Source organism: Oncorhynchus nerka, linkage group LG21, assembly GCF_034236695.1.
Source record: "Oncorhynchus nerka isolate Pitt River linkage group LG21, Oner_Uvic_2.0, whole genome shotgun sequence".
NCBI lineage: Eukaryota > Metazoa > Chordata > Actinopteri > Salmoniformes > Salmonidae > Oncorhynchus > Oncorhynchus nerka.
The window spans coordinates 20,557,960-20,630,048 of record NC_088416.1 but is presented as its reverse complement, the minus strand read 5'-3'; the positions used below and the strand labels follow the sequence as shown (position 1 = coordinate 20,630,048).

The 72,089-nt window shown below is 44.7% G+C and overlaps 3 protein-coding genes across 3 annotated transcripts; 2 read left to right on the top strand and 1 right to left on the bottom strand.

Annotated features, from left to right (window-relative positions):
- The first annotated feature begins 13,153 nt into the window (after window positions 1-13,153).
- On the top strand, window positions 13,154-18,142 carry LOC115104050 (proline-rich protein 15-like protein A). The gene is made up of 2 exons (XM_029625210.2): window positions 13,154-13,361; window positions 17,446-18,142. Exon 2 carries the CDS (start codon window positions 17,499-17,501, stop codon window positions 17,820-17,822), a length of 324 nt encoding a protein of 107 aa, XP_029481070.1. The 5' UTR covers window positions 13,154-13,361; window positions 17,446-17,498; the 3' UTR covers window positions 17,823-18,142.
- A 5,865-nt stretch (window positions 18,143-24,007) lies between these two features.
- On the top strand, window positions 24,008-50,069 carry LOC115104048 (oxysterol-binding protein-related protein 7-like). Its single transcript, XM_029625209.2, has 22 exons — window positions 24,008-24,095; window positions 36,058-36,263; window positions 36,478-36,618; window positions 36,921-36,974; window positions 37,140-37,253; window positions 37,593-37,775; window positions 37,994-38,126; window positions 39,390-39,511; window positions 39,972-40,073; window positions 41,071-41,233; window positions 41,472-41,605; window positions 42,499-42,600; window positions 42,885-43,077; window positions 43,690-43,722; window positions 45,647-45,936; window positions 46,624-46,761; window positions 46,892-47,034; window positions 47,399-47,543; window positions 47,721-47,871; window positions 48,154-48,280; window positions 48,584-48,706; window positions 49,007-50,069. The coding sequence occupies exons 2-22, from the start codon at window positions 36,123-36,125 to the stop codon at window positions 49,116-49,118; spliced, it is 2,844 nt and encodes a 947-aa protein (XP_029481069.1). The 5' UTR covers window positions 24,008-24,095; window positions 36,058-36,122; the 3' UTR covers window positions 49,119-50,069.
- A 544-nt stretch (window positions 50,070-50,613) lies between these two features.
- LOC115104049 (TANK-binding kinase 1-binding protein 1-like) lies at window positions 50,614-58,308 on the bottom strand. The gene is made up of 10 exons (XM_065006420.1): window positions 58,010-58,308; window positions 57,013-57,141; window positions 56,682-56,786; window positions 54,717-54,867; window positions 54,433-54,635; window positions 54,152-54,213; window positions 53,829-53,938; window positions 53,052-53,533; window positions 52,085-52,327; window positions 50,614-51,908 (listed from the first exon to the last, which is right to left on the bottom strand). Exons 1-10 carry the CDS (start codon window positions 58,241-58,243, stop codon window positions 51,780-51,782), a joined length of 1,848 nt encoding a protein of 615 aa, XP_064862492.1. The 5' UTR covers window positions 58,244-58,308; the 3' UTR covers window positions 50,614-51,779.
- Window positions 58,309-72,089: the final 13,781 nt, after the last annotated feature.

Sequence of the window (72,089 nt, the reverse complement as noted above, 5' to 3'; positions counted from 1 at the left end):
ATCACTGATGTGTCCATGCAGGCAGAGCTATGGTCATCATTACCACTAACGAGGACAATCTCTATTCATGTATTCCTCTCCTATCTTATATATGGCATTTATGTGTTTCTATGTTTGAACCGTTAATCAGCTGGGCCGGTTAATTAGGTGTCACTTTTCCATTTACAGTAAATAACACAATGGCAAGACGTGTGTTAGTTGAGGTCCCAATGGTTTTAGATTGCCTCAACTGAGTACACAGTTCCATATCTTTCCATATAACGTCTCTGTGAATACCAGATAAGCTCGTCTGAAATAGGACTGTGAATAAAAACCATGTGAAAAGTTCCAGTTACAAGTTACCTCTACAAACAGTAGCACAACATGCTGTGAGACCCACAGCTGTAAGGGGAAATATAAATGTGATCCATAACTGTCAAATCATTACTGTTACACACAGTTCCCCTGTGTTAGAGCTGATGTTCCTCTAAAATGGGCCTCGGGACAATGCAAAGAAACTGGACGTTTGCCATGGCAATGTAAAGAGAGAGAGGAGGGAGGAGAGGGGAAGAGAGGGGAGCGAGGGGCTGCCACCTCCTTCTCCAGATGCGCTCGCCATGGCAACAGCAGGCTGGGAACCTGACCTTTGACCCTGCCTGGGTTCTGTACTGAGGGTCGCCGGCTGACCCCTGTTGTTTGTACAGAAAGTCCCGCAGGCCACGAGAGAAAGAAGGGGGGGCAGGGTCGGGGAGCGACATCTGCTGGTGTGTGTGTATGTGTGTGTGTGTGTGGGCGTGTGCGTGTTAAATGATTTCTGTTATAGTGTACTCTTATGTATGTACTGTGTAGTTTGTGTGTCATGAAGCACATTGGCGCTGCATTACTCAACTTTACTCCTGACCGGAAACTTAATTTAACTTCCTTTTTAATGTAGGTGTTTTTTATTAGGCTAGACAACTCCCTTCATTCATGATCACACTAACTCCACACAGACATATGTATCAGTGCCCATAGCAAGGCTTGGCGCCAAAACCACTACTGCCATTTACTGAGTAATGTCTTTTTCCCACATCCTACACTGATGACAAAGTTGTTCCTGTCAATCACACTGACAATCTCAATCCTGATTGGACAACATCTGTCTCTCTCTCTCTCTCATTAATGTGATTGGATAACTCTCTCTTTGTGTAATGAATGTGATTGGTCAACTCTCTCTCTCTCTCTCTCTCTCTCTCTCTCTCTCTCTCTCTCTCTCTCTCTCTCTCTCTCTCTCTATAACTCCTCATACCTAGGCTCCACCCCTCAGTGGTTTAGGTGTTAAGGAGCAGCTCCACACTAACACGGCTTGCCTATCTCTCTCTCTCCGTCCCAAATGGCACCCTATTCCCTAAAAGTGCACTACTTTTGACCAGACCTCTATGGGCCCTGTTCAAAAGTAGCAAAGTGTGAAGCAATAGGGTGCCCCCCCCTATCCACGGTCTGAACATACAGACACCGTCATAAACGTCTGAACATGAAGGAAGATTTCTGGGAGTGATGATCCGTTGTTGCCGAGCACAGTAGACAGGTATGCAGACATACATACATGACCGGTACATTACACCCAGTGTACAAGGGGGGGTGTCCCAAATGGCATCCTATCCACTTAATAGTGCACTACTTTTGACCAGCACCTGGTCAAAAGTAGTGCACTACAAAGGGAATAGGTGGCCGGTTGGCAAGCACATCATGGCTTCTACTCCAAGACCTTTATGGGTTTGTGAGTCCTATTGTATGAAAGGGCTTTATGGGGAGAGTGAAGGGCGATGTGCACATAGGTATATACCGGTACATACAATATCCATCTATATGCTGTGTCTAATTAGAGTATGTAACACATGTCCCTACATTCATACAGAATACAATCCCTCACCTTTGTCTTCTCACTACATAAGAGGTATCTGTTTGACGGTGTTGGTATGTCTCAAAATCTCCATTGGGCCCCGCAGTACAGTGTCAGGGTGTGAAACACACACACACACACACACACACACACAAAGCTCTCCAGCCTCCTATCCTTTATAGGTCTCTTTATAGAGCAGCAAGGCCTGTTGGGATCTCAGGGGACTAGGACCAATGAGGGAGGTGGGGGAGGGGTCAGGGGCCACAGACACTTCCTGTCTGTAATCAACGTTCCAGGTGTAATGGATGCCATGTGACAGCTGCACAGACACATGCTCGCGCACACACGAACCCCTCACTCGCATGCACACCCGCATGCATTCACACACCCACTCACACACAAGCACACTCACAAACAAACACACACGCAGATGGGTCGGCCCACGTATAACGTCTTGTCCAGCCACAGTGTGTGATGTTAAACACACGGCCCAGCCGCCTGGCAAGCCCATTTATTACCAGTGGGGTTAATGTCAACACAACTAGGAGTGTGCAGACTTGGATGAATAAGGCAAAGCTATGATATTACACAGTGTGTAAGTGTGTGTGTGTGTATTTTGGTGTGAGAGTACTCTTGAAAAACGCTGATCTCTCTCTTTCTCTCCTCCATCTCTCTCTCTCTCATGCTGTGAAAGACGTAGACTAACTTAGTGACAGCTCCACGGTTGTCAGATTGAAGCGCCTCTCCTGTAAGGCCACTGTCAGGGGGTGTTGTTTTATAATTAGCTACTAATTAATACAGTTGTTGTAGCCCGGGCCCAGTCACAGGTTGACACAATACAACTACCGGTAAGAACCAGAACCATCCAAGTGAAACACCAAGCCTGTCTTCCCCAGACTAGATCCATCTAGAAGAGGATGTTTTACTAGGCTCTCTCCCGTAGACTAGAACATCTGTATATTATAGCATGTAGTGTATTTCTGGGTATTTTCATCATTAGAAAAACAACAACTTGGGAACAGTCGTTTGAATACTGCTGTACTACCAGCTTGATGTCGAGTATTTGTTCTTTTTAGTTCGTGAAAACGGGGAATCAAGTCAATCAAATATTACCCAATTCATACATTTACATTTGAAGGAGAAAAAAAATGAAAAAAAAATCACATTCAGAAATGTTTCATTTAAAAACCGGCGCCTACGCAATTATTTGTTACGAGGAGCTTTCATCTAGTTATGTTTTAATTTATGTAAAATATCAACACCATAGCCAAGATAGTCTACATACAGATGGATGGGAGGCATCCCATCTTAGAGACGAAAAAAAAAGAAAAGAAATAGCAAGCAGGCACCGTAAAGGCCTCTAAAATGGATACTTCGGTAGAGGGAAGCGTGGTAACACGTTGAATAATGTCAGCAGATTGGCTATCTACATCATATTTGATCTGCTGGGACAGACCCTATCCGTCTCTTAGCTGTGGACGAGGTATGATATTGTTTTAACAGCTTGTGACACAGGGTTTTTAATAGAAATGACGGATGCCGTGTTTTCGTAGCGCCGAAAGATCCCTCGCCACTTACCGCTGATAACTCCGGTGGTGCGTTAACCCATGCCACTCGACAACCATATTATTAAACGTTCCTGGCTGAAAGATGAAGTGGAGGAGAAATGGATGCGATTATTTCCCTCTCTAATGATTCATATTTATCTCTGTGTATTAATCTGGTCATGGATAATTGTACATTTTCACACACACACACACACACACACGCCCAAGCATAATACTACCGTGGTAATATTGTCAATATACTGTGCTTTTGGACATGTAATGTAGCACATTATATGTCCATAAAACATTAAAAAGACACGTTTTATTATATTCAGTTATATGTAAAAGAACTGTTTTAAACTCGACAAATGTAGGCTTTACAGACTCACTCAAAGCCAACAGCTCAGAAAATGCCGGCATTTGAGGCCCCTCAAAATGTGTCCAGATCTGTCCAGAGTATTATTATGGAAATGGTGTTCGATACCATGCAGTGAATTCATTATCATTCCTTTGTTAAGACCCAATTTACATAGAACTACAAAGACAAGCTGCCAAAGGATCCAGACATGATTTACATGTGTGTGCCTCTTATGCAGTGTGCTGTGTGTGTGTGTGTGTGTGTGTGTGTGTATTTATGTGTGTATCTTCAGCTTGTACAGTGTGTTATAAAACGGCATCGTGTTTCTTGTCATTTATGGGGAAGTAAACATGCATGTAATGTTGCCTTTGTGTGTGTGTTTGTGTGTACGTGTATTTGTGTGAACGTGTGTGTGCGTGCATGTGTTTGCATGTGTGTGTGTTTATCTTTGTCTTGGTGGTGTGTAAATCTGTCATTTTGGCGATTGCATTTCTCTTGGCGGATGAGAGTAAGCGTTTATCTGTGCTCTGCAAGAGGAAGGGGTGTGAAAATGCTGACGTGTGTGTGTGTGTGTGTGTGTGTGTGGGGGGGGTGTAAAAGTGCCATGAAACTGATTGCACGCTTACCAAAGCATTTGATACGGACAATACAAAATGCATAAAAACAACCATTTTGTCAAGCCTCTTGCAATCCACAGATCCCATAGTAGAGTTGCTGTAGTCGAGTGGAGCAGCATACTAAAGAGCCTTCATTAATTCTGAGTGTGTGCAGGATACGTCATGTCCCCTGCTCTCGAGACAGCCCGGGCCTCGTCAGAATAAAATTGGTGTGTGTTAACGGTGCATGTATTCATTAATATACCTGAGCTGGAAAAAGGTTAGTCCCTAGCATCACTAAAAGTGTAGGAGACTACTAGATTGGTGTGGTCCAAAACTGGGATAAGTACCAATCATTGCGGGACAGTTCACCCTAAAAGAAACATTTCTCAGATGCTTCCACAAGTCAAATGTAAGTTTAGGTATGGACCGTAAGACTCCGTATCTCACTCGATCTGTTCTTTAGGTCCCCGTATGCAATACCAAACATCTACAGGATTGGGAATGAAGGGACAGATAGACACCATCTAATTACATTTCAAATGGTCATCAACCCAATCATCCTTCGCTCTATGGGGCTACAAAAACGTTGGTGCTGCTCCCTACACCAAGACCCCATCATCTATCCCTAAACCTACAGACCCGGCTTTTAGTCTTAGTCTAGTTACTCTTCTAACATACCACGAAGTGGAAGGGAGAGAGTTAATGCCGATCGGCAGCCATCAGTTTAATCATAATCAGGAGGCTAAAGAGGAGTAATGGAACTCGGGCTCCGGGCCGCGCTTGTGTTTTCCGCCGTAGATTAGCCGCTGATTTGCATAGCGCCCTCCTTCATCCCGGTAGCGGCGGAGACAGGTTGTCCTCCTCGGACACAGTCAAGCGTAGCTCCCGGAGCCGATTTGACAAATGGATCCGCGCAGCGCTTGTCTTTGGGCTGGAGGGACCGGGGGGGAAGGAGGGGACGTGGAGGCGGGGAAGGGGTAGCGGTGAGGACAGTGATTGATAGCCGACGTGGTAAATAGTGCAGAACTTTTTTTTAATAGGAGTACAAGAGGTGTTTAAAAATCGCAGTAATGGAGAAATATGGAGCCACGGGAGGGAGGGAATGGGAGGGAGGGAGGGAACGGGAGGGAGGGAGGGAGGGAGGGAACGGGAGGGAGGGAGGGAATGGGAGGGAGGGAGGGAACGGGAGGAGGGAGGGAATGGGAGGGAGGGAGGGAATGGGAGGGAGGGAGGGAACGGGAGGGAGGGAGGGAATGGGAGGGAGGGAGGGAACGGAGGGAGGGAGGGAATGGGAGGGAGGGAGGAACGGGAGGGAGGGGGAACGGGAGGGAGGGGAGGAACGGGAGGGAGGGAACGGGAGGGAGGGAGGGGGGAACGGGAGGGAGGAGGGAATGGGAGGGAGGGAGGAACGGGAGGGAGGGAACAGGAGGGAGGGGAGAGGGAACAGGAGGGAGGGAATGGGAGGGAATGGGAGGGAGGGAGGGAATGGGAGAGAGGGAGGGAATGGGAGGGAGGAGAGAATGGGAGAGAGGGAGGGAATGGGAAGGGAGGGAGGGAATGGGAGAGAGGGAGGGAATGGGAGGGAGGGAGGAATGGGAGGGAGGGAGGGAATGGGAGGGGGAGGGAATGGGAGTGAGGGAACGGGAGGGAGGGAATGGGAGGGAGGGAGGGAGGGAATGGGAGGGAGGCATAGGAGGTAAGGTAGAGGGGGAGGGTTGGTGGGAGGAGATTTTATTTAAAAAGAAGGCGTTTTGACTTTTGAGAGGCGTGTTTCTGCGAGTATGTGTGTGTGTGTGTGTGTGTGCGTGCGTGCGTGCGTGCGTGCGAGTGCTACCGTGTCACTCTCTTGTTTTATCAGTTGGACATATTTTGCTGAACCGAATTGAACTTTTCCATTCCATGTCAGTTGATCTTGGAAACAATCCCAGTTGTCAAGATGCGATGGGATGTTGACACTAGCGGAGAGTGGTGACAGTCCTCTGTATATTAAGCAGCAGCTCTAGCAGGCTCAGATTGGATTCTGAAACCAAATGTTTGGCCTATCTGTCCATCAACGGAGAGGAAGTGCCGGTTAGCTCACCTATTAGACGTAGGAAGGAAAAAGAAAAAAAACTCCTGGGACTCGATATGGTTCGTACTTTTATGCTTTCAACTCGTGTCATCCACTATCTTGCCAATTCCAATGTCATCGCTGTTGTCATTACCGTCGCTCTGTGTTCCTGGCCAACATTCACACGGTCGTCAGTGTTAGACGCACATGTCTATCCTCCCAGTTTGACCACGAACGGCGTTACCGTAGGAACATCATCGTCGTCATCATCATCATGAGCTATTGCGGCACTGATACCCACAATTTGAAATAGGAAGTGGCTATTTAGCTAAATGGAAAAGAAGGACCATTCTACAGTATGACTGAATGGGTGATCCGCTGGGCAGGGCCTGGAAGTGTTGAAGGTAACTAGAACAGCAATAAAATAGAAAATATGCCACTGCCAATCAATAAAGGATGCCATGAATGGTTGTGTCAAACATGTTACCCCCCACCCCGGCACGCTCCATCCCCCGCTCCCATTGTAAACCGGTAACACTGGTGCATAGTGGACCTGACTGGAGAGGAAGTGGCCATTAAAGCACGGGTTACAGCTAATCTGTTATACCCAGGCATTTTGAAGACATGGCTGGGGTGAGGGAAGAGGGTGAGAGTGTTTGCATGTTTGAGGTGGTTGTTGTGTGTGTGTGCATGCATGCATGTGTGTTTGGGGGTGGGTGGGTGTGTATTTGTGAGTCAGGTGTGTGTGCATGCATGCATGCATGCATGCGTGTTTGGGGGTGGGTGGGTGTGTATTTGTGAGTCAGGTGTGTGTGTGTGTATGCGTGTGTGTTTTGTGGTGTCAGGTGTCAGGTGTGTGTGTATGCGTGTGTGTTTGGGGGTGGGTTGGTGTGTATTTGTGGGTCAGGTGTGTGTGTATGCGTGTGTGTTTGGGGGTGGGTGGGTGTGTATTTGTGGGTCAGGTGTGTGTGTATGCGTGTGTGTGTGTTTTTGTGGGTCAGGTGTGTGTGTGTGTAGGACTGAGGCTGGTGGTGGGGTTCTAATGGATGGCTCCCATCACTCACTGTGCCTCCTCCGCCGCCCTCGGTAACGAGCGACTGGAGTGATGGGGTGGGCATGAAGAGAGGGAAGGAGGGATAGAGGGATGGAGGGCAGCAGGAGGATGTACCGGTGCTTTGAGTGTCCTGAGAGAGAGAGAGAGAGAGAGAGAGAGAGGTGTGGCTGGGGGTCCCCACCGCCATGAGTTAAGCTCTCTCTGCTGTGAAATTAAAATGGAGTCGCACGCGAGAGGAGAGAGGGGACGGAGAGCGAGAGAGGAGAGTGAAGGGGGGGGCTACCTTGTGCTTAAGGGGACAGACCTCCTTCAGAATCACATTTACAGAGCACCTCGATCTCTCTCGCTCTCTCTCTCTCAATTCAAAGGGATTTATTGGAATGGGAAACATTCCAATTCATTGCCAAAGCAAGTGAAATAGATTACAAACAAAACTGAAATAAATAATAAAAAATGAACATTAAACACACAAAGGTTCAAAAGGAATAGAGACATTTCAAATGTCATATTGTGGCTATATACAGTGCTGTAACTATGTGCAAATAGTTAAAGTACAAAAGGGAAAATAAATAAACATCACTCTCCCTCTCCTCTTTCCTCCACTCTCCCTCTTCATTATTCTCCCAATGACCAACTCATTGTTCTTCCCTGCTCTTTCCTCTGATTGAGTAGAACACTGTATTTATAAACTGTGTGTCTGAATCCTAAAATATTAAGGAACATTCTCAATTGTTTTTATGAAATCACGAGGTTTGGAGTGTAAACGAGTGTCAATATGCTCTACTGCCACCTGGTGTCCCATCACCATACTACCGCAAACAAAGACTTTCAAACCGTTGTCCCCATCTGATCATTTTCCCTGCAATGATAGGGGGAGACCACAGGGTGGCAGTGTTACTTAGGACTCCCTTACAACTTCAACCATATCATGTGCGTCGACAACAGCTATTGGTAAGTTGTTTTTTTTAAACACCCCCAACATTTTCAACCTGGTTCTTCTCCCGACATCAGTCATTTCAGTGGCGTCGTGGTACAACAATTCCCACTAGCAACCAGTGGACTGTAGTCTGTAAGTCTGTAAGACACTCCCCAGGACTTGGAGCAGGACCCAGAGTGTCTAGCTGTGCTAGACTGACCCAGTGGACCCACAGCCAACGTGCCACATGGGAGAGCAGCACCGAGGTGCCATAGAGGTTTCCTGGTGCCAGAGACTACGGCGGCCTAATTGCTTTAGAGGTCTGCCACCAGCAGGACAGCACGAGTGAAGTTACTGCCATGGCAGAGTGCCAGCCCTGTGTTTGATGGCAGAGAGCCCAGCAGTGCCCAGTGATGTCATGTACAATGCTGGCGGGTGCCCTCTGCTGGACAATGTGACTACTACACCAGGTGACATGATATTTGATGGTCTCTATTGTTTTAAGGAAATATTTGACCCAAATGCCTCGTCTGGCATCAGTGGTAGATTATAAAGAGAGGCTATCACAGTTTGTTTTTTTGAGAGGTCACACAGCTTTTTTCGGGCGGGTGGGGGGGGTTGGAATCCTTGCATGTCTCTTGTCATTGGGTGTATGTGCTTTTCTAGTCCCTGTCCACAAGGAGGTGCAGTTGCAAAAACCACTTCAACTCAATAAACAATTTATACCCACTGGCTAATTATTGGCAGACAACACCTAACAACACAATAGATGCATAACCAAACACATATCAAAAATCAAAACACTACAGACACACACACACACACACACACACAAAACGACAAGAATGACATCTGGGTAAAGCACACACACACAAAACGACAAGAATGACATCTGGGTAAAGCACACACACACAAAACGACAAGAATGACATCTGGGTAAAGCACACACGCACAAAACGACAAGAATGACATCTGGGTAAAACACAGTGCATATTGTATTGACATGCCTTTTACAGTACGATGTGACAGTGCCAATTCCTCTAGCAGATTGGCAGGTGAATTATGCTGTACGTAGAATCAGTTTGACAGGGAAGAATCTTCTATTTGGCTCGTGACACGGGTTTCCGTTATCTGCGAGCCAGTTGTGATTGATGCCGGGACGTATTTGCTTATCTACGTCGCTACAGTTCCGCACGGGGTGCCTGCTTTGAATGAGCGTTTCATTGCGTGGGCACTTTACTATATTTTCCAGTCTCAGCAAACAGTCACGTCCAAATTGCCATCGATGTCAGGTAACATTACTGTTGATTACAAATGATATTAAATCAGATCTTCTCCCAAGTGAATGATTTGGTGTCTACTTTTTTGTTGTTGTTATGTTAACCAAATCAATGTGATTAACCAGGACCCAGTCGTAAGAGGTAAAGTTCGTTCCCATTTTCCCCCACCCAGGTGCAGACCAGAGCAGAAATGTTCGGTGCTTTCTGCGATCAACCGTCAGAAACAAGGCCCCATTTGTAGGGCCACGTGCTGCTGTCTGTCTAAGGTCCCTGTCACCTAGAAGTTCAGATCAAATCAAATGTTGGTGTAGACCTTACCGGGAAATGCTTACTTACAAGCCCTTAACCAACAGTGCAGTTCAACAAGAGTTAAGAAAATATTTACCAAATAAACTAAAGACAAAAATATTCAACCTCCTCCTCCTGACATCAGTCATTTCAGTCGTGGTACAACAAGCCCCACTAAAAAATAAAATAAAAAGTAACACATTAAAAATAACCACAGCGTGGCTATATACTGAGGTCATTTGTAAGGGGGAAGTGACTATGCATAGATAACCATTCTCCTCATCTCTGTCCCTCTCTATCACATACTAACACACACATGATCCCTTTGGCCCGTTCTCCTTCTCCACACCTACGTGTTTGAAGTACTGAAACACTCATTCGGGGGTCAGAGGTCAGAAGGAACAGTATGTGTCGAGCCATGCGACCTCTTGTGCAGTGCTGGTAAAAGAGAGCGCTGTTGGGTGTTGGATGGTGTGTCCCTTCTCAATTGTGTCTGTTGTTCAGGCATCTGCCAGGCATCTGCCAATAAAACACTCATGCTGAGACACACACACACACACACACCCAGCCTGTCCCAGAAAAGGGGGGGAGAGAGAGAGAGAGAGAGAGAGAGGAAGAAAGAGAGAGAGAGAGAGAGAGAGGAAGAAAGAGAGAGAGAGAGAGAGAAGAGAGAGAGAGAGAGAGAGGAAGAGAGAGAGGAAGAAAGAGAGAGAGAGAGGAAGAGAGAGAGGAAGAAAGAGAGAGAGAGGAAGAAAAAGAGAGAAAGAGGAGAGAAGAGAGAGAGAGAAGAGGAAGAGAGAGAGAGAGAGAGAGAGGAAGAGAGAAGAGAGAGAGAGGAAGAAAGAGAGAGAGAGAGAGAGGAGAGAAGAGAGAGAGAGAGAAAGAAGAGAGGAAGAAAGAGAGAAGAGAGAGAGAGAGAGAGAAGAGAGAGGAAGAGAGAGAGAGAGAGAGGAAGAGAGAGAGAGAGGAAGAGAGAGAGGAAGAGAGAGGAAGAGAGAGAGAGAGAGAGAGAGAGAGAGAGAGAGATGAGATCAGACAAAGGGAGGGAAGGGTGCATGTGCTGTGCTGATACAAATGGCCTGAGCCTTTTAAATAAGGTTTATAAGCCGCCCTGAACTATAATGCTTTATTCACTGTACTGTGCTGTGAAGCTTGCCCATTGGTCTCACCATAAAGCAGTGGCTCTTATTCCAACTCGGAGCTCATCACCAGATCAAATCTCACATGACCGCTTCTGCCCAGAACATGCAAACTGATATGAAGCTGAGATGTGCTTGAGATCTAAGGATGGCATTGTTGGACGTTTTGCATGATGTGACCGTGGCAGAGATTGATAGGACAAGGGGCGCTGCTCAGGCAATTTCCTCCCTCTTCAATCTGATCTTTTAAATTGCTCATATCGCTATATGAAGTAACATTATTGTAGAGCTCAGATAGTCATAACATGATATTATGATACAGGACAATGGGGTTCATATCTGTGTTCGTTAAAGTTGTGGCCGACACGGGCCTCCAGGGTGGCGCAGTGGTTAAGGGCGCTGTACTGCAGCGCCAGCTGTGCCATCAGAGTCCCTGGGTTCGCGCCCAGGCTCTGTCGTAACCGGCCGCGACCGGGAGGTCCGTGGGGCGACGCACAATTGGCCTAGCGTCGTCCGGGTTAGGGAGGGCTTGGTCGGTAGGGATGTCCTTGTCTCATCGCGCACCAGCGACTCCTGTGGCGGACCGGGCGCAGTGCGCGCTAACCAAGGTTGCCAGGTGCACGGTGTAGCCTCCGACACATTGGTGCGGCTGGCTTCCGGGTTGGATGCGCGCTGTGTTAAGAAGCAGTACGGCTGGCTGGGTTGTGTTTCAGAGGACGCATGACTTTCAACCTTCGTCTCTCCCGAGCCCGTACGGGAGTTGTAGCGATGAGACAAGATAGTAGCTACTACAACAATTGGATACCACGAAATTGGGGAGGAAAAAGGGGTAAAATTCACACAAAAAAAACAAACAAAAAGTTGTGGCCGACATGATGTAGGAAGTCAGAAAAACTGTACTTGCCCACTGTCCCATGTTGCTGCAGGGAAAGTCACTGGCGAAACATGTGTACGAAACAACAAACCCTTTCCCCCAAAAGGCACGCCTCGATTGTGGTAATTGTCCATATCGCCCTTCGAGAGACACTTATCACATGATCATAGGTTTATGGGCCTTTAGCAGGCAGATGGTTGACTACTTTGGACACAAGGAACCACGCTATCTAGACTTGTGGGGACAGGACCCATCTACAGGGAGAGATGAGCTGGGTTATATAAGGCCTCTTTGTTTTTTTTTACGGCAGCCATTTTGGGTCTTAAGGATGTTTTCAACTGAAACGTGTGATCGGTCAGTTTCAAGCCTTATCACAAGCGGCCTTGGAGATTGTTTTATGGGTGGTTGACGTTTGTGTCTGCGTCGGTTCCGCTTTCCCTGAGCCCGGATATTGGCAGTGGGCTGAAGAGGGTTGTACGAGACTTCTGCTGTCTTACCCTTTGAATAAATATACAAAATAGATTTTTTGGGGGGGGCCCCGTCATTGTAGGTGTTTTTGTGTGTCTGAATCGGTGTCATTGCATATTCAGGAGTGTAATATTGGTACACATGTGGTTTATGTATCCAAGAGCTTCTAAAACGACACGCTGACACCAAACAACGGTGTCAATAAAAACCGAAGCCACAGAGATGGGACTTTCTTCATGCATCCCAGGGCTAAAGCCGTTACATACTAACCAACGTCCTACTTCTGAGGGAGCGAGTCAAAACCGTAACGCCGGGCGTGATGGAAATCAACACGAATACAACATGATATCTACTGGCGCGCAGATCTATAACCGTAAAGTCATGTTCATCCTCTCTGACCTCTGCAGGGCTTTACAGAGCTGCAAGCCTCCTGTCTGACTGAACCAACAGTACATTTGCATGGCAGCCACAGCGAAAGTGCCGTCAGAGTGATTTGGCAGAACGCGTAATAAGTCGAGCGGATCTATTGAGCGTCGATCTACGCTCTTCCCTCACCTCGCTGTCGCCCCGGTTGTGTTTACTCAAGTCCCAGTGGGCGGGGTCTGTAGTGCTCCACTCAGCTGAGTGTGTATCTGTGTGACAGGAGGAGGGACGAAGGTTGCACCTGTAGCTCTACACCTGACTATCAGAGAGAGACAGAGAGAGAGAGAGAGACAGAGAGAGAATAGGCTGTACAGGGGAGGACGAAGAAGACGAAGAGAAGGACAGCAGTAAAAGGATAAGAGTGGAAGAGGATTCTGGAGTGGATATTGGAGTGGCAATGATCTGATATTTGAGTCGATATATTTGGCTTTCCTAGCAGGGTTTGTCCCATAAACTATTAAGCTTTGGGAGGAAGGTCGTCTCCAGATCTCTACATATATACAGGTGAGGTTATTGCATACACACACACACTCGCACACACACACACACAGCCTTGTACAACTAACCTTGTGGGGATACACAATTCAGTCCCATTCAAAATCCTGTTATCCCTAACCCTTAACCTAACGCCAACCGTACCATTACCGTAACCCTAACCTTAACCCTTACTCTAACCCTAGCTCCTAACCCTAACCCTAAAACTAAATCTAGCTCCTAATCCTAACCCTAAATCTAACTTTAACCCAGCATTTGAGCTTGTGGGGACCAACAAAATGTCCCCAGTTGGTCAAATTTTTGTTTGTTTACTATTCTTGTGGACACACACACACTCACTCTCTCTCTCTCTCTCTCTCTCTCACACACACACACACACACACCCTAAACTGTGCCTTGACAATATATAATTAGCAACATTTTGCCAGATCGCAAGATTGTAAATGATGAAATATTGACGATCAAAATGTAAGCGCTAGTTGTATCTTCCTTCACAACGTCAAATATCAGGCTTACTACCCTCTTCCCATAACATACCTAAACCAGATGAATACCTCTTAAACTGACCGAGAGTGGACTTCAGACAGAACGGGCTTCCTTGGGCCCCTCGTACCAGTTAGCAATAAGGACCTTTGAACACTGAGCCTTTTGACCACACACACACACACACACACACACACACACACACACACTGGGTAAACACTAAGCTGTTAGCACACACTGCACCTAACTGATTGCACTGTTCCTTGGTGACCGTATGTCAATGTGTCTACATTTGTATGGATTCAATACAATGCTCTCGCTGGCTATGTCAGCTGTAAAATACCAATGTGACACTTTCATTTGCGTAACTCGCCTTGACATCCTACTCTTCGCTAATAATTACCATCGGTATGATCTTATAGTCACGGCACCAATTTAACACATACCAAAACACGTATAGTATATCCTTCGAGGGAATGACCCCAGCCCTAATGGCCGGCATTTTGGCTACTGTTGCGTCAAAGCCTGCATAATGCAATAGTTTGACAGATTGACTGCAAGGGAGTTTCCCCTCATATTTGACCGTGCTCCACATTTGGTAAAAATATTTGATGTGTGAATTCACAGATAAAGAGTCCAACGTTAGCGTGGGGAAATGGAGCTATCGGCTTTAATTGCAGACGGTTATCGCCGTCAGTGGCGTTGAGCCCAGAGTCTGCACACACAGGTGGATGTTTACCGTAGCGTAGACCTTCCACAGGACTGGAAGGGTTACTACAGAGTGTACAGGGATATGGTCTCACTAGACATCTGGGCTCTTAAGCGCAGGTTTTTACTGCCTGTGACGCACCGGCGATACACTTTCTTTCGGGAAAGAATAACAGCGTGGTGATTTTGCTGGCTTGACTGAGTTTCTGGACGAGCAACAAGGACATTATCCTTATGACCTTGAAGGGTCTTTGGCCATCCCAAATAGTCACGCAACACAGCCACGGCCGTAAGATGAATGACTCTCTAAAATTGAGATCTCAAGTTTCCTTGTGGAGTTCCTCATGACGCCGTGTAAACGGACTCAGCACTTGGAGCTTTACTTGCAAGTTACCTTGTCGGCTGACCTGGACAACCGGCTGTGCCAGCGACTAGTCCAGGACACGGTAACGCTACTTGACAGATGTTCTGCTCTGAAGGAGGCTGTGAAACGGGAAATCTAGGTTACTGATGGCTAAAGGACAAGAGGTGGACGGAATGACGGAGAGACAGACAGGGCGGACGACCTGAGAATGAGCTATGTTGAACGTCACTGACTGACTGGCATTCCAACGGGCACTAGAACAGGCAATAGAACGGGCACTAGAACGGGCACTAGAACGGGCAATAGAACGGGCACTAGAACGGGCAATAGAACGGGCAATAGAACGGCAATAGAACGGGCACTAGAACGGGCACTAGAACGGGCAATAGAACGGGCACTAGAACGGGCACTAGAACGGGCAATAGAACGGGCAATAGAACGGGCACTGGAACGGGCAATAGAACGGGCACTAGAACGGGCAATAGAACGGCAATAGAACGGGCACTGGAACGGGCAATAGAACGGGCACTAGAACGGGCAATAGAACGGGCAATAGAACGGGCACTAGAACGGCAATAGAACGGGCAATAGAACGGGCAATAGAACGGGCACTGGAACGGGCAATAGAACGGGCACTAGAACGGGCAATAGAACGGCAATAGAACGGGCACTATAACGGGCACTAGAACGGGCAATAGAACTAATAAGGAAACCCGCTGTAGAAGGGTCATAAAATGGGTTGCACTTTGACTGCAAGACAACCAACCACAAATAGGGCAGTACTACAGAGTCAGGTGACTGACACATGTATTAGTAAACCCAGATAAACAATTTAGCGTTACAAATATGTTAGGGTGAATAACAATTGACAAGTAAAAAAATATACTGTAAAACCAAGAAATGATCGCACGTAAAGCCAGATATTAGACCAGACATATCCTAGACAGACTATTAATGCTGAGGCAGATGAAATGATGCCCAGACTAGCTTTGCCCTCTGAACGTTTCACCCTGGCAGGAAACCAGTCAAAGGAACTCAAACATTAACATGTTGGCCAAGTGTAGCCGCTTGGCCAACACAAAAGCAGTCTTGGCTTCTGTTTGCTCATCCACAAACCGAAACCCAACCCTCAGCTATCGGGTTAAAGGTCACCAGCACCTAAACAGATCACCAAACGTACATTAGCATATTCTATGGAAATTTCCACGGCGTTGCTAGGCGACCGGTGGGTAATGGCCTATTCCCTTCTTCTGGGGGGGCAGAGTGGCACAAAGCCAAGGCTTTATCTGTGTGCAGTGAGGGCAGAGCAGTGTGCGTGTGTTCACGTGTCTATTTTTACGTTTGCTACATGTGTTTGCTACATGTGTTTGCTACATGTGGGTTCCCTCTGCCTGCATGCCTGTGTTCGCCTTTGCCTGCACATCACATAGTTCATCTGGTAAATGATGTACGTAAATGATGTACGTGTGCTGGTAAATCAGTACACGTTTGCTTATGAGGGCAGATTTACCTGTGTAGAAACCCACAGGACAGACAATACAACCTGCTCTGCCTGTATTACACAATGAACAGCCAAACTCTCCCACGACTGTTACAGTCAGAGCAGGAGCACTTAAACTGCACCGACACACTACAGAACACGTGATTTTTGGAATGCCCCTTTAATATTTGTTTGCAGAACGGTTTACCTGGAATTTAAAAAGCTTTTCACCTGGGTACCTCTCTCTCTAGTCTTGACAGGGGAAACGGTCATTGAAAGTGAAACACTAAACAGAAACTCGCGGTTGAATGAATTACTTTAATGAGTGGTTGCTTTTGAACCCAGGCCAGGGGAATTTCAGCTAGAAAGATAAGTAAATGAATTCCCGGAAATGACTGCATCCGAATGGAACTAACCCCACACTCAGGTTTGCGTTAGCAGTAGTCGTTGTTGTAGGAGTAGCGGTAGTAGTCATATTTATTGTGATGGTGGTGGCAACAATGGTAGATGGATTGATAATGGCAGTAGTAGCGGCAGAAGTAGTGGCCATGGTAGCGCGGCGCTTGCAATTCAAAGAGCAACACCTCAGTACGAGAGATTGGGCAACCCGTGAGTGTCATCTCATCCTAGAAAGGGTTTGGCTGAAATATGAGGCACTATTAGCAGCCAACACATTTAGCTTGGCCAACACACACTAGGAGTAACCCAATCTCCAGCGGTGCCCTGTCATCCCTCCACCATATGGTGCCTATTGAGTTCCCCTGAAATATTCAGGAGGGCTCAGTCCGTTCCTCCTGACACAGATCTATCTCACACAGAGTCAGGTTACTGTGGTTAGGGCTTAGGGTAAAAGGTGTGGCAGGAGTTTGAATGGGGAATGGGAAGAGAGTCATAGGGGGATTTAACATAACTCTCCCTCCCTCACTCTTCTCTCTGAGAGTTCATGACTCATGTCTGATCCATCTTCACTGTAAACATTGTGAAGCTGTAAAGCTACAGTTGTTAACTAACATATTACTAAACTTCTCTCGCTCTTTCTCTCCCTACATCAACCCAAGGCCCCTCCATTCTTCCATCCCACTCTCCCTCCTCTCTGTGTTTGTGTGTGGTCATGGCTGACCCATCGCCTGGCTGGTGGAAGCTGACCTTCCTACGTAAGAAGAAGTCAGAGCCCAAGGTTCTGTACGAGATCCCAGCGGAGCACGGCAGCAATACCACACCCCACAGTGGAGCCCCCGGGCCAGTAGAGGGCAACACAGAGGACAGCCAATTGAACGCCCGTCTGGAGAGGATAGTGGATAAGACGGCCACCAAGGGACGCCATGTCAAAGTGTCCCACTCGGGACGTTTTAAAGAGAAGAAGAAGATCAGGGCCACGTTAGCAGAAACGCCCGATCTGTTCCCTGGTCACAAGCCTAGCGACAAGAACCTCTGAGCTCTGGGAAATGAGTTCACATACACACACGCAAACACACCAAAACGTCATGTCTTTCTCTATCAAACGAATTTGTGCAGACTCAAACACAGAAGACTTTCTTTGCCTCTCCCTCAAACACATACATTGGTCTCACCATTTCACACGGTCCCTCTATCACACCCAGTAACACGCACAGAGATGAAAGGCAGTGCATCCCATTGGGCCATGACATTTTGTGTCAATCCAGTCAGATATCTCTGTTCTTTCGTTCCCTAGAAATCTGGGACTGACTGAGAGTCTTTGTAGGCATCTCAGTATCACACTCTCTCTGTCCCTTCCATCTATAATCAGTGGAGTGGTGGAAGAATGGGACACCTGATTCTCCCCTGTCTGTCTGCATCCTACCTAGGCCACGAATACATAAACAGACTACCTTTAATAAGGTGCTATTAGTCATCTCTGATTTTAAATATTCAACAGGTCCTAGGGACATGGGGAGTTTCAGGTCATGCATATTACACTGTACAGTCATTGTACGGTACAGAATGTGTACTTTATTGGTGTTGCTAAGTTTCTTGTCTGTTCAAAAGCAAATAGGTAACGTATGAAACAGACGTTGTTGTTTGCATAACAGCTTTATGACCTAGAGGGCATGGTTACTGGCTGTTGGAGGTTGACTGGTTTCCATAGCAAAATACTATGTCACGTGTCATTCGTAGACATGTCACCTCAAAAATCAATTGTTCTAAAACTAACCTGAGTTTTAAAACCTGAGTATATATTGTCCTGTTTTTTTTCTTTCTTTAAAGCTTTTTAAAAATACCGGTAGGCCTCTCTATCCCTTTCAGAATTTAACCTCAAACTAGACAAACGTTTCAGTTTTTCTTCTAGTTGCACTTTCTAATGTAAAAGTGAAGGACTGCTTCAAGGACTGCAAGGCTCCAAAATAACTCCTCTGCATTTCTCCAGTGTTGCTTCAGTGTTTACAACAGTCTTTTGAAGATATTGGCAGACACTGAAGCCAAACTAAAACCAGAGATGGAAGAGGAAGCGAGACACCTCACTTGCTGTTTTTTTTCTGGTTCAATGAAGTAAGTGGACCAGACCCAGCTGCTATTACATTGGTGGCTATGGTCGACACACCCAGTTAAGTAGACTGGAACGGACTATTTATTTTCGATGGTAAACGGCCTGAGGGAACTATCTTCACTTATCCACCATATTCGCTAAAACTACTCATGAGATCCCTCCTCTACAAAGACTGAAAAAGTACATTTCATTTCATTTTCACCTTCTACACTTAATGACAAAAATCACTTTCATTGAAATGGTGCTGTACATTCTGAGTAATTTTGTAAAATAAATACAGACTTGTTTTATAAATAAAATATATGTCTTATTTTATTGAAATGCTTAAGGCTCTTTCTTGTGTTACTGTGGACTCATTCCATTGCCCTCTAGGAGGATGCCCTCTAGTGGGAACAAGCCCAATGTTTATCTCAAAGTTGGCACATTCGATCTAGGCAGCAGGGTTGGGGTAAATTCCATTTGATTTCCAGTCAATTCAGAAAGTAAGCCAAATTCCAATTCCACATTTTCCTCATTGAAAAGCATTGAAGAGATTTTGAATTTGAACTTCAGTGTACTTCCTGAATTGACTGGTGTCAAAATGGAATTCACCCCAACCCTGCTAGGTCTATTATGGCAGTGGATCCCAAACGGTTCATTCCCATGACCCCTTCATGAACATGAAACACTACACAAAACGTACACTACCTACCAGTTATAAAATAATAATACATGCCATGTTGATGCTTATACTGTCCTTTGGACTTGCATATCCGGGCTTATCAGGTGTGCAGATAGTCCTACTATGATCAACATTGTATTTGTAAATTATATTAGGGATTATAAGTGACCGGAATATCCTGTATATTAAATATCATGTTGTGAATTGAATGCACTTACTTGGCTATGATCCAACGTTTGACAAGTCTGCTTATGGCAATCGATGACCACCAGGGGGCAGTGACAAGCCAGAGAAATCAGAGCAATACGCAAAACTCCTTTGAAGAGAGATAAAGAGAGAGAGAAGGAAAGAAAGAGAAACAGACAGAGATAAGCGGAGAAGTTCATTCGAGGAGCAACAAGGGATGAAAAAAATAGGCTGAATGACACTGAAGAGGCACATTGACAAGAAGAAAAACGAACGTGTGCCTGTGTGAAAGAGGCTATGATAGAGTAGCAGAGGCACACAAGGTCTTATCTGATGACATGGAGTCTGAGCTTGCTAAACATATCAAGAATCTCGTGCACCAGTTTAATGGGCTTAGTAGCCTCAAATGCAGAGAACTTGCTTATGAATTGGCACATCAAACAACAGTCAAGAAATGGAAGGGTAAGTTGTATTGAACAGAGATCTACAGTATACCGAACAAAAATATAAACATAACATGCAACAATTTCAAAGACTTTACTGAGTTACAGTTCATATAAGGAAATCAGTCAATTTAAATACATTATTTAGGCCCTAATCTACGGATTTCACATGACTGGGAATACAGATATGCATCTGTTTGTCACAGATACCTTAAAAAAAGGTAGGGGCGTGGATCAGAAAACCAGTCTGTATTTGGTGTGACCACCATTTGCCTCATGCAGTGTGACACATCTCCTTCGCATAGAGTTGATCAATGCTGTCGATTGTGGCCTGTGGAATGTTGTCCCACACTTCTTTAATGGCTGGGCGAAGTTGCTGGATATTGGTGGGAATTGGAACACGCCGTCGTACACGTTGATCCAGAGCATCCCAAACATGCTCAATTGTTGATATATCTGGTGAGTATGCAGGCCATGGAAGAACTGGGACATTTTCAGTTTCCAGGAATTGTGTTCAGATCCTTGTGACATGGGGCCCTACATTATCATGTTGAAACATTATGTGATGGTGGCGGATGAATGGCACGACAATGGGTCTCAGGATTGCATCACGGTATCTCTGTGTATTCAAATTGCCATCGATAAAATGCAGTTGTGTTCATTTTCCGTAGCTTATGCCTGCCCATACCATAACCCCACCATGGGGCGAACTGTTTACAAATCATCAAATCGCTCTCCCAAACGCCCCCTGGACATGTGGTCCGCGGTTGTGAGGCCAGTTGGACATACCACCAAATTCTCTAAAACAACATCGGCACGACACTGGGTTTCTTATGGTAGAGAAATTAACATTCAGTTCTCTGGCATCAGCTCTGGTGGACATTCATGCAGTCAGCATGCCAATTGCACGCACCCTCAAAACTTGAGACATCTGTGGCATTGTGTTGTGTGACAAAACTGCACATTTTAGAGTGGCCTTTTATTGTCCCCAGCACAAGGTGCAACTGTGTAATGATCATGCTGTTTAATCAGCTTCTTGATATGCCACACCTGTCAGGTGGATGCATTATCTTGGCAAATGAGAAATGCTCAATAACAGAGATGTAAACAAATGTGTGCATGAAATTTGAGAGAAATAAGCTTTCCTTGATTTAAACTTTGACCTACCAGCATCATCACCCACTGTCACAGGACACTGTCACCCACTTACCCAAAGGCGGCTCAACTTACCCTGTCCTTAAGCCCAATTTACTCCATACCAGGGGAAGATGTGCCAAGAGACCACTTTATTTGGACAATGTGCTGTTCAAAACATCAAGCTGTAGAGATACCACATTAATTGAGTCAGGACTAGTTTACTGTAAGCAAACTCTTCCGGTGGACAATTTACATCAAATGACTGACCCAACTACCAGCCATTTTATCTTTCGTTGAGGTGTAGAAAAATGCTGTCAGTTGACAGAGATGTAAGACACATGTTAACAACTGAACTCTACAGACATGTCTATTAGGCTTTGTCTTTCTTCAGTAACTATGCAGTAGCTATTCATCAGGAATCGGGCCTTAAGGTGATACCAAACACTTGTGAAGCATCTCATCTCCTCCTTCCACTAACACGTTATGGTATGGAGGTTACCGAATGGATGTGTCGTCACGTTTATGCATAAAGTACTTGACACGTGTGTGTGTTTGTGTGTGTGTGTATATATAAGTTGGACGTTCAAGGGTCAGGATGTAGAAAATGCATGCTGTAGGTCAAGTAGTTATCTGTAAGGCCACCTACCCAAGGTCGGGTCATAGGTGAGTGGATGGGTTGAACCCTGTAACCTTATCGTTATGACGACACCTCAATCATAAGCTCCAGAAAACAAAATGCAACTGCTATAAAAAATGTAAGCCTATCATATCACATTCCATGATCATTCTAGCCAATTATTGAGCATTTCTACAGTAACAACCACTGGTCATATATCACAGCTTACCCACGTGCGCTAGCCAGTAACATTACACAGGCTCAGGCCTCTTCAGCTTCAGAAGCTCCGTCCCACTGTAAACAGACGTCAATGTCAACGTCTATTCCACGTTGTGCCTTTCTTGTGAAGCTGGAAACGGAAAATAAAATGTTTTTGTTGCATCTTATCCTCGTCTTTTATTCCCATGCTACACCCTTGATGTTTAAGAACCTGATTTGCCTTAGAATTGTGGACTCTTAAAGACCGACTTCAACCGTCAGGCAATATCAGATTTCTCTCACAACAAAACATTACTGTAAATACATGCACACAACTTCTAATATCACCTATTCTGAAAAGTTGAACTCGGGTGGATTTTTATCTCACCTGCATTGTTAGATTGGCTACTGTACTCACGCGTGGGAATTTCTGCGAAAGTGCTCCGAGTGTTTGTTTCCGCATAATCGGTGTACGGCATTGAGTTATACATCTGTGTGTATTTAGACGTATATGCATACATTTTTTTCCCCCACAAGTGTGTAAAGCCTGTGTGTAGTCCCGTGTTGCTCAATTGGTAGAGCATAGCACTTGCAGCGCCAGGGTAGTGGGTTTTATTCTCACCCGGGACAAATACGGATGAAAATGCATGCATCACTATGACAACTCGCTCTGGATAAGAGTGTCTGCTCAATGACTCAAAGGTAGCCAACACATGCGACCACATGCTCAGCAGCACTACGTACATGTTTGTGCCTGAGTTGAGATGCACATCCTCTAGAATTTCTCAAAGCAGCAGAGCCTGATCCTAAATGTCGATACTCCTGTCAACAGCCGAGAGAGAGAATACCTCACATTCTTTCACATTGCCAGGGCAACTCTCATTGGCCCATTCTAGGCCCTGCGCTTGGTGGCAGTGACATGGGCCTATGATTGAGGTGTCGGTCATACCAGTTTAGCAAGGCACAGGCATCCTATTTTAACAGTGCATCTTGTGTGTAGCTATCACTAGATTTAATACCACATTGGAGTGTCTTTTTGTTTATGAGGAAAAGTTAGGTGGTTTATTTTCCCCCCCAAAAACAACACCAAACAAATGCTAACTTTTTACAAAAGTTTTTTTTTAAACCTGTGTGACTTCATTTTGTAAACATGTGGTTTATTAGGCATATTCTGGTAAACAATTTTAATTTAAAACATATTTTAATTTATTTTAATTTAACTTTTATTTAACCAGGTAGGCCAGTTGAGAACAAGTTCTCATTTACAACTGCGACCCGGCCAAGATAAAACAAAGCAGTGCGACAAAAACAACAACACAGAGTTACACATAAACAAACGTATAGTCAATAACACAATAGAAAATAAACATTGAAAAATCTATATAACCTACAATAAAATCTAATATAACCTACAATTCATAAAATGAACAAGCCAAAAGCCTAATAATTTGCTAATCGTACTTGACTAATCAATGCAAAGTCAATCAAATCATGTGTGCACTAGCGGCACAACTTTGATGTAAAAATGACATTAATTTCATGTCATCTTTCTCTGACACGTTTGGAGAGGTAAGGGTTGATAACTAATGTATGTTTGGCAACTGGGAAGTAGGGAAAAACACGAGGTCAAATCAAGACCTTATAGTCGGAGCTCTAGAAAAATGCCCGAGTTTCCATCTTGGAATTCCGAGTTGGATGACCCTTCAAAATATTTGTCCAAGTCTAAACTCGTTTTTCCCGAGTCACAGTTGTCTTGAATGCACTGAAGTAGGACATTTCCGAGTTCCGAGTTTACAGTTGTTTTGAACGCGGCATATGGATCGGGCACACCTTTTTCCCCTGAGACACTCGGGTTTCGACAAATGGGCGGAAGCAAATTGGAAGTTTGCTTGAGATTTCGGGATGTGAAAATCAGTCTCGTTTCATGCTGGCCACCTACTTGGATTATCTACGGTTGTCAGGTGAGTTTTTCGTTCTTATTCTATTGACAATCGGGAATAAATGAACATGATGCATGTCAATTCAATTGGTTGAAACGAATGTTTGATTTGCGAGAATTGTTAGTAATTGTTTGTTTTGCTTCCATTGCCATTGAGTTTGATATTGCGGTACGCTATGTTTGATCAATTACAGTTCGGATTTCTAGTGTTTTAGTTTCCTTTGCTTTACATTGTTTAGGTCTATGTTTTAAAGTAAAACAAAACTCATATTTTGTACACCTGGAACTTCAAATGTTCCATCATAGGATATTTATCTAATAGATAGGACTGCTGCCTGCTGCAATTAGCTCTCACAGTCCCACATCAGAATTAGACGTTCATCCATGTTTCTTAAACATCCAATTTCGAAGTTGTTGCAAAAGTCAAAGTGTAGGCATGAACTCCTAATGGTTAAGGTTTGGGATAGGCTTAAAACAAAAATCTCATACAACTTTCCATTGCTGGGTTCGAACTTGCAACCTTTGGAACCAGATGCAGATGCCCATCCGCCAACCCCATCACTCACTGTTGCCCCTATTGGACGGTTTCAACGTCGTCTCCCGACGTCCTCAGACATGGGTAAACGTCGAATACTGATTTGTAATCACAGGTGACCTGGCTGGCTTTTTCAGCTTTCTGAACATTTGATGCCAAACTTTTCCGAAGCCACAAAAGTCACAACAGTACTGTAATTAGTCCTACCTTTTCTGAGCAGCAATTGGCCCCCTGGTCGTGACATTATTGGCCATCTATGGCTTTGAAGCGTTTGTGTGTTGACACGAGTGTGCTCAAATCCAGGGACCAAACTCATTTTTAGTCAATGAGTGGGATACAGTGAGGATCTTGTGATACAATGTTTGTTGTTCTTGCTATACATTGTTGCTTATTCTCAGAGGTGGAAAAAGTTTTCAATTTTCATACTTGAGCGAAAGTAAAGATGCCTTAATATAAAATGACTCAAGTGAAAGTAACCCAGTAAAAATACCACTTGAGTACAAGTCCAAAATAATCAGATTTTAAATGTACTCAAGTACGGTGGTGGAAAAAGTACTCAATTGTCATACTTGAGTAAAAGTGAATGCTATACATAAAATTCCTTATTTAGCAAACCAGATGGCACCAATTGTCCTTTTTTTGACAGCCATGCGCACACCCCAACACTCAGACATCATTTACAAAGGAAGTGTTTATGTTTAGTGTGTCCACCAGATCAGAGTCAGTAGGGAGGACCAGGGATGTTCTCTTGACAAGTGTGAATTGGATCTTTTACTGGTAAGCATTCAAATTGTAACTAGTACTTTAGGTCAGGAAAAAGTATGGAGTAAAAAGTACATTTTCTTTCGGAATGAAGTTAAATAAGACAAAAATATAAAGTACAGATACTCCAAAAACTGACTTCAGTACTTTAAAGTATTTTTTTTACTTAAGTACTTTACATCACTGCTTATTCTCATGAAGACTTCTGAACATATGACTTCTGAACACACAACAGTACATATGATATGGGTAATGATCAATGTCTAAGGTTTACAGATGGCCAGCCAGGATGAGCATTTAGGAGTGTTGTATCCCAGCCTTACTGAAGCTTAAAAGGTTAGGTTGTGCCATGTGTCTACCTCTGTTTCTGGTTATGATAAACCCAAGTTGTAGAAATGGGAGTGAATATGGTGTGCATGTGGGCCCGTCGAATGTGATTCGACCAATGCTACCAGTATGTCCCACAGCCATAGTCCCGCAGAATGTCAGCCATGATGGAATCATCTTGGATCAGGCTTAGAACTTGCAGTTCCAACATAGTTTACATTGGAAATCCCCCCCCTCCCCAAAACCATCCCTCCTCACACCAGGACACGTTCACTGTATCCCTCATGGAGGATTTCTAAACCTTGAACTCAGTTGGCCTATATATCCATGGCACTGGAACTGCCTAGTCTAGAAGATGGAACATCCCGGCTGTCCCAGTAGCAGCAGTGGTGTCAGGGGCCCTGCCTGGGACCCGTGTGGTGATGCAGCTCAGGCACATTCCTGTCAGAGCACAGGAACCTGTCCGTTTACCCTACGCCTCCGGCACCCGACGCCATCTTTCCCCCTCGTAAATGTTCTTTACCTCTTCTGGCAGTTTCTCCTAGGTGTTCTAATAATCTCCTTTCAGAGATCATTCTAATATTAGGCCTTCGTCTTCCAACCAACACTCTGATGTTGTGATTGCCACTCTGGCCTGCAATCAGGAGTAAGCTACAGCGGCTGGATTGTGTTTGTAGTTGTTTTAGGCTTAGTTGTTAGGAGTTCCTCGGTGGTTGCTATGGTTGTTATAGAGTACACAGAGCTGTATAGTCCCATTTGATCCTGATCCAAATGAATCAAACATCCAGAACAAGCTCATGTTTTGTTGGTGTCGCGTATGTGTCAATAGCTACAAATTCTCTAATTCAAACCGTAATATTATGCAGCTGTCTCGATCTTTATCAATGCCGGCAGGAAGTTCCTGTTTATCCAGACGTTACATTTTCAAGTTCGACTATTTTTTTTAAAGGCCTGAGAAACGTAGTTGACATCTTGTTCAAAATATGTGACTTTGTCTACTTTGTTTTCAGGTTGAACGACATATTCCACATGGTTATTGTATGTGTCAGTCCCTGTAAGGTTCTCCATCTTCCAGCCTAGTTATGACTTAGCATAAAGCTGACCTGTATCATGATGACATAAGCCTCAAGTCATTTGGTCTGATAGATTCAGGAATGCAGTTGTTTGATGGGTGATTTTCAGTATATTTTTAAATGATTTCGACGCCACCCAGGAGGGCGTGAGTGCAGTTTCAGTTAACTGACTGTAAATTACAGTATGTGCTACATTTTTCATGCCATATTTGTAAATATTATTGTAAATAAACAGCAACTCGTATTACTCCCTATAAGAATGAGAAAATATTGTCAGTTACCTGGAAATTTGGTGTGCGTCACCAATTGATGGAGCTACTGTAATCACAATGGCTGCCTCAGCTAAATCTAATCTGAGGGATATTGGAGTTTTTACGTTTTTTTTGTACTCGATGATACCCCCTCAGTCAATTTTGTCAACAGTAACTACCAGGAATGATACTCGTCAACAACTTATTTTTCCTGACGAAAACTATTGATGATAACAAGACCAGATGCCCTAAATAAAAAATACAAAAATCAGTAATCAAAAATGAGAATTCCACGTGGAATTAATGGACATTCAATTTGACATGAAGCTCCTTTTCATCTGTTTTGCCCAATTATCAGCATGCATGGTTTATCCGAATATTTAATGCGATCCTCTCATTACCTCTTTGCCTGTAATGTCTTTCTGTTGCGTTGGCTGCTTGAGAAAAGCTGGCTCTCCCACACAGACTGTTCCTGGGAGGTCACTTCACTCCTCTCTTCTTTGAACGGTTATTATGGTGAGAATCCGAGCTGTAAATGATTTAACCTGTAGCCAAGGCTTTATAGCCTATATGGTAATTGTAACCAATGCAAGTCCTAATCTGCCACAATAGCAATGTTGCCAGCTAAGATATACGAGGGGATAGTATGACTAGTTGGAAAAGGCAATCTGAATGTGAACATGATGGAAGTTAGAGGTAAATATAAATCGTTTGGTTAATTTTTAAAATTTAAATGCTCTGACCTATTATGTGACCTATGACTGACTAAAACTATACTCCATTTTTTTTTCTTCGAGTTTGTCGACTGATAACTAAAACTAACGCGGGATTAAATTACTAATGTGACTGAGACCAAAAATGTATTTTAAGACTAAAACGAATACTACATCTAAATCTAATATAGCTGCCAAAATCAAGTCGAAGTGACGAAGAGGATCTTATCCTAGGTTCTATCGCTAGAACCATATACATTATCACCAGGCTAGGCAATAAAGGATGATTTGCCTATAGGCCTACTGTCACTGAGGTCCCAGCCAGGTGGTGTTGAATACAAAAGCATCCAGGGAACGTCTTCCATCGTTTGGCATCTGAACTTCAGAGGACGACTCCTAAACAAGGAAATAATTTAATAATAATAATAAAGTACTGATCTGTTTATTGGATGCATGGCTTCAATGTTGGTCATTTTACTTTCATGTGAATGTTGCCCTTAAACATGCGGTCATCAACTGCATTACCCCCCCACACACACACACACACACAAAAAAGCGCAAAAGCGATCACTTGTTACAGTTTCATTATTGATGTCCAGCCTGGATCGAGGCCTCTCATTTGGTTGTCACTCAAAATAACAGCGATATGAAGATGACGCGTGGTTGCCGTGGCTGTCCTGTATGTATGGTATTGGGGTGTGCAACCTACTTTCCGTCTTGGCTCCCCTCCCATCTTTGATGTGCAGCACAACCTTGCTTGGTAACCAGATAATAGTTCCTTTATACCATCCAACACAAGTATCCAAGAGAACAGTAACGGGCCTATGTTGTGATATATTATATACTTTACGTGTTTAATTGATTAAATATGTAAACAAGAGAATAAAGTCCTTTACTATTACACGTGTAGACAAAGACGAGAAACTCAGACCCCCTAATATTATTTGGGATGCTTTTAAGGCGTACATTAGGGGAATGATAATCTCATACTCAGAAAAAGTTCAATCTGAGTTAGAAATTCAAATTAAAGAGAAATAAATTACTCTCTTAGAAAAAGCCCATAAATCTTTACAAGATAAAGAAGAATTTAAGCAGGAATATGATATTTTACTTTTGAAGAAAGCCAACAACTACAGATTAAACTCAAATAAAGCCTACTAAATAAAGCCTAATGGTAAATAAACCTGGTAAACACTTGCAGCTCTCACAAAATGAGTACACACCAAACCAGTTATAACTTTAAAAGCTAAGGATACAAATGCTTTAATTAGTAACAAAGCTGTACATAACAATTTTGAAAGTCACGATGAACGTCTATATCAATCAGAATTATGTTGGACTGATTCTACAGCCTTCTTGGACTCAACCCTGAAACAACTGTCAGCAGAATTTTTTTTAAATCACAAAAAATGGAAAGTTTTACTCCAAATGACAACACCAGTCACTCGATTCAGTGCTTCCGAGTTCCATGTAACTAGTTATTTCAGTTATATTAAAACCAGGAAAATCTGTCGAGTCCCCTGCAGATTACAGACCCATGCATTCATATATTGCAACAAAATAAGAACAAAACCCATAAGCAACAGAATGGCACAAGTCTTACCAGACATGAGACATTTCTATTTATTATGGATCCCCATTATCTGCTGTCAAGGCATTTCAAAACGCATTAAGTGTGCACCCACATGCTGCTACTCTACTACCACATATCTACAACACTGTGTGTGTGTGTGTGTGTGTGTGTGTGTGTGTGTGTGTGCGTGCGTGCGCAGTGTAGGGTTTCCCTAACTCTGTCCTCAGGTACCCAAGTGGTTCATGTTTTTTTGCCCTAGCACTATACAGCTGATTTAAAAAAAATAATGAACTAATAATCAAGCTGCAATCATTTGAATCAGCTGTGTAGTGTTGGGGCAAAAATCAAAACGGGCACCCCTAGGGGTGCCGAGGACCGAGTTTGACAATTGCTGGTATAGTACGTATGTTATCCTGTGCATGTGTCTGTGCCTCTTCACAGTCCCCGCTGTTCTGTAAGGTGGATTTTTATAGGTTTTTTGCAAACCTGATTTCACTGCTTGCATGAGTTACTTGATGTGGAATAGAGCTCCATGTAGTCCTGTGCACCTCCCATAGTCTGTTCTATACTTAGTGACTGTGAAGAGACCTCAGTTGGGCATGTCTTATGGTGTATGCATGGGTGTCTGAACTGTGTCCTAGTAGTTTAAATGAACATTCAACATGTCAATGCTTCTCACAAATGCACCTTTGAGCCAGGAGAGATTTGACATGCATATTATACACAATGGAAGCCTCTCCCACATACTCCAGGTAGAGTCAGGCATTCCCCAGGGCAGCTGCCTAGGCCCCTTTTTTCAATCTTGACTAATGACCTGTGACTGGCTCGGCATGTCTATGTATGCTAATGACTCAATACCAAACACATCAGCTACCACAAGTGAAATCACTGCAACACTTAAAGAGCTGCCGTCAGTTTCAAAATGGGTGGAAACAAATAGTCCTAAATATTTCAAAAACTAAAAGCATTGTATTTGGGACAACTTGTTCACTAAACCTCAACTAAATTTTGTAATGAATAATGTGGAAATTTAGAAAGCTGAGGAGACTAAACTGCTTGGAGTAACCCTGTATTCTACACTATAAATGGTCAAAGCAACAATAGCTAAGATTGGGAGAGATCTGTACATAATAAAGCCTAGCTCTGCCTTGTTAACAATGCTATCAACAAGGCAGGTCTTACAGCACCTCGGTTTTTTGGACCTGGACTACTGTCCAGTCATATGGTCAGGTGCCTCAAAGAGGGACTTTAGAAAATTACACTTGGCCCAGAACAGAGCAGCACGGCTGGCCCATGGAGAGCAAAAATGTTCATTAGTGATATCAAAAGCTGCACTAAAGTCTAACAAAACAGCTCCTACCATCTTTATACACATTTCTTTCAGCCAATCAGTCATTTGTGTAAGTGCCATACATGTCGAATGCCCTTCCCTATAAGCATTCTGAAAATCTGTTAATTTGTTTACTGTGAAACAACATTGTATCTGGTCAAACATTTTTTTCCAAAAGTTTACTTAGGGTTGGTAACAGGCTGATTGGTTGGCTATTTGATGGAACTATTTTTTCTTCCCTCCAAAGCCCTGAGGGCACACGCTTTCCTGTTGACTTAGATTGCAGAAATAGCAGTGGCAATATCGTCCGCTATCATCCTCTGTAATTTTCCTTCCAAGTTGTCAGACTTGGGTGGCTTGTCATTGTTGATAGATATCAATAATTTACGGAATAAAAAATTACAATACTTGTCTTTCATATTTTGTTCGGTTATGCATGGATGTGTAGGTTCAGAATCTCATGCCTGCGTTTGCTGACATATTAATCAAACAGGGTTTATTAAAAATAGACACTTACAAACAAATACAAGACCATGTTTCAGTATAATACACAAAAAAACAAGATGTAAACTTACCAATAATGGCTGATGCCAAAGGCTTTTTGTCTTGAGTGGCCTTTTCTGTTCAAAACTTTGGAAGCATTTAACTTTCCAGCTGAAATAATACATTTATAAACATATTATGTAAATATCCTAAAGCAAAAATATACACAGTATCTGAATAAATGGCTTCAGAAAGGGGCATGAGACATGGATGTCCTCTTTTCCCACATCCTGTTTGCTCTGGCAATTGAACCGCTTACAGAAAGAATTAGGGAGGACCCAAACAGGTATTGGTAAACATGAATATAAACATTAGCTTATTTGCTGACGATCTCCTGATTTTTACTTGACTAATATTGATAGTTCAACACTTCGGAGTACTCTAAAATCTCAGGATGTAAAATGCATGTGGGGGAAAAAGGGAAATGGCAATAGGGGGAAAATAACTAATCTTAAAAATAAAAAGAATGTAATTACTCGGGATGCTTAAGTGACAAGTCTATAAAGTTAACTTTATCCCATTACTTGACAACATGAAAGCAGATCTAATTAAATTGAGCAATCTCCCCAAATCTTACAGGTAGAATCTATTTTAGAATGGCATGGCTTTTTTAATATTTATTTTTGCTAATACCAATTACCCCACCGAAGACTTTTTTTTTTTTTTTAAGTTTACTCTGCCGTAAGACTTCATATGGACAAATAAAACTCCTAGAATGAAATACGAAAAGATTTACATGTCCCTAAATCTGAAGGTGGTTTTAACCTTCCAGATTTGAAATTGTATCAACTCGCCAGCCAGGGTGGTGAAATTCACCAAAGAGGAACAATGGGTAACTAATGAAGATGCACATGCTCACCCTCAATCTTTACACATGTCTATTTTCCAAGGATGGCGGTAAGAACATGAACAACTTCATAGTTAAGAAGACTAACATCATGGGGAAAAAATGAAACGGATTCTACAAGAACCAATATCACTCCCTAAAAGCACAACCTTGGGGAACAATCCTTGGATGGCTTTTCAGAATTCACCAATAAATTGGGCACACATGGGGAAACTAAAGGCACATGAGGTGTTAATAGGAAATAATTATTTAATGGTTGAATTAGGAATTAGGCATTTTCAAATAGAGTGTATGCAATTTAAGTTTTATCACACACAATTTCAATCTGAATGTTTTTGGACATCAGAGCAATGTTGTGGGAATCCTATTTGAGTCAGGGAAAAAGTCGACCATATATGATGGGTAAGATATACACAACCGTGCAGAGAGCCTATCGACTGACAATCACTTAGATTTTTTGTTGTTGTAAAGTATTAGAACCAAGTCTTAAATAACTGATATTAGCACAATATGGAGAGTGTTGGGAAATGAACACAATTATAGATAACAAATGTATGAAATATCCAGTAAACTAATGTATAGAATTGATTGTACAAGAGAGAATTCACATTCTTCAGCACAACGACAGAGCCATGTCTTAAGTGTAAAACTAACGATGACACGTCTTTGTTCGTGTCTTCTGCGAGGGCTGTAAAGTCACTTATGGGCGGCGTTGGGATGCTGTCTGTCAGAAGTTTTACAATGTAAATTTACTTTAATCCGTCTATGCACATTTCAAGACGTGGCATATGAGTGTGTGGCGATGTTCTCAATGGGTTAGACAAAAAAAAATCAACACTTTTTTTATCTAAGAAGCTATTACTTAAATACAGGGGGGTCAAATGATACCCCAACGTTAAGAGAATGGAGGCATCGTGTGCTTTATTTAAATACTGGAGAGAAAACAATCTGGCTACAGACAAATAATTTGAAGTCACGTTGGGCAGAGTCATACAAGCGTTACAGACATTGGGTGTGGATACGGTGGGAACATATGGGTCTGAGCAAGTGTGGTGTTGCTTATGTTTGTCGAAGTATTCACACCCATGAACTTTTTCTACATACTGTTGCAGCCTGAATTTTAAAATGTGTTGCATTTAGATTTTTTTGTCACTTGCTGACACACCTAACTAACGTTAAAGTGGAATTGTGTTTTTAGACATTTTTTACAAATCTGTTAAAAATGAAGACAATTCAGCTTTTTTGAAGTATTCAACCAGTTTGTCATTATGGGGTATTGTGTGTAGATGGGTGAGAGAAATGTATTTAATCAATTGAGTTTAGGCTGTAACACAGCAAAATATGGAATAAGTCGAGGGGTATGAATATTTTCTGAAGGCACTATGTAAATGTTGTCTGTCTTGTCTATGTATGTTTTTGTTTATTGTTGTGTGTGTGTGTGCCGAATAAATATAAATGCAACAATTTCAAAGATTTTACTGCGTTACAGTTCATATGAGGACATCGGTCAATAAATTCATTAGGCCCTGATCTATGGATTTCACATCTAGAAGAAAAAGAAACGCACACCTATTTAGGCGAGGTGCTGGCTAGCGGAGTAGATAACTTGAAGATAAAAGAGCCGCACACTCTAGGCGCTCAGATGCAAAAATGTAATTACCAACGTTTCGACAGCCAAGCTGTCTTCATCAGGGTAGGGTATGGTATGGATTTCACATGACATAAAATCAGATATGCATCTGTTGGTCACAGAGACCTTTAAAAATGGGCCTCAGGATCTCATCACGGTATTTTTGTGCATTCAAATTGCTAACCGATAAAAGGCAATTGGGGACCCTCTGCACACATCAACAACAGTCACCCACGAAGCATCGTTACCCATCGCTCCACAAAAGCCGCGGCCCTTGCAGAGCAAGGGGAACCACTACTTCAAGGTCTCGGAGCAAGTGACGTCACCGATTGAAACGCTATTTAGCGCGCACCACAGCTAACTAAGCTAGCCGTTTCACATCCGTTACACCTGCCCATACCATAATCCCACCGCCACCATGGGGCACTCTATTCACAACATTGACATCAGCAGACCGCTCACCCACGCAATGCCATACACGTGTGGCTGTGAGGCCGGTTAGACGTACTTCCAAATTCTCTTAAGCAACGTTAGAGGAGGATTATGGTAGAGAAATGAACATTCAATCTCTGGCAACAGCTCTGGCGGACATTCCTGCAATAAGCATGCCAATTGTACACTCTAAACTTGAGGCATCTGTGGCATTGTGGAAAAAAATCTGCACATTTTAGTGGCCTTTTATTGCCCCCAGCACAAGGTGCACCTTTGTAATGATCATGCCGTTGAATCAGCTTCTTGGTATGCCAGGTGGATGGATTATCTTGACAAAGGAGACCTGCTCACTAACGGGGATGTAAACTAATTTGTGCACAATTTAAGAGAAATAATATGTTTGTGCGTATGACATTTCTGGTATCTTTTATTGCAGCTCATGAAACATGGGACCAACACGTTACGTCTTGTGTTTATATTTTATGCATGTACACTACCGGTCAGAAGTTTTAGAACACCTACTCATTCAACGGTTTTTGCTTTATTTTGACTATTTGCTACATTGTAGAATAATAGTGAAGACGTCAAAACTATGACACATGGAATCATGTAGTATCAAAATATATTTTATATCTGACAACTTGGCACATTATTGGCTTTCTCTCAACCAGCTTCATGAGGTAGTCACCTGGGATGTATTTGAATTAACAGGTGTGCCTTATGTTGTGGAATTTCTTTCCTTAATGCGTTTGAGCCAATTCATTGTGTTGTGACAAGGTAGGGAGGTATACAGAAGATAGGCCTATTTGGTAAAAGACCAAGTCCATATTATGACAAGAACAGCTCAAATAAGCAAAGAGAAATGTCATTACTTTAAGACATGAATGTCAATCAATATGGAACATTTCAAGAACTTTGAAAGTTTCTTCAAGTACTGTCGCAAAAACCAAGCGCTATGATGAAACTGTCTCTCATGAGGACCGCCACAGGAAAGGAAGACCCAGAGTTACCTCTGCTGCATAGGATAAGTTCATTAGTTACCAACCTCAGAAATTGCAGCCCAAATAAATGCTTCAGAGTTCAAGTAACAGACATCTCAACATCAACTTTTCAGAGGACACTGTGTGAATCAGGCCTTCATTGTCGAATTGCTGCAAAGAAACCACTACCAAAGGACACCAATAAGAAGAGACTGGCTTTAGCCAGTAAACACAAGCGATGGACATTAGACTGGTGGAAATTTGTCCACAGAGTTAAGGAAAAGCAGCCAAACAATTGCTCAGCATATGTGGGAACTCCTTCAATACATTTTTCATTACTCTATGATTCCATATGTGTTATTTCATAGTTTTGATGCCTTCACTATTATTCTACAATGTAGAAAATAGTAAATAAACTTTTGACCGGTAGTGTTTTTTAATTTATTTTTATAAACCTTTGTTTTTTTGTTGTTGTTTTTTACTGTAGATTGTCTGTTTTGTTACTTTTGATAATCCCACACGCTGCTGCAGGTTTGGTCTCTAATTTAAACTTTTTCGGGAAAATATTGTTTTACTGAAATTAAAAACATTAGCGTGTTTTTGAAAATACTACTAACAATTTTAATTGTCAGTATCTTTGAATCATTGTTGATGTTGTGTCGTCATATTCTTTGGTCAGTATTCCTGGACCTTGTCTACTACCGGTTTGTCCACCATGGTCTTTTATCAGGCCAAGTCATCCATGAAGTTGAGGGGTGGATGGGGTGAAGGTTGTCTCTCATTCTTCTCCTTTACTCATGATCCAAGGGCCAACTGCAGCAGGGGCAGCACACGTGTGTTCCTGACCACTTGAATTGAAGGCTGATTTCTCATGGTTGAAAAATGGGACAGTTAAAGATTATGAAGTTGCCAAATGTGAAACCAGTAAAATGACCGCCGTGTTTTTTTTTTAATGTCGCCTCACTTTACTGTAACTTTGTCTCCACAGAGCTGTGTTTCCTCCTCAGAGGGAACCTTTCCGAAAAGCAGACATACTTTTAGCGACCAATCGCAATGATGGACCCTCGGGTGTGCCCACCCTCACTCAACAGCAGCCAATCAGTCATGAGCAGTTTGGACAAGTCTCCCGCTGGAGTATCCAAGGTCGGCCACTCGCGGGATGGCAGCGCTGGGTCATCGCGCAACACCCGCCAGGTAGTTTCCGAGTCGTTCCTCTTGATGAAAATAATCTTAGTGTGTTTGGGGTGTGCACGTCTTTGTATATGATTGGGTCTCCTCTCTACACCATAATGCAACCAATGATGTATATAACCATCATGAATATGTCTATGGATGCAACCCACTGAGTATGAAGTTCTTGATGGACCATGCAACATATGAAAAACTTTTTCTCCCCCCCCCCCCATAGTACTCCAGCCACTGGGAGGTGTTGGAAGACCATATGGACATGAGTTCGGGGATCGGGTCAGGGCTGGACATGAGCGTCCCTGGTATCTGTGAGGGCTTTTTGATGAAGAGGAGGAAGTACCCTATGAAGGGCTGGCACAAGGTAATGCGAAGACTATACTTGGCAAGCCAACTGAAGCGCAGTTGTCAAAGCCAATTAGTTGTGTTTCACCATCACTTCTGACTTCCTGCGGTGTATTCACTAGGAACCAAACGGAAGGAAATGGCAGATACTCAGCTAGAAGGGACTAATCCAGGGTTTCCCAAACTAAACTTGTTTTCATTGCAAAGTGTATTTTTAAATTTTTTATATATATATATTTTTTTTATGTTGCAGAATGTTTTGCTACTGGTGTGCACATATGAATACACCCCTGTCTGATGTGGTTCGGTCTTTTCTTTCAGAGGTACTTCCTGTTGGAAAAAGGAATCTTCAAGTACTCAAAGACACAGCAGGATGTATGTATCCACACTACTAAAAACACAAATTCAAGTAATGAGGGCAATCTTTCTGAAATCGTCCGGCGCCATATTGTAAACATTACAGGTTACGGAGTTCTTGTTTTATATACATATTGGACAATAGTGCAGGGTTTTCATCCATTGTAATGTTCCACTCGTCAGATCCAGAGAGGAAAACTCCACGGCTCCCTGGATGTTAGCCTCGCTGTCATGTCCATCAACAAGAAGTCCAAGCGCATCGATCTGGACAATGGAGACTATTTATACCACCTCAAGGTACACTGAGTATACAAAACATCAAGAGCACCTGCTCTTTTCATGACAGACTGACCAGGTGAATCTAAGTGAAAGCTATGATCCCTTATTGATGTTAAATCCACTTCAATCAGTGTAGAGGAATGGTAGGAGACAGGTTAAAGAAGGATATTTAAGTCTTGGGACAATTGAGACATGGATTGTGTATGTGTACCATTTAGAGGGTGAATGGGCAAGACAAAATATTTAAGTGCCTTTGAATGGGGTATGGTCGTCGGTGCCATGCGCACCGGTTTCTGTTTCACATCTGTTTCTTATCCATCTATATCCCCATTAATGTAAAATTCACTCTCCTGTTAGACCAAGAGCAATGACTTGTTCTACATATGGCTGACCAAGCTGTGTGCCCATCGTGTCTTCAAGAAGAACGAGGCCCTGGGTGTCCACCACGGAGTCCTCCATGCCCTCACCATGGGCAACAGCACGTTGTTGCCAGCCATGGCCAGTCTAGCCCAGAGAAACCAAACTGCAATGCCAGGCATGGTGAGTGAACAGAGAAACGGGCATGATGCAGTGCGGTCTACTTCTCGCAGTGTGGTCAGTGCGGTCTGCTACTCGCAGTGCTACAACCACATATATGCTGGTCCCACCAAAATAGATGAAGTGATATTCTGAATAGAACAAGAGGACTTTATAAAAATTCTCTAACACTTGACTTCTCTTCTCTCTTTTCCTCTGTCCCCAAATCATGTGATTTCCAGTACCCTCACTATGCCAGCTCTGCCTCTGTCTACCAGGCGGAGATGGAGGTTTCGCCCACAGCAGCCCCAGGGGTCAACGGCAAGGTGGCAGCATGGCTCCAGCAGACCCACCAGTCCGATACCTGCTCCCAAGGTAAGGTATTGCCATGGTGAAGCTAGGGAATAAAGGCTATCTCTTTACAATTCCGCATTTAAATGAATATCCAATATTACTTTCAAATCAAATCAAATCACATTTTATTTGTCACATACACATGGTTAGCAGATGTTAATGCGAGTGTAGCGAAATGCTTGTGCTTCTAGTTCCGACAATGCAGTGATAACCAACAAGTAATCTAACTAACAATTCCAAAACTACTGTCTTATACACAGTGTAAGGGGATAAAGAATATGTACATAAGGATATATGAATGAGTGATGGTACAGAGCAGCATACAGTAGATGGTATCGAGTAGAGTATATACATATGAGATGAGTATGTAGACAAAGTAAACAAAGTGGCATAGTTAAAGTGGCTAGTGATACATGTATTACATAAGGATGCAGTCGATGATGTAGAGTACAGTATATACGTATGCATATGAGATGAATAATGTAGGGTAAGTAACATTATATAAGGTAGCATTGTTTAAAGTGGCTAGTGATATATTTACATCATTTCCCATCAATTCCCATTATTAAAGTGGCTGGAGTTGGGTCAGTGTCAATGACAGTGTGTTGGCAGCAGCCACTCAATGTTGGTGGTGGCTGTTTAACAGTCTGATGGCCTTGAGATAGAAGCTGTTTTTCAGTCTCTCGGTCCCAGCTTTGATGCACCTGTACTGACCTCGCCTTCTGGATGATAGTGGGGTGAACAGGCAGTGGTTCGGGTGGTTGATGTCCTTGATGATCTTTATGGCCTTCCTGTAACATCGGGTGGTGTAGGTGTCCTGGAGGGCAGGTAGTTTGCCCCCGGTGATGCGTTTTGCAGACCTCACTACCCTCTGGAGAGCCTTACGGTTGAGGGCGGAGCAGTTGCCGTACCAGGCGGTGATACAGCCCGCCAGGATGCTCTCGATTGTGCATCTGTAGAAGTTTGTGAGTGCTTTTGGTGACAAGCCGAATTTCTTCAGCCTCCTGAGGTTGAAGAGGCGCTGCTGCGCCTTCTTCACGACACTGTCAGTGTGAGTGGACCAATTCAGTTTGTCTGTGATGTGTATGCCGAGGAACTTAAAACTTGCTACCCTCTCTACTACTGTTCCATCGATGTGGATAGGGGGGTGTTCCCTCTGCTGTTTCCTGAAGTCCACAATCATCTCCTTAGTTTTGTTGACGTTGAGTGTGAGGTTATTTTCCTGAGCGAAGCCTCCGCTCCAAACCTTTCTTAATAACCTTCTCTGACCCTTGACCCCCACAGAGCTAGCTCGTTCTCAGGCCGACTTGACTGAGTTGGCCCAGCTCATTCAGAGGCTCAATTGGCTGGAGAGTGGCCAGAAACCCATCTCCAACAGTGACCTAGAGCGACGAATCAACTTGCAGGTAAGGTCACCGCCCCTAACCACTACTCCACAACCGTATATGATCAGTACTCTATTAAATAAAACACCTGTATTTCTGAGGTGAGCACGCGGACCCCTCTTTTACGCTGCTGCTACTCTGTTTATTATCTATGCATAGTCCTTTTAACTCTACATACATGTACATATTACCTCGACTAACCGGTACCCCCTGTTTATAGCCTCGCTATTGATATTTTACTGCTGCTGTTTAGTTATGTAACTTTTATTTTCTATTTTTTACTGAGCTTTTAAAAAAATATTTTTTATTTATTTTTTAGCCCTTAACCAACAATGCTTTAAGTAAGCATTTCACTGTAAGCCCTACCTGTTGTATTCGGCGCATGTGATCAAATAAAATTGTCATTTATTTGACATTGAAATATTAATTTAGTGGCTGGCTAGTCTTTATTCTGAGCATATCTATTCTACTTGTCTTTCAGAATCTGACACTTAATATCCCCAAGGCCAAGAAGGAGAGGAAGACTACGAACAAGATATTTGGTCATTCTCGCACCCATTCCGGAGTCGAAACCTGCGGCATGGTAAGTTCTCATGTCCTATACAGTGGGTGTATGTTGTTACAAAGTGGGATTAAATAGATTTAACTATTTTTGTTGTTGTTGTCATTGTACACAAAATATTCTGTCAAAGATAAAATTATCCAACATAAATGTCATGGCTAAAATATATAGTTGTTGCATAAGTATTCATCTGCAAGCCTAAATTAGTTCAGGAGTAAAATGTAGTTTGACAACTTATTCTTTATTTAACTAGGAAAGGCAGTTAAGAACCAATTCCTATTTACTATGACGGCCTAGGAACAGTGGTTTAACTGCCTTGTTCAGGGGCAGTACCGCAGATTTTTTTACCTTGTCAGCTCGGGGATTCGATCTAGCAACCTTTCGGTTACTGGCCCAACGCTCTAACCACTAGCCCCCCCCCCAAATCACATAATTAATACCACCTAGACTCATCAAAGATGGTCGTCTTTCTGATCTGAGCTGGGAAACTGCTCAGGGATGTCTCCAGGAGGCCATTGGTGATTTTTATGTAGTTCTATGGCTGTGATGGGAGAGAACTGAGGATGAGTCAACATTGTATTGACTACGATGATTACCTGAATGACATTGTAAATAGTAATACCAATAAATATACAGATTAAAATTATTCCAAAACACTAAAGTAATCCTGGGGTAAAAAAAAACACTGGCCTAAATGCAAAGCCTTGTGTTTGGGTCATACAACACATGACTGAGTAACTCAGTCTCTTTATTTTCAAGCATGGTGGTGGCTGCATCATGGTATGGGTATGCTTGTCATCAAGATATGGGGAATTTCAGGATAAAAATAAATGGGATGGAGCTAAACACAGGGCTGCAACTTGGAGGAAAACCTGCTTCAGTCTGCTATATGCCAGACAGTGGGAGAGGAATTCACCTTTCAGCAGGACATCCCATAGGGCTGCGCACTATGGAGAAATGGCTCTCTACACACATACTTTCCCTTCTCCTCCCTTCTCCCCCCCCCCTCCTCCCTCAGTTTACCTCCAGCCACCTGAGCACATCGTCCAACCACCTGAGTGTGGAAGCCTCCTCGGTGCCGTCCATCCCAGACTATGTGTACTCGCAGCTCTCCAATCCTCTCATAACCTCCCCTGAAGCCAAGAAGATCCAGCAGGACATTTGTGCTGTGTCCCAAAAGGGTAAGAGAGGGGTGTTACAAGGGTTTTGGGGCTCATTCGATTTGGGTGTTTAATAAAGTTCCACGTAGGAAATGCCACGTGTAGAACTGTTATAGTGAAGCTGGTTCTGCGTCATTAGAAAAAGAAAAAAAAGGACTGCAATTCAGTGATGACGTAGTTACTTAGGGATGTGTGTTGGTATGGATGAATGCAACAGGAAATCGTTGAAAATGACATTGGTCTGCCATAATCTTCTCAGTTCATGCGTCTCTCAAATCCATCCACGAGGTGCTCGCGCTGGAGCGTGAGCGGGTCCGGCTGGCTTGGACCGGTCCCGACCTACGCTCATCCACCTCCAATCAACTGGCCACCCTGTGTAGCACACTGTCTGAGGTAAGAGGCCCGCCCTGGACACACACTCGCATGTACAGTACACGCGCTGAAACTGACATCCTGCCGTACACTGACAACACGAACCATTGTTAATGGCTCCAAAGGAGAGACCTAGATTTCTTTTATTTATTTATTTTTCTTATTTTTTTTTATGGAAGTAACAAGAACAGGAAGAGACCTAGCGACCAATCGAAAGGCCCGATTCACATTTAATCAACAACACTGTGGTCTCTGTTTAAAACACACACACACACACACACAGCAGAGGTTTCTATGGACCACACCTATTCTCTCGCTTTCTCTTGCTTTCTCCTTCCAAAATATACTTCAGTCTCAGCCTGCTGTTGTTCAAGTGTGTGAAACCAGGCAGAACTGGTTTGGGCTGTTTGGGGTTGGGACATCTAGGTACTGCCCATCAGGGGCAGAATCGTTCCTGCCTGTTCCCCTGTTTTGAGCCTGCCTGGATACAAGAACAAAATACCATTTTCAAATGTAAAGACACTTGTTCACACAGAGGTAAATTGCTAAATTTATCTTGGTGAAACAACTAAAACCTCCCACAAACGAATCTATTTCATCCGAGTTACCAGATGTCATTGGACTTCACTAATTACTATGAAAACAGAACTAGGATAGTTTTGTTTTGGTTGAAAGCAGCATCAATTGTTTTGTCCTGGCTGGATCTGACAAAGCTGAAAGAGTTCTGAGGAAATCAGAGAGGGAAAACTTCCACCAAATGTTCATACTGTACATTTTGTCCAACTTACCTGCATGTGGACCAAGGTTGATAAATAATGGGAGATTTAAGAAATGGGAAATGAGCTTAATATTGTGCTTGCTTTTCATACAATTCTCTACCGTACACTAATAAGTCAATGTTTGTGTGTATCCAGCTGGAGGTGCAGTCTTGCCAAACCAAAGTTCATTCCCTGTCCCTTTCCTCTGGATCCACGGGGGGCTCCAAGGAGTCCTACAGCACTGTGCGTCAGGACCAGGTGTGTATTCAGCCGCCAACCCCCACTCAAGAAGAGGCAGGCTGCCACTTGTTTTCTGAGTGTGTGTTCTAGCTGTGTACTGTATGTCTGCCTACGTCTGTTTGTGCCTGTAAGGGATTCTCTATCGAATGAGCACGCTTTTCTTCCTTAACTCTCTTTTGTAAGACATCACTGACATCACATATCCATCTGGAAGCATTCCTCATTTTGTATGCTTCCTGTTAACTATAATCTTGCTCTACCTCCTTCGGCTACTCTTATCTTCCCTTCCTCTCCCCCCTCAGCATGCTGAGAAGACGCCCTCTAAGGGTTGCTCTGTGCAGCGCACCCCCTCCCTGGCCGACTCCATGGCCGAGTACTATGACGCCAGAGATGTCATCGTCTGTGAGAACTCCGAAAACGGCGATGAGGAGTCTGATGAATCCGGGCTAAGTGACGTCACCACCACCAGTAACTCTGAGCCAGACGAGGTCCATGGTGAGTGGCCACTGTGTAAAACTATTCAACTGTGGCCATAGAAGTAGAATGAATAGAACGTAAACTCTGAAGATGTGTTCTATAATATTGTGTTTGAGCAGTCCCATTGTACCTTGGGTGCAGTTCGGTCTATGTGGTCCATTTTTGAGTGTGTCTTAAAGTAAATAGCAATATGCATTTGATTTTGTTTTAAATTCAGCAGTATCTAGTGAAGCTGGGACGATAAACCGAAAATGATTGATACCGACCGTTTATCGCGAGGATATTTTTACTGATGGACTGGGCTGATTTACTGATGAAATAAGTCTGTTAAATGTGCGCTATTGTTAACAGAACAATTGATGGCCCCACATTCAAAGTAGTAGTTTTAAGGGTAATGTAAAAATAGAAACTGGTCCACATTAATGTTAGCTTGTCATTCAAGTGATCGTTACCCTGATAATTCAGTAAGTTTATCATGATGTGGATTTTTGTACATATTGCCCAGCGCTATCAAGGTAGTTGTACTCATAAACTTGTCTGACACCAAGGTTGGGGGAGTGTGTGTATGTAATCTGTGTACAAATTGCATTTTACTATGTTTTCTGAATATATCTTCTACTTTGCCTGCAGAGGGAGTATCACCGAACCAACTGCAAACGAAAGGTATTTTGGGAATGATCAAACTGAAGTATCATCAGAGTGATGGTGAATTGCGGCCATATTGGAAGTCCCATGTGGATCGATTTAATTCATTGATGCACATCGTTTATTTGAAAACGGCACATTTTCAATGTTGTACATGCAAGCATGCTGATTGGACCCTGCAAACGTCCCAGGAGTCTACTCATTCTATTACCACGATTTTATCATCACTCTCCTCCTTCCTCTTTGTCCTCCTGAGGTGTCTCTTTGGTTTTGTGGGACTGGTGACAGTTTTAACAAATGTATTATTGTCTAATCTGTGTAGACATTTCATTATTTAAACTTCATACCTTCCACCTCGATCCAACATCCAACTCTAATTTGGAATATGGAGAAATCGAGCCTCCACTGTCATGTCTTTACTTAATTTTGCTTCTCACCATCCTCCATTCCTTGACAGCTTTGGGCCTTCAGACTTTTTAAAGGGACGGTTCAGCATTTTGGTCAAAGAAACCTTGATTGGACTATTTAAAATGCATAAAGAAACCACACTAGGCAACAAATTAATGTACCAAAAATTGCTGAGGATTAAATGCACAAAGTCTAAAGATTTGTTTCCATTGTGGTCCTCTAATGGTTGCTGTGTCTGCAAGTCAAAACAAGAGACATTGGCACTCTGGCATACATTCAGTCATAAAAATGTCTTTTGTTTACCGTGTATCTATCCACGATTAACTCGTGTATAGCGTTTTTATGTCTCTGCGTCCAGTACGAAGTTAACTGCCAAAGTAAAGGAAACGCCAACATAGGTCCTAATAGGGCGCTGGGGTCACCCTGAGCCGGCAGGACTGCTTCAATGCCCCGTGGAATAGATTCTACAAGCGTCTGGAACTCTCTTGGAGGGTTGCGACACCATTTTTCCATGAGAAATTCAGTGTTAGAATATGCTGGCTCAAGTGCTGCTCCAGAATCTACCATAAGTGTTCGATTCAACCTGGTCTACTCCATTTCGTATGCTTTGTATTTGTGGACTCCATCACAAGTTACAATTTGTATTATATGTTACGAATTTGCGAAATAGATGTTACGCATTCTAGCCAGGCAGCTAACGTTAGCGAGGCTAGGGGTTAAGTTTAGGGGTTAGGTTAAAGGGTTAGGTTAAAGGGTTAGGGGAAGTGTTAGCTAAAATGCCGACGTTGTCTGAGGTTCGAACTCGCAACCTTTGAGTTGCTAGACATTTGCATTAAACGCCCACCCATCACCCTACTTTTTGTTTTTGCCTTAAGTAACCAAATCATACTAATTTGAGTATCCTGAATTTACTTTTACTATGTTATGTCTAGTCTTGAGACCAGGCTGTTCAATTAGGTTGAGATCTGGTGACTGAGATGGCCAGTTTCTAATGCTCATCAAACCTTGTACCTTGTGGGTGGGGGCATTGTCATCTTGGAAGAGGCCACTCCTCTCAGCATATAAATGCTTCACCATAGGTTGAAGGTGAACACTCAGAATGGCTGTGTATATACTGGCTGTTACCTTTCCCTCTAAGGGGTTGAGTGGCCCCAAACCATGCCAGGAAAATGCACCCCACACCATAAGAGCTGCCAGTTGCCTGTAGTTTTGCAAGCCAATGCTAACTAGCGTTAGCGTAATGACAACGTCTACATGAACAGCTAGCATGCTAGCTAATGCTATTTGCCAACTTCCTTCAAACTGAACGCAGAGACATAAAGTGTATCCACAAGATCATTTGGCCCTGGAGAAAATCCTGAACTCTCCTTTTAAGGGCTGAATCTTGTGAACCATGTCGATTTATTTAAATATATATATTCAAGCTTTCAAGCCCTAAGTGCTGAGTGTAATCATAAAAAAAACATGATATTCAATAGAAAATGTATATAGAATTCCATCAAATCTTTTGTCATATGCCCTCTCCCCCTGGCAGCCTCTGCCACCCTGAACTACCGCACCAGCGTGTCCAGAGCCCCGGACATGGTCAGCACCGTGCCCACCAACACAGGCCGCCGCACCGTCCTGCCCGCCAACTGTGTCGACAACAGCCACATTGGCATCATGACCATCCTGTACAACAACATTGGCAAGGACCTGTCACGTGTGTCCATGCCCTGTGGCCTCAACGAACCTCTGAACCTGCTGCAGAGAGTGAGCGAAGAGCTGGAGTACTCTGAGCTTCTGGACATCGCCAACCGCACAGAGGACCCCTTCGAGAGGATGGTAAGGTGGCCCGACGCATGCCTGACCTTACAACGAAGCAGCTCAAGTATAGGTTTGTGCTGCGATACCAGCGTCGGTGCTGTTTCAAGTGAATTTATACCCCTGTAGATTTGCTTAGTTGAAATCTGAAAAAATGCTATTGGTCTCAAGGTCTACACTTTCTCAAATCAAATGCTATTGCTCACGTGCCGAATACAACCAGTTTACCACGAAAGGCTTATTTACGAGCCCATTCCCAACAATGCAGAGTTTAAAAAGACCAACAAAAAAATATAGAATAAATAAAGATAATGGCAACACAATAAAATAACAATAACGAGGCTCTATTACAAGGAGTACCAGTACAGAGTCCTTGTGCATGGGTATGAGGTAGAGGTAATGCAGTATGTACATGTAGGTAGGGGTAAAAGTGACTAGGCAATCAGGATAGATAATAAACAGAGTAGTAGTAGTAGTAGCAGCATATGTGAAAGTCTGCTGTGTGGTGTGTGTGTGCATTAGAGAATCGGTGAAAACAACGAATGAGGTCAATGTGAATTGCAGATTTGGTATGTAAAACTGTATATTGTGGTTCTTATGTATAGTAAGTATTTTGGGGGGGTAGCAGTTAGCTTCAGGTGCCATTTTGATATTGTTGATGGGTGTGGTCTCACTCATCCGTTTTCCCATATCTTATTTTTCATGAAGCTGTACATTGGCGTTTTCTCCATCTCTGGCTACGCCTGGGCTACCTGGCGAAACCGCTACAAGCCCTTCAACCCCGTCCTGGGAGAGACGTACGAGAGCCACAGCAAGGAGCGCGGCTTCCGCTACGTCGCTGAGCAGGTAGGAGTTGAATCACCCTGACCCAGAATCATCCTAGATACCATCTGCAAGGCAAGTAACCTCTAAAGCTGATCCAGGGTGTCTTCCACTGAAGATAGTTAGTTATTTAACGCTTCCTTTCTGTTCCCAGGTCAGCCACCACCCGCCCTGCTCCGCCGTGCACGCAGAGTCTGAGAACTTCACCTTCTGGCAAGACCAGCAATGGAAGAACAAGTTCTGGGGAAAGTCTTTGGAGATCATCTCCTCTGGTCCAGTGAATGTCAAGTTGCCAAAGTGAGCGTTTATGCCAATTCCGTCATGATTATTTGACCAAATAAAGGAGGAATGTAAAACCCTACTTTCACATCGTCGTTTTGAATGTATTGCTCCGTTGTTCAAAGTACCATCTCAAGGACAGTGTTTTGATTGAGCTGATTTTAAGATTTGAAAAGGCGTTCGCCAAATGCTCTACTTGTTAGCTGTAACGTGCTTGAAAGTATCATTTACTATGTTATTCAATGAAAGGTTCGTAGTATTGAAAACCGGCTCAGGTGTCCATGAATTTCAAGAGTGCGTGTCTCAATCTAGTTGTACTAAACCCATGTCTCTCTCTCTCTCTCGCTCTCGCTCTCTCTCGCCCGCTCTCTCTGCCCTCTAGATATGGGGATCACTATGAGTGGAACAAGGCGGTGACCTGCGTCCACAACGTCCTGAGTCAGCAGAGGTGGCTGGAGCACTACGGAGAGGTGACCATCAGAAACACCAAGAGTGACATCTGCACCTGCAAGATCTCCTTCGTCAAGGTGAGACCCCTGCCTGGTGCCCATAGAACATAAAGCTCAATTGAAGAATAACCCCATAATGGGACCCATAATGAATCAAAGAAATGGTCAACAGTTTAAATGGGGTCTAGACATTTGACATTTCCAAAGCTTTACATATGGTAGTACCTACTAAGTTGACATTGCTCTCTCCCTCAGTCCCGCTACTGGACCTCAGAGACGAGTAAGAATGAGGTGCAGGGCCAGGTTCTGAACCAAGCGGGAGAGGTGGTCCACCGGTTCGGTGGGCTGTGGCACGAGGGCATCTTCTGTGACACCCTGCCTAATCCAAAGTGCATCTGGAAGCCCAGTGAGTACTGCTATTATCCGATTAATCCCTTATCTGCTATGTACGATAATCTCTAATCCAATGTTGATATTATAGTTTATCCTATAGAAGTGTGTCATCCACACCATTGTGCCTATTATATTTTCCCTAATCCCATACTATTTCTGTGAATTCAGTCTTCGATCTTGATCCTCTGTGCAAGACTATGGATGTTTTCCCTCAATCCCTGAGTCCGTAATCCACTCTATATACTACCAGCACTATGTATTGCCTCACACAGTACCCTGCTTCTCCCATCTCCAGACCCTCAGGCTGATGACCACTTCCAGTACTACGGCTTCAGTCGCTACGCCAGGGAGCTCAATGAGCTGACCCCTGAGCTGAAGAAGGTCCTGCCTCCCTCGGACACCCGCTATAGGCCGGACCAGAGGTGAGACCACCACCCAGCCTGCTCAGTAATGCATACAGAGGATGTTTGGCCATGTGCACATAATTCGATTTGTCAAATGCGTTGGAAGTAGGGCTAGGAATACTTCATGAATGTCATATAACCAGGAAGAACTCTGGGTCCTGTTCAGTAGGTCATGTAGGTGGTATCGTTCAGTGACCCCACTGAGGGGAGCTGTGTTGTGCATTGATGCGAAGGCACGGTACATACATTTGACCCGGCTAACGCCTTAGGTTCTTTCATGCAGCTGAAGCGCTTTATCTCTCCACTGTTCTTTCCCCGTAGGATCCTGGAGGAGGGAGATGTAGCCGGGGCTGACCGTAAGAAGGAGGAAGTTGAGCAGAAACAGAGGGAGCGACGAAAAGAGCTGGCCAAGAAGGGAGAGGAGCACGTGCCTCGTTTCTTCAGGTGAGTCTCGCCAACCGTCCCTTCCTGCCTTACGCGATCAAAGAGCATTTATTGTCGAAATGGCAAGGTAATGGTAACCAACACCGCTATCTCAGGGTCTTTATGATTAACTGAATCGTGTGTTAGGGCAGGGTTGGAGTAAAAGCCTGCACCTGTAGCTTTTCCAGGACTTGAGTTGGTGACCGCTGATGTGACATTGTACATTTATGCAGTGTTTGTGCTTCCTTGAAGGCCTCTATTGATGCCCCTTTTTAAAGGTTACCTCACACTAGAAAGTAAATATACTCTTCCCTCCTTCAGGAAAGAGCTGGATGCGGCAGGGAATGAGAGCTGGCTGAGCAACGGAACCTACTGGAAGATCCGTGATCAGCCAGGCTTCGCCAACACCAAGAACTTGGATCTGTGGTGTTGAGTAGACCTGGCAGAGCCTCGTGTCATTTTGGCTTCATCGTAGACTATTACAGCCCAATGAGACTACTGAACGCAGATACTAAAGTTCCACTAAGAAAGAGGATAAGGGAGTTTTGGCGGCATGGATGATTCATTCCAGGGTGACTGTCTGCCATGGAGAGAGGAAATGTCAACGTGGAGTAGATGAGGACTACTTTGGATCTTTTCCTTCAAGTCTGATGTTCCCACATTTGATGCCGATCCTCCACACCCCCAGTAACCGCTCTGGTGTCCGCAAATGTAAACTGCCTTGAAAATAACCCGATTTTGAAATTGGCTCATGCATTTTTAACTGCCAAGTTTACCGCATTAGTGGTCGGAGATCCAACATAGCATTTTGAATAACGTTACCGTGCATGTTATAGAGATGCATGATGCTTTTGTCTATGTAAGATGTCTATATATTTAAGCACTTATTGACTTATATATGCAGATTTATTTAAATCAGTTTGTGATATCAAATGCTCACTCCTATAAAGGGGAAATAACCAGGGCAGGGGATTGTTTTTAAGACTGCTGTGGATTAATGGGGTTTTATGGGTAAGAAGGGCTACTACCTCTTGCACTCTCAATGGTCTTACTGTGTTTTTGTATATTTAGCTAATCATGTTGAGTTGTACTTTACATCTTGTTTTAAATGACACATTGGTATGTGTCACTGAATGCCTCCCATCCGTCTCCTTCCTCGCCCGTTTTAAAGAACATGGGTCGTTTTCTTTTTTTTTTTCATTGATGTTTTAATGCTTTTGAGGGTTATCTTTTCAACCTTGATTTAGGTTGATACTACGAAGTCCTTTTTATGGATGTTTCAACAGTGGGTTTTGCGGAAAAGAGAACCGTTGTTACATTTCAGTGTAAAAACAATGGGAGGGCTATAGCGGGAATCGTCCAAAATGAATTGTTTTCTAATCTATTATCAAATAAATACTAAACTAAAAACAAAAAAATGTGCGTCTTTGAAACTGAGTATCACAGCTATTGTAAGCAGTTGTTTAACTGGAATAATCTATTTTACTATTGCCCAATGCAGGGAATGTAAAATGCCTATAGATCGATATTCAACATATTCCCCTATGAGTTTACATCTATAATGAATTGAATGTGGAACCAGATGTGGAACTCAGTCCAACCAGTTGCTGTTTAACAGACCAGTCATTGAAGGCTGAGTTAAGCTAAGGTTCAACCAGGTATACCATTTTTTTATTATTTGCGTTACAGAAATCCCGAAAGATGACTATAAAGAGAGAACTAAGCCTCCATGATTCTACGGAAGGGGAAGGGGGAAAAAAAAGATTTGGAAAAGGAATACTGTAGTGTCTTGGAATTCAATGTGAACACATGGGTTCATGTCCCTTTTCAAATGTCATTCCTTCATCTCTGATTCCACTCCTGTATCTCAGTACTGTTCCGTCTCATTGGCAGAGTCTCTTGGTCTTCCTCTAGAAGCGATCCAGCAGTTTAAAAAAAGTTTTTTTATTGTGGTTGATTGCAGTGTTACCTTCTATGGTATCTATACTAATGGCATTGTCTTTCCACGGGTGGCGTCACTCTTGCGCGACACTTGTCCCTCAACTGATTGTCTTACCTCAGATCTTTTGGTACTTATCAATGTACTGATGGTAGATCCCCATCCAGTGTCTTTGGATCGTATTGATTGCAGTGCAAATTTCCGAATTGGCTGAGTTGAGAAATCAGCTGATGTTCTGGTAATGTGTTGTGTGTCTGTCAAATTCCTGTCCGGTGGGTTTTAAATGTGTTGCTGTGAATTGTGTTGACAACCTGTAGGCAAGTACCGGAGATGACTGCATATAAAGTGTCCGTATTCTGAGATTCACAAATCATCCACGGAGAACAACAGCCTGGAATCACTGTACAGCGCCTACAAACCAGAACATCTTCTGACTGTTATTTGTCCTAGTTTTAATCACTGTGGTACAATATCATAAATCCCTGAATGTCAATATATATAAAGGAGTTTCTTACGAGGTACCTATAGTGGGCCATCCTATCACTGTTTTAGGGCCCTCGACACACTGCCATAGCTCAACTATTTCTAACTATTATCACCAACATCTCTGTCACCCTTAACTTCATGTTATTTCATTACATTTTACAGAGACACGTGAGATGTTTTAAAGATTGTTCTTGAATCTCCACGAAAACTATTCAAGTTCCATTAGAACTAAATTGTAAAAAGTGCTGTGTACCTCTGTTATGAATATGCCCTTAAAGTCTCTGGGTGACGAGTTCATTCTGGTTTGACAGTGTAAACTTCGTGATAAAAGCATTGTAGTTGGGCTGTGACCCATTATTGATGGGTTTTAAAAACCGTGTGAGGTAACCATGTCAAAGACCATACCTGATAACATGGGAGAGAGTGGGAGCATTCAGAAACAGCACTGGACCTTGTTATAGCCCTAAACTAACATGGTCAAATACAGAGGTTAGGAAACTTTCCAGTTTAGAAAACGACTAGTATCACATCTAAATTTAGATGGATGATTCAGTGGATGCAGTCTGCCCTAGAGTGTCATATTGCAAAGGGGATCTGCAATGGATTTTCCTGATCATGGTTTAGGTTAGAATTTGGCTGGGTAAGTTGATCTGGTGTCTTGGGGGGGGGTTAGATCTTGCTGTTCTCCAGGTGCGTGTCGATGTGTTTGATGAGGGCGTCATCGGGGTAACCAGTTGGGAAGGTCAGCTGACACAGAGGGCAGCTCCGGGCGTCGTTCTCCTCCGTCTCCATCCACAACTGCAGGCAGCCAATTACAAAACTGCGTAAACAGCTCAACTCGAAGGTAAACACTAAATGTACTCATTGTAATGACTAAAATAACCTGTTTTCTATTTGCATGTCACGTAAGGAAGCTCTTATTACTGCTATTGGGATACACTACTGAGCTCTGAACTCGAGCAGCAACAACTCACATTGATGGAGGGCCAGGACTGGGCGTGGTCTGCGTTCAGGTACCCTGGCAGGTGGCAGGCGAGGGTAGCCGGGTCCTTTAGGGCCAAGAAGGAAGGGCAGGGAGGGGGTTCCCGTGAGCTTACCCCCATGGCCCCCAGTGTCCTGGGAGGACTGGAGACCGGGGATGGGCACCTCCACTCCTCATCGTCAGACGACTGGGGGGTGGGGGCCGGGGGATCCTTCAGATGACAGAAGTGACGCCCCTGGATGGGTTAGGGAGTAACATGTTATTTTAATGTTTTACAATGTTACTCCCTAAGAAAACTGTAATTAAAACGGGTGGTGGTGGTGCGGTTAACCTTATTTTATACATTTATCTTAAAATAAATACAATACCGTTCAAAAGTTCAGGGTCACTTAGACATTTCCTTGTTTTTGAAAGAAAAGCACGTTTTTTTTGTCCATTTTTAAAATAACATCAAATTGATCAGAAATACATTGTAGACGTTGTAAATGACTATTGTAGCTGGAAACGGCAGATTTGTAATGGAATATCTACATAGGTCGATTGTCAGCATTCCTCACTCCTGTGTTCCTATGGCATATTGTTAGCTCATCTAAGTTTATCATTTTAAAAGCCTAATTGATCATTAGAAAACCCTTATGCAATTATTAACAGTTTTAGCTGTGCTAACATAATTGCAAAAGGGTTTTCTAATGATCAATTCGCTAATCCAAGTTTATCATTTTATTTTAAGACTAACACAACATGCCATTGGAACACAGGAGTGATGGTTGCTGATAATGGGCTTCTGTACGCCTACATAGGTATTCCATAAAAAATCTGCACTTTCCAGCTACAATAGTAATTTACGTTTATTCTGTATTTTATATTTCAATGGACAAAAAATGCTTTTCATTAAAAAACAAGGACATTTGTGTCCCCAAGCTTTTGAATGGTAGTGTATATACAAATATGGTGTGTACCTCTGCAGCTAGAGGGAAGCCCAGCTCCAGGGCATGGTGGTGGGGGCTACTGCTCAGGCTGCTGCCACCACCTCCTCCCCCTCCACCAGCACCTACAGCTCCACGGGCCGAGGCCGGCCGGGGAAGCCCCACCAGGGAAATCCTGGGCGGGCGGGAATAAGCCCCAGACTCCCCCATGTTCTTGGGCAGTGTGGAGACTGGGTCACGGAGCAGCCTGGGGGGGGGCCTCTGGTGGGCAGACGAGTCGGCCACCTCCGAGTAGCTGCGGCGCCCCTGGAAGCGGGCACGCAGCCGTTGGCTGGTTGGCCGGCAGGAGTAGGAGGCTGGGCCGGTGGGGGAGTAAGAGAGGCCAGTTGGGGAGTAGGATGCAGGGCCAGAAGGGGGTGAGGAAGGTGAGAGGGGAGGAGAGGGGTGGAGGCGGTCTGGGGAGGGGCGTTGGGAGGCCGGGGAGCGACGCTGGGGGGCTGGGGAGTGTCTCAGGACTGGAGGAGAGAGAATGGGATGGTTATTATCGTCCATTGCTACCTCTGTAGCCCAACTGATAGAGTATGGCGCTTGCAACACCAGGATAGTGGGTTCAATTCCCGGGACCACCAGTACGTAAAACGTATGCACACTTGACACTTTGGGTAAACGCATCCGCTAAATCGCATTATTATTATTATTATTATTATTATTATTACATTAGTGTCCTTATTGGCACCCTCATTGGGCATTTTTGCAATTATACTCCATTCAACATCAATATGGAGAACAATTTTTGTGTTTTCTACTGACCCATCTGCTCGTGGGATGCCTTCCTGAGGATCTCAGTCTGTTTGACAGCCAGACCTCGCACACGCACCAGCTCCTCTGTCAGCTCAGTGTAGGCCAATGCCAGGTTCACCCTGCAAAGGAGGGACAATAGTTGATAATCTCTCAATGTTAGGACTGTCCAAAATGGCACCCTATCCCATAAATAGGCCACCACACCCTATGGGGCCCTGGTCAAAAGTAGTGCACTAAATAGGGAATAGTGTTCCATTTTGGGTCATCGACTTGGTTATTCTATTGACAATAGCTACATGGCCGGAGTATTAGATGGGGCAGCTGTCGCTCACTGTTCATCTCCTGCCTTCTTTATCCATTCCATGTCACAGTGCTCACAGGGTGTGGTCACCTCCTGCTGGACAGAGACAGACGTGTGTGTCAGTGGAGGCTGCTGAGGGGAGGATGGCTCATAATAATGGACTGAAACGGAGCAAATGTAATGGCATCAAACACATGGAAACCATGTGTTTGATGCATTTGATACCATTCCACTGTCTCCGCTCCAGCCATTACCATGAGACAGTCCTCCCCTAGTAAGGTCCCACCAGCCTCCTGTGTGTCACTATCTGACCTGTCTCTGTACATTCTGCTGCAGCTGTCTGATCTCTGCCTGCAGCCTCTGTAGCTCCTCCTTCATCTCCTTCTCTCTCTGACACGCACCCTGGGCCTGCTGCCGCGCCCCTTCTAGCTCCGCCTCCAACCGCTGCAGCTTCAGGTCGGACACGGCGTCCAGACTACGAGAGCTCTGCAGGGTCGGACCCCGCCCGTTCCGCTCTGTAGCACACATCCAGGCACAGTGAGAAACATACACACCCGCACTCACTCAAACATACACACACACACACACACACTCACCACGAGGCACGTCCAGACTGGTGTGTAGCTGTAGGTAATGAATGTTCTTGCTGTGCAGCTGAGCACTGAGTTTCTGCAGGGACCCTTCCCTCTGCCTCAGAGCTGACTCCAGACCACAGATACGCTCCATATGCTGCTCTGCTAGTGTTGTCTGACGGAGAGCACACACACGTGAATGCACATTTTCTACACACACACACACACACACACACACACACACACACACGGATGTAGGGTGTACATACACACACGCGGATGTAGGGTGTACATACACACACGCGGATGTAGGGTGTACATACACACACACACACACGGTTGAAGGGTGTATATACACACACGGTTGAAGGGTGTATATACACACACACACGGTTGAAGGGTGTGTATACACACACACACGGTTGAAGGGTGTGTATATACACACACACGGTTGTAGGGTGTGTATATACACGCACACACGGTTGAAGGGTGTGTATACACACACACACGGTTGAAGGGTGTGTATATACACACACACGGTTGAAGGGTGTGTATATACACACACACGGTTGAAGGGTGTGTATATACACACACGGTTGTAGGGTGTGTATATACACACACACACACACAGTTGTAGGGTGTGTATATACATACACACACACGCGGTGGTAGGGTGTATATACACACACACACTGTGGTAGGGTGTATATACACACACACACACGGTGGTAGGGTGTATATACACACACACTGTTGTAGGGTGTATATACACACACACACTGTTGTAGGGTGTATATACACACACACACTGTTGTAGGGTGTATATACACACACACACACTGTTGTATGGTGTATATACACACACACACACTGTTGTAGGGTGTATATACACACACACACACTGTTGTAGGGTGTATATACACACACACACACTGTTGTAGGGTGTATACACACACACACACACTGTTGTAGGGTGTATACACACACACACACACTGTTGTAGGGTGTATACACACACACACACACACTGTTGTAGGGTGTATACACACACACACACACTGTTGTAGGGTGTATACACACACACACACTGTTGTAGGGTGTATATACACACACACACACTGTTGTATGGTGTATATACACACACACACACTGTTGTAGGGTGTATATACACACACACACACTGTTGTAGGGTGTGTATATACACACACACACTGTTGTAGGGTGTATACACACACACACACTGTTGTAGGGTGTATATACACACACACACTGTTGTAGGGTGTATATACACACACACACTGTTGTAGGGTGTATATACACACACACACTGTTGTAGGGTGTATATATATACACACACACTGTTGTACACACACACACACTGTATATATATACACACACACACTGTTGTAGGTATATACACACACACACTGTGTATATATATACACACACACACTGTTGTAGGGTGGTGTATAGGGTGTATATACACACACACACTGTTGTAGGGTGTATATACACACACACACTGTTGTAGGGTGTATATATATACACACACACACTGTTGTAGGGTGTATATACACACACACACTGTTGTAGGGTGTATATACACACACACACTGTTGTAGGGTGTATATACACACACACACTGTTGTAGGGTGTATATACACACACACACGACTGTAGGGTGTACACACACACACACACACACGGATGTAGGGTGTACACACACACACACACACACGGATGTAGGGTGTATATACGGACACGGATGTAGGGTGTATACACACACACATAGCGGAACAATCTCTCTCACACACACCTCACATTGCTGATAGAAAACTGATGGTCAAAAATAGTGTTTGCTTTAATTTGTATGTAAAGGATTAGATTTTATTACAATGCCTTAGCCCATAATACTGTCCCCTCCCCCATCACTCTACCAGTACTACTCATGGTGTCCAGAAGGGGACACTGTTTACCAGTGTTTCTCACCATCTTGTCCAGGTCTCTCTGAACGTTACTCTTCTCCATGTGGATCTTCTCATAGGCCTGAATCACATCCTCCAGCCTCTCCTCTCGCTCTTTACTCTTCTGGAGCTGAGGGAAAGGTGGACATTTTCAAAGGGAAAAGTGTCGGAGAAAGAAAAATGTGTTCGATGTGCAGTTCCTACCTCTCCCTCCCCCTCCCCCTCTATTCTCTCTTACCACCCTCCCTTCTCTTGTCTCCTCCCTCTCCCCTCTTCTTCTCTCTTCTCTCCCTCTTCACACTCGTCTCTCTTCTGTCTCCTTCCTCTCCCCTCCTCTCTCTTCCTCCATGTCTTACCTCCTGCGTGAGGGAGTTGACTCTCTGTTGCAGGTTGGTGGTCTCTGACTGCAGTAGGCTGGTCTCTTTGGGTTCACAGGAGCAGCACTGTAGGGTCCTCTCCTCCTCAAACTCACTGATCATAGGGAACTGAGGGAGGGGAGAGGAACAAGAGAAGGACAGAGGAGGCAAATGAGATGAGTAGGTGAGAAAGAAAGGAGATCAAAGGAAGACTGTGAGAATAGGACAAGGTGTGTCACAGCCCAAAACATAGGAGATGGAAAAAGCAAAAGTAGATGGAGAAAAAAAAACACCAGTGCAGGTCGAGGCCAGATTATCATTATTAGAGGTAAGAAAATAACATAAGCTTTTCCACTGTGAGTTTCAACTGAATAATGGCCTCATTCAGGTACGCCTGATTGTTTCAGTACTTTGAAAATCGACCCTTCCTTCCTCCTCTCCTGGGAGTACACACTGATCTAACTCCGTTGCATAGGCGAAAGCACCGGTTCCATAGAATAGCTTCTACCAATTCAGTCATGTAAAATCAGTGATACCCTTTTTAAAGGGATAGTTTGGGATTTTGGCAATGGAGCTCCAGCTACTTCGCCAGAGTCGGATGCACTCGTGCATACCGTTTGTATGTATCTGCATGCAGTTTGAAGAAAGTTGCTATCTAGCATTTGCACAATTGCTAACTAGCATTATCACACTTATTAACTAGCATTAGCGCAAGGTGTATATGGGATAACTAGTCTTTGTGCTAGGCTAGTTATTATTTTCTTTGTGAAACTACCTCCAACTTCTTTCATACTGGACTCGGACACATCAAAATGGTATCCAGAGTTAATCTGACTCTGGGGAAGTAGATAAAGGGCCAAAATCCAGAACTATCCCTTTAAGAGGGGACACCTTTTTGACCAGGGCCGTAGGGCTTCCCTTTAAAGTTGAGCAGTATAAAGTGAATATGGTGCAATTTGGGACGTAGCCTCTGTGATGAACGGATCAGTCAACCTACCTTAACCTCATAGTTCTTCAGCTTCCTCTTGATGCTGCTGTTCTCTCGTTCCAGGCTGGCCAATCGCGTCTTGATGTCATGGTAGGCGGCGGCCAGGGCGAAGTGGGAGGGGTACATGTCGTCTTGGATGGGTGAGGACGACCAGTTGACCCCCGACCCCAAGCCGCAGCCGTCATCCCTCAGCCCCTCGCCCCCGCCCAGGAGGCCCAGCTCGCCCCCGAAGAGAGACTCCATCCCTTAGGCAGATCGGTGGCTACCTGAGGGGGAACACAGGAAGGAGGGTAAGTCATTAGAGCCAGTCATTCTGTAATACTGACGTTATGACATGCAATACCCACAGTCAAAGCAGAACAGTCTGTCTGTTTCCTAAATGGGTGTCATTTGGAAACTATTTTGGATTTTTTTATCAGAAAATGCTCTCTTCTTTCCCATTAATGTGGGACTGAGATGTATAGGTGGATCTACACACACACACACAACAGATTGCGTTGACACATTTCAAGTCTCAAAGTATCTTATAAAACTGGGATTTTGAGGTGAAGAAGAATCACTTCAACAACGTCAAACAACACTGTAACTAATGTCAGATGACTTGTAAACAGACCACAGCGCCCCTTGCATAGAAGGCTAGGATAACCGGAAGGATATCACTTCATAGCAGCATGAAGGCAACAGGGCAGCTGCGCCACCCATAAGGCCTCTTCCAGTTCAGTGAACACACATTACGGTCCCCAGGCCTTCCGAGGGAACAGAAGGCCGTGGTCGTTCCGGCGCTAGCCTCTCTCTGCCAGCCACTCTCCTTCTCGCAGCAGGTGGCGCTAACGAGGCTCAAATGGCAGAGCGACGGGCCCTGGCGCTGGCTCTGGTGTGAGTGAGAGCCATGGCCGACAGGGCATATAGAGGGGTCGTGTGCCAACCCTGCCCAGCAGTCTGTCCGCAGTCTAGGCTACACATCGCCCGCTCCATCTGCCACCGTTTAAATCTGGTTGGCTGTTGCCATGAACGTTGTACCATCCCACATCCTGAAACATAAAAAAAAACACCTTGTGTCTTCGAGTGCTCCCCCTCCCTACTCAGTTGGGAAATCTGGAATACTCAACTAAAGAGATGTATAGATGCGTCATTGGTTGCTGTAGCCTAGATATAGGCCAAACCAACTGTCACACGTACAGACAGTCATCGCTTGTGTGTGTGGAAGGTTTCCCGGTCCGAAACACATTAAGGTGGCCAACGCTGTAACGATAATATATTCAATATCAAAGTATCCATACCACTCCATATCGAAAATGTATGTATATTCCCCTGAACTATTTTCCCCTTCCCCTCTCCGAAAACAAATACATAAACAAAACAAATATACATTATGCATACACATAATCATGCTGAAATCCCCTGGCCTGCAAAGGCTGCTGGGCTGAATCATAGTCTGTTAAACTCAGCTTGGCTCTTATTTTTACAATTTACAGGAGACCCGAGAGAGTGGTGCTCTTTTGATGTTGTTTGTTCTGCCAGCTGCATCTCTCCATTTCTGATTCGACATCATTCAACATCTCCGTGGCAGAGGCATGAATAGATACGGAAACAGCCCAATGAAAGTAAGGCCCTCCAGCTTAGACTTCACACAGGAATACCACAGTGAATCGTGTGTTTCAAAGTGCCCTAGAGTCACTTTCTGAGTACCCACATGGTCAACAACCCTCCACTAACATCAATATACCCCCCCCCCCCCCACACACACACACACAAAAAAAAGATACCATTAGAAACAAATCTGGGATCTTATTTTACAAAGTCTTACCCAGCACAATTGCCCCTTCTGGGATGAATAATAACACAAGCTGTATTGGATTGCATTGAAGCCATGTTAACAGATATAAACTAGTTGTTTCTCCACCTAACCACCCTTGTCCCTGGAGGTCGGGAACTGCAGCTGCCACAATGCTCCAGGTGGCTGGTGCCGTTGCATCCTGTAAAGCCCAGGAGATTCGTCCGTTGGAGACGAGCCGCTTTTCCAGTTGAGCACTCTGCAGTTGCAACATGCATTTTTGAACGTAGAAATCAACGATACACACTCAGTGTACAAAACGTTAGGAACACTGGCTCTCACCACGACACAGACTGACCGGGTGAATCCAGGTGGGGTCCCATATTGACGTCACGTGTTAAATCCACTTCATTCAACGTAGATGAAGGGGAGGAGACGGGTTGAAGAAGGATTTTTCAGCCTTGAGACAAGTAAGACGTGGATTGTGGTATGTGTGCCGTTCAGAGGGTGAATGGGCAAGACAAAAAAAATCAAGTGCCTTTGAACGGGGCACGGTAGGAGGTGCCAGGCGCACCGGTTCGAGTGTGTCGAGAACTGCAACGCTGCTGGGTTTTTCCACACTCAACAGTTTCCTGTGTGTATCAAGAATGGTTCACTACCCAAAGGACATCCTGCCAACTTGACACAACTGTGGGAAGCATTGGAGTACACATGGGGACGGCATCCCTGTTGAACACTTTCGACGCCTTGTAGAGTCCACGCCCCGACGAATTGGAGCTGGTATGAGGGCAAAAGGGGGGTGCAACTCAAAATTAGATAGGTGTTCCTAATGTTCTGTCCACTGAGCACAGACCCCTTGATTTTTGAAGAATAGAACTAATAAATGCCTCATGAGCTTAGTTCAACTGTCGTACCCCATTGGAACAGCAATTCTAAATGCATTTCACTCCAATGTTCTTAAACATGGTAAATGTAAACAAACACCGTATAGCCACAAAACATGGTTAAAACTTTTGCATTTGATAGAAGTTTTGAGTGGTTACATTTCACCAGCCTCATCTGTCAGCCTTTTAACAAACCGGAGGCGGGGTGCCCACTTTGTCATTGTTTCAATGGCAGATTGGCCCCTATAGCACAATGTTGATGCAACCAAGCGGCAAACGCTCCCTGCCAACCCGCCACTGTTTGAGTCTCTAGCGCGTCTTCATCGCCCGAGGGAGGAGACAGCTGGATGGGTGCAAGACGGATGACAACTGGATTAATGAGTTGGTTAGATCTACTGTACACCAGATCTACTGTACAACAGAGCATCACAATAAAGTCTTATGAATGGGGTTTTGTTGTTTGTTCAAGGTTTTTAAATCTGAGGCGGGAGTAAAGAGTTGTTTGTGATACAGAATATCAACACACTTGACAGTGTGCGAGTTGCAAAGTTTTAAGTCGGGGATGTCCTAACTTTTCTGTGGACCCGTCCCCCATGTACGTGTTTACATTTGTGCCTCTATGCATGTGGATCCATTGAAATATGCACCTCTGCCAATTTTCCTCTTTTCCAAGTCTCCTTTGGTTGTAAGTGGTTTGCATTTCCACCTGGACTGGAGCCTAAAGACAGTTCTACTTCTGCCGAGAAGGGTCGAGCATCTTTCCTTTACTAACACCTACACACACACACACACACACATTACGCACACACATTCATTTACTAACACCTACACACAAACCCACACATGCATCAACTCACTGACTCACACTGCACACACACATCCTCTCTCTGTTCAGAAAGCAGAGGACGAATTAGCTACAGTGAAACACGAGCTGCTAGCGAGCCCATTCACCCCAGGGCCAATCAGAACAAGCCCATATGTCAATGTCACATGGCTAATTCATATTTTAATGTTCCGGATATCAGCCAGAATGGATGCCCCGAGCTAACACTAGCTTAGCCCAATGTGCTGTAGAGATTCAATATGCTTCTACGCTTTGGTTCAGTTTTAGCTTAGCACAATGCTTCTGTAAACCAGCTACTGCAATGGTTTAGCGTCATAGTACGCTTCAGTGCTGCATTTGTTTGTTATATGTAAGTAAGTAGCCTTGCACGAGTGAGCCAGAACGGCTCATAGATGCAGGAGCCTATTTCCAGTTTCTGTAGCGTGAGGAAGCTTGATGTACAAGTACATCCACCGGACAGGACGCTAGACTATGGCAGGGCCTTACGCTCAATCTCCTTAATGCTGAGTGCCAAGCAGACGTAGAGATCGGGTCCCATGTTTCCCTTCTTTCAATCTCAGGATGGACACTCTGACCACAAGGCAAGTGGGTTGGTCTTCAGGCAGGCCCACACGTAATCCCCAGATGAACGTTGAACTCCGCTCTGGTAAATTGGTCATATCCTTACCGCTTATCTTGTACTCAGGTCAAATACTTGTAAGATGGATGGCTGCATCTATCATAATGGCCACTTCAGTGTAGGGAGAATGACACCGAAGGTTGACACTTTAAAAAGGTACAGGACTGGCAGTGGATACTTTAAAGCTGGAGTCCTTCATTTAAACGATAACAAAGCAGTCACCCCGCCTCTGATTTGGTAATAAGCTGATGGATGGCCTGAAGAAATGTAACCACTCTCAAATTCATACACACAGCTAAGGATGCACGTTTTGAGGATATACAGTGTTGATTTACATTGTTTATAAACGTTGGGAGTAAAACAAGCTTATATTTTGGGTTCTGATGGGGTACAACAGTTGAACTAAGCTCATGAGACAAGTTATAGTCTTCAAGAATCAATGGGTATGTAGAAAAGGCCCATGGAGTTGGTGGAATACTCCTTTAATTCATTGCCATTTACTCGCTGCTTTCTCTTCCTTAACTCCATCTCATTCAGAAGTTCTGTGCGTCCATGAATCCACGTAAGTCCACCGACTCTGTTACCTTTCATGTTACCTTTCTGAATTATCTGTGGCGATCGGGAGAGTGGGCCATTCAGTTATTGTTTATAGTTATCACCGCGGAGCGCGGCTTGGAGCGCAGCTTCAAACATATTGTGTAATGTGAATTGTCAAAGATTACGGCCCTACGGATGCTCATAGGCCAATTATACAATCGATATGGTTCATGTGTATTGAAATTAATTATATGTACACATGAAGACTGTTGAAAGCGTGAAATGAGAAACGTCATTGTTTGCTAACTGATTGACTTTGATCATGGGGATTATAGATTGTATAACCATTCACTCTTTGTATTCTCATGATTTATGATAATAATGAATGATATGATTTGATCTTTGATTATGAATTTGATTGCATACATGTTATTTGTTTCCTTTGTGATGCAGCACAGACTACCCAGTAAATATACCACTTTATGGTTAAAGGAATTCCTGCCTCAGTCTCATACATTCCTCTGTCACCTGACACGTGACCACCTGTTCACCTTCATTGTCAGTCATCCTACCTGTCCAGCTACCCACACAGATTCCACTAATCTTTCAATGGTCCTTTGAGCCGGATGATGACTGAACCAAAGACAGGTGAAAAGGAAATGGAGGAGAGGGAAGAATTGTCTCCACTGGAAGGAAGAAGAGAGGAGGAGAGAGGAGCTGAGGGAAAGGTCTTGGAACAAAGGAAATATCCAGGAGCTAAGCCTAAAGCAACAAAGGCTTCATCCTCAACTACCAGCAGCAGCAGAAGAACCAGGCAAGCCCCTGGTTATCTTAAGGATTATGTGGTCGAGTTTCCGACATCAAAGGGCAAGCCCACCAGAGCTCAAGGTGTTGATGGATCAACTATACATTTCAGCCATCAACCATCCCCTATGAGCCAAGGACCGGAAACTGCTTTGGAGCAGGAAAGTGGTCTACGTGAAGAACCTATGGAGGAGGTAACTCCCACTGCACAGGTCGACCAGCTTCCAGAGGCAGGCTCCGCTCACCCCTTAACTAATGGGAAATCGTCGAAGCACTCTAGACGGAGTGGGAGTTCGACCAGTGGATAACCCTTTGGAAGTGGCCATGGCAGCCGCCATTCACTAGCCCTCAGCGATTCACAGACCGCTGTCCTACAAGAGAGGATGAAACTATTAGCTTTGGAAGAAATTGAGCGACAAATTGAGGAGGAACGACAGGCTGACGAACGATGTCACCAATTGGATGTGCAGGCCCGTAGAGCTCTACAGGAAAGGGAATTCATTGCCAAGGACCTGGCACAGCAGCGACGGCACCGTCAAGCCAGAAGGGAATTGGAGGAGGCACGGATGGTCACATCCTTCCTGGAGAGGAACGAACAGGGAGTTGACCTGACCACCCCTCCACATGGACCTGTACTGCCTTTCTTTCCCAATCTGCCCCTCTGGTACAGCATGGCACACAGTCCTCGGAGGCTCCGGGGTCAACAGCCAACACGGAGCACGGGAGACAGGCCGCTCCGCCAGTGACACAAGTTAGCATTTCTCCATCTGGACAAAGCATCACTCCTTCGCCTTTCCGCCAATTACCAACCAAGGCAAATCGTTCCTTTCGTCCAGGGCCAGGCCAGTCCTCAAACAACAGGTCGGAGGGCTCTCGCCCAATTCCGGCTGCCACAAATGGTGGGTCTGGGACAGTAGGGGACCGGCCCAATGAGGCCACAGTGGGCTCATCAGAAGTCCCGGGTTTATCCTTCACGCAACCAGAAGAGGGAGCCAACATTATGAAACTTCTAGTAGCCTCAGCCTATGGAATTCCCAGACCCAAACTGCCATACTTTGAAAATGGAAAGGAGAGTGAATTTGTCCTTTTGGAAATGGCATTGGAGAGTCTACTGGGTATTCACAGTCATCTGTCAGAACGCTACAAATACCAAGTACTAATGGATCATTTGCGGTTTCCCAGTGCATACAGGCTGGCCCAATCCTTTATGCACTCCGCAACACCATACACTGCAGCTCTCCAGGCCCTGAAGGCGAGATATGGTGAGCCACATCAGCTGGTCCAGAATGAACTAAACAACATCCTGAACACGTCTCCAATTAAAATGGGAGACCATGCTGCCTTCCAAGAATTCTCCCTGGCTGTCCAATCCCTGACCTCGATGCTCCAATCCGTTGAAGGAGAAGACGGGAACGAGCTGAAATGTGGCTCCCACGTGGACAGGCTTCTAAGCAAACTTCCAGTGTACCTCAGAGACAGTTTCATTGAACATTGTTTGAATAAGGGCATCCTGAAAGAGGGCTCGAGAAGCACCTATGCTCTCAGAGACCTGGCCGCATGGTTGGAGGTGAAGGCAAAGGCGAAGAGCATCGCTCACCAGGCCACAATCTCCGCCATAGCCACAGGGGGAAGGAAGGAGTTTGAACGCCAGCAGGGACAGAAAAGGCCAAATCCCACTACCATGTACTTAAATAGTGAGGCCGGGGAGGAACCCGGGAAGAAGACCCCTCTCAAGAGCAAGAACATCAAATTCCAGCCTTACTGCCCATATTGCAATAGTAAGGGGCACTTCCTTGGCTCATGCCCCAGAGTAAAAAAGCTCACTCAAACTCAATTGAAGGCCTGGATCACTTCAGGCGAGCGATGCTACAAGTGTGCCCGTAGTCATAAGGCGGAGACCTGCACATTGAGGAAACCCTGCAACCGCTGTAAAGAAATCCATCTCACCGTGTTGCATGATCTAATTCCCCAAGCAAAGAATGAGCAGAGTATGCTCATGGTAGGAGCTGCAAAGGAGCTGTATCTCGACCAGCAGAACCGGTCTCCAAGGGTCATGTTGAAGGTGGTCAAGGTCACTCTGCAAAGTGAAGGGAGAAGCATTGATACATTCGCCGTTCTAGATGATGGGTCAGAAAGAACAATCATTCTCACAGCGGCCACCCGTCAGCTTAACCTGGAAGGGACCCCCGAGACCCTTAATCTCAGAACAGTGCGACATGATGTTATCCAAATGAAAGGCTCTGCTGTAACCTTTAGCATTTCACCTTCAGGAAACAGGGACGTGGCCTATAACATCACCAATGCCTTCACGGCAGATGGCTTGAATCTCGCAGAGCACTCCTGCCCGGTAAGTGTTCCACAGAAACAATATCCTCATCTACGAGGATTGCCTCTTCCTAACCTGGCCAGAATAGCGCCACTTATCCTGATTGGGTCAGACCACCCACATCTCGTCACCCCAACTGAGCCTATACGAGCTGGACCAGAAGGAGGACCCATTGCTGTCCATACATCCTTGGGTTGGGCTGTGCAAGGTCCATCCCATCTACTTCTCTCCACCCAAGCTGTACAGTCACAGCAAGTCCTCTTCACCAGAAGCAATCCCGAAGCAGCCACTGACCTCCTTCGGAATGTTGAGATGCTCTGGAAGATGGACACCTTCTCCAACCGGAAGCTACAGGAGGTCACTCGCTCGAAAAATGACTCCTATGCATTAGACCTCCTGGAGAAGAGCACCACCACCACTGAAATGGATGGCGTTCGCAGGTATGCAACCCCACTGCTACGGGTGCCCAACCATCCTCCTCTGGCAACCACGACACGGGCTGTACTCCCACTACTGCGTGGAACGGAGCGACGCCTGGTGAAGAATCCTGAGCTTGCAGAAGTTCATAACCGAGAGATTCATAACCTTGTGAAGGCAGGCTATGTCACTGAAGTGACAGCTCATGAAGAGGGAAACGCACTCCGTGAATCCTGGTATCTCCCTCACCATGTTATCCAGCAACATGGTGGGAAGTATAGACTTGTCTTCAACTGTTCATTCCAAGCAGCTGGTCAAAGCCTGAATGACTGTCTACTCCCGGACCAACCTTAGGTCCTTCCTTGCTCGGTGTCCTTCTCCGGTTCCGGCAGCACTCTACAGCCATCAGTGGAGACATCAAAGCCATGTTTCATCAGATTCGTTTACTGCCTTCCGACACCACACTGCTCCGGTTCATATGGCGAGATATGGAACGAGATGCAGAGCCCACAATCTATGAATGGCAGGTACTCCCATTTGGCACCACCTGCAGACCTTGCTGTGCCATATACGCTCTGCAGAGACACGCACGGGAGCATCCAGACAGTGACCCAGAAGTATTGGATTCAGTGGAAAATGCATTCTATGTGGATAACTGCTTACAGAGCATCCCATCTACGGCTGAAGCGAAATCACTCCTAGATAAAGTGCGGAATCTCCTGTCCAAAGGGGATTTGAGGTCCGACAGTGGGCTAGTAACAGAGCGGAGGTTATCCAGCACCTCCGCCACAAGCTAGGTCCAGTAGCAGTGAACTATGGCTAACGCAGTCTGGTGCAAACCCAGAAGAGCCCACTCTAGGACTGAGGTGGAGCTGCATACCGGATACCCTGGGGTATAAGCACCGCTCATCCCCGAGTACCGAAACCCCCACTCTGCGCACCATCTATCGGACCCTTGCCAGTCAATACGATCCCCTTGGGTATATCCTGCCATACACAACACGGGCCAAAGTCTTAGTCCAGGACCTGTGGCAGACCAAGAGGGACTGGGATGAACCAATCCACCCGGCTGACTTAGTGGAACGATGGATCTGTTGGGAAACTGAGTTAACGGAGCTCTCTGATGTCCAAATGCCAAGATGTTATGTACCATCCTGTGCTGAGCAACTGGGATCATGCCTGGAACTGCATGTGTTCTGTGACGCTTCGGAGCGAGCCTATGGGGCGGTTTCCTATCTTAGAGTGGAGGATAAGGCAGGCCACACCCATGTCTCCTTTGTCATGGCCAGGTCCAGGGTCGCACCCAAGAAGCAGTTGTCAATGCCTAGGCTGGAACTCAGTGCTGCCCTTTCCAGAGCCCAGTTGGCCTCTACCTTGCGAGCCGAGCTCACCTTGCCAATCCAACGGGTCATCTACTGGAGTGATTCGACCACTGTATTGACCTGGCTCAAGTCGGAGTCCTGCAGGTATAAGGTGTTTGTCGGAACTCGCATTGCGGAAATCCAAGAACTAACAGAAGTCCAGGACTGGAGGTATGTTGATAGCATAAACAATCCTGCTGATGACATTACTAGAGGTAAAACCCTTAAGGAATTGGCTAAACCCCATCGCTGGAGCTTGGGACCACCATTCTTGTCCCAACCAGAGAAAGAGTGGCCGACAGCCCCCAGGCGTGCGGCCCCTCCGCAACCAACTGAAGCTCATGAGTTAAGGAAGTCCGCCCAATGCTACAGCATTTCTACGGAACCAACAACGGCTCTCCCTGACCTAACACAATCCCACACACTGCCGGATCTGATCACAGCCACAAACCAGACCTCAGATGGGGTGGCTTCTATACCTACCTCCCTCGCGGCAGAGACACTACTCCTCCAGCAAGCACAAGCAGTTAGCTTCCCTGAGGAGTTGAAAGCTCTGAAAGCCGGTAGGGAAGTGGCTAAGGGCAGCCGTCTTCTCTCTCTTGCCCCAGAATATGATCCAATCCTTGGAGTGATCAGAGTCGGAGGGAGGCTGCGCCAAGCAGAGGTTTTGGACCCAGATGCTATCCACCCAATTATCCTTGACTCCAGACACCCTCTTACCAGGCTCCTCATCAAGAGTTATGATGAGCGGCTTCTCCACCCAGGGCCAGAGAGGGTCTATGGGGAGATGAGGCGGAAGTACTGGATAATTGGAGGACGAGGAGCCATTCGTAAGCACCAATACGCCTGCGTAGAATGTCAGAGATGGCGGGCCGGAGCTACGGTGCCCAAAATGGCAGATTTACCCCCTGCTCGCTTACGCCTCCTTAAACCACCCTTCTGGTCAACAGGAGTAGATTGCTTTGGCCCCTTGATGATCAAGTTAGGTCGTCGTGTGGAAAAGCGCTGGGGCATTCTATTCAAGTGTTTGACAACCAGATGTGTCCAACTGGACCTACTGGAAAGTTTGGATACTGAAGCCTTCCTCATGGCCCTACGGCGGTTTATCTCCCGACGGGGAAAACCCTACGAGATTCTGGCTGACAGAGGTACGAACTTCAAGGCAGGAGAAGCCAGGTTGGAGGAAGCCTTCCAAGCCATGGAACCCAGCCTCCAGGATCAGCTGATGGACCAACAAATCTCATTCAAATTTAACCCTCCAGGCGCTCCTCATTTTGGAGGAACATGGGAGCGAGAGATCAAATCTGTAAAGACGGCCTTACGAGTCGTACTAGGGGACCAAACTGTCACTGAAACTGTCTTGAGGACCGTCCTGATAGAGGTGGAAGGGATTCTGAACTCCAAACCCTTGGGATATCTCTCTGCAGACATCGCTGACCCCGATCCGGTTACACCGAATATGCTCTTGATGGGACGACGAGATGCGTCACTTCCTCTAGCCATGTATGCTGATACCAACCTCGTAGGCAGACACCGGTGGCGACACAGCCAAATCTTAGCTGACCATTTTTGGACCCGATTCATTCGGGATTACCTACCAAGTCTACAGCACAGAGGGAAATGGCGGAGAGAAATGGCCAGCCTGGAAACTGGCCAAGTAGTAATGATGGTGGACCCTCAGCTGCCTCGAGCCTCCTGGCCAGTGGGCCGTATAACTAAGACCATGCCTGGGATCGATGGTCGTGTTAGATCAGTGGAGATCCAGGTGAAGAACCGGACATATATCTGGCCAGTTGCCCGACTGATTCCTCTCCCTGAGATGACAGAGGACGGGGAGCAATGAGCCTTTTTTGAGGAGTGTGGAATTTAACAAATTTCCGGGGTGGCTGTAGAAAAGGCCCATGGAGTTGGTGGAATACTCCTTTAATTCATTGCCATTTACTCAGCTGGGCCAGGGGCGCTTTAATTAGGTCAGGTGGAAATGTCCGACAGATCTCAACTCCATAAAAGGAGGAAATTGCCATCGCCTGATCTCGCTGCTTTCTCTTCCTTAACTCCATCTCATTCAGAAGTTCTGTGCGTCCATGAATCCACGTAAGTCCACCGACTCTGTTACCTTTCATGTTACCTTTCTGAATTATCTGTGGCGATCGGGAGAGTGGGCCATTCAGTTATTGTTTATAGTTATCACCGCGGAGCGCGGCTTCAAACATATTGTGTAATGTGAATTGTCAAAGATCACGGCCCTACGGATGCTCATAGGCCAATTATACAATCGATATGGTTCATGTGTATTGAAATTAATTATATGTACACATGAAGACTGTTGAAAGCGTGAAATGAGAAACGTCATTGTTTGCTAACTGATTGACTTTGATCATGGGGATTATAGATTGTATAACCATTCACTGTTTGTATTCTCATGATTTATGATAATAATGAATGATATGATTTGATCTTTGATTATGAATTTGATTGTATACATGTTATTTGTTTCCTTTGTGATGCAGCACAGACTACCCAGTAAATATACCACTTTATGGTTAAAGGAATTCCTGCCTCAGTCTCATACATTCCTCTGTCACCTGACACGTGACCACCTGTTCACCTTCATTGTCAGTCATCCTACCTGTCCAGCTACCCACACAGATTCCACTAATCTTTCAGGGTATGTAAAATGTATTTATACGTTTAAAAAAAAGAAATAAATGGATGCATCAACTAGCTTTAAAGGCAATTTCCGATTGCGCTAACATCTGCAGCCTTTACCATGAATACAGTCTCGGCGAACGCAGAAACGTTGCCTTTACACTTCTATCGCGCTGTAGCGCACGTCTTCAGCGCTACGGATTGAATCAAGCCCTTAGAATGTGCATGGTCCTGGCAAAGACAAACAAATGGAAGGAAAACAATGTCTTAAGGAATGTAGAGATGGAGCAACAAAATAAAAGGAAAGGGGGAGAACGAGGAACAGGATGGCGGGATAGAGGGTGTCCTTGAGGATTGGCACCATCCTATATGTGAGGGGAGAACTGAGGCCAGTACTCGGGGGAGGGGGTCAAAAGCTTGAATAGATGTGGCCTATGTGCTTTGTGAGGTGGAGATGAGTAACCTAGTTCTGACAGGACAGAGAGAGAGGGAAGGAGATATATATATATATATATATCTCAGAGCTGTCCCAGTGGGGTGCAGCGAGCCAGAGCCCTAATCCACAGCAGCCCTGTGCAGAAAAGCATCTATACTTCAGACACACACCCTGGTGACGTACCGAAAGCCACCAATGGGAAAGGGAAAACAGTTTGACTTGAGTTCTAATCTTTCCCATCAACCTTCATATTACACCAAGCCCCAATTGAGTGCTGTGCTCCTAACAAAATAAACCCAATACAATCATACAGCCAAAAGGCACAACAAATAATGTAGCATTAGGGCATTGTTGCACATGGCTAGCTGTTGATAACAGGGTGTAAATGGTGGTGGGTGGGGGTATCTCACCTCCACATAATATAGGATTGTAATTCCAAATGGCACCCTTTTCACTATAGTGCACTATTTTTGACCAAAAGTAGTGCACTGTGAAGGGAATAGGGTGCTAATTTGGAATGCACACCCTTAACCTCTCTTGCAGTAGACCTGGTGGAACATGTTACATAATAATACATCATCATCATTATCACTGTCAACAGCCCACGACCATTGCTTCATCGTGCCTCAAGTGCTGTACAGGCCTATCTGTACGGTCTTCTCCAGTAATGGATTTGACTTGCACTCTGAAAAGCAATGAGTGACAATGCCTCCAGAAAGCTATAGGTTTGAAAGATCAATGAGGGGAATGTTCAATATCGCTCTGCGCACATGCTTAAATCATCATTGCGGTTGGAATGGAAGGGCTTAGTGGTCTGAGAACAGAAGTTTCCAAATAGCCTACTTGATTTCAGGAGGGACATTAAGTGATAGGCCTTTTAAACAAGACACCAGACACTTAACCTTGAACGTTTCCATAAACAGCTGTATCAAAATAAATAATTGAAATCCGTCGAATAAAAAAATCAAGACATGACTTTTAGGCAAACCTGATTTCTTACTAAAATAGACTTAAGACGAGTAGCATAACCTTTACTAGTAACATAACTTAAACTGAGTAAAACTCTCATGTCAACACGTCACTCTCCAAAGTACCCCCAGATACAGTTGTTACCGGCTATGCCCGGAAGCGGAATGTCAAGCGCATGGAGATGCTATTCGCTGTTCCTCTCGCTAACAGCCTCTGACTGGTTCGCTGGGTGGTTAATGGCCAGTCAATTACTCACGGTGGCCGGTGAGCCGCGCTTTAGCACCGTGCACAGAAGGATCGATTCCTCTGATTTAATGGATTCTGTCTGTTTGTTTCCACAAATGCACGTCCAGCTGTATTTCTTTATGGCACATATACGATGGTCATGGTCTGTCATAGTAGGGACATTTCAACGTTTCAACAGAACAACTTAGGTATTTGAAAGACCTACGGATGGTGTTTACATAAT

Coding starts and splice junctions, on each gene's coding strand:
- LOC115104050 (XM_029625210.2), top strand. CDS start 17,499: ATGGCTGACCCATCGCCTGGCTGGTGGAAGCTGACCTTCCTACGTAAG.
- LOC115104048 (XM_029625209.2), top strand. CDS start 36,123: ATGATGGACCCTCGGGTGTGCCCACCCTCACTCAACAGCAGCCAATCA. Junction 36,619..36,920: donor CTATGAAGGGCTGGCACAAG/GTAATGCGAAGA, acceptor CTTTTCTTTCAG/AGGTACTTCCTGTTGGAAAA. Junction 45,937..46,623: donor AGGACCCCTTCGAGAGGATG/GTAAGGTGGCCC, acceptor TTTTTCATGAAG/CTGTACATTGGCGTTTTCTC.
- LOC115104049 (XM_065006420.1), bottom strand. CDS start 58,243: ATGGAGTCTCTCTTCGGGGGCGAGCTGGGCCTCCTGGGCGGGGGCGAG. Junction 54,868..56,681: donor AGAGAGACCTGGACAAGATG/GTGAGAAACACT, acceptor GCTCTCCGTCAG/ACAACACTAGCAGAGCAGCA. Junction 51,909..52,084: donor AGTCCTGGCCCTCCATCAAT/GTGAGTTGTTGC, acceptor GGCTGCCTGCAG/TTGTGGATGGAGACGGAGGA.